The sequence below is a fragment of the Ammospiza caudacuta genome, chromosome 12 (genome assembly GCF_027887145.1).
Source record: "Ammospiza caudacuta isolate bAmmCau1 chromosome 12, bAmmCau1.pri, whole genome shotgun sequence".
Taxonomy (NCBI): Eukaryota; Metazoa; Chordata; class Aves; order Passeriformes; family Passerellidae; genus Ammospiza; species Ammospiza caudacuta.
Window position 1 is genome coordinate 12437049 of NC_080604.1, and position 71817 is coordinate 12508865.

General features: G+C 45.4%; 1 protein-coding gene across 3 annotated transcripts; it reads right to left on the minus strand.

The window, feature by feature from the left end:
• Positions 1-1088: 1088 nt before the first annotated feature.
• On the minus strand, positions 1089-28304 carry SLC41A3 (solute carrier family 41 member 3). Of its 3 annotated transcripts, XM_058812882.1 has the most exons (11): positions 28181-28304; positions 26838-27154; positions 15747-15854; positions 14893-14964; positions 13942-14086; positions 11408-11554; positions 8674-8818; positions 7137-7216; positions 5159-5293; positions 4196-4344; positions 1089-1927 (listed from the first exon to the last, which is right to left on the minus strand). In XM_058812882.1, exons 2-11 carry the CDS (start codon positions 27126-27128, stop codon positions 1742-1744), a joined length of 1458 nt encoding a protein of 485 aa, XP_058668865.1. In that variant the 5' UTR covers positions 27129-27154; positions 28181-28304; the 3' UTR covers positions 1089-1741. The 3 variants fall into 3 exon arrangements, with proteins under 3 accessions (XP_058668865.1, XP_058668867.1, XP_058668866.1); XM_058812884.1 differs by lacking the exons at positions 26838-27154; positions 28181-28304 and adding an exon at positions 22064-22921; XM_058812883.1 differs by lacking the exons at positions 26838-27154; positions 28181-28304 and adding an exon at positions 21946-22921.
• Positions 28305-71817: the final 43513 nt, after the last annotated feature.

A 71817-nucleotide genomic window follows, 5' to 3' on the forward strand; every position in this document is an offset into this window, starting at 1 on the left:
CCAAATTTGAGCTATCAAAGCTTTATAAAGTAAAGCACTAAGCTCAAATTAAATATCTACATACACATCCTCTAAGGTGCCCCTCAAAGTGGGACAGGCAGTCAGATGCTTTGCTTTCCCCACAGGCTGCAGCAGGGATAAAGCAGTGACACCCAAGGCGGGGCAGTGTGTGCTGAACCCTCCCTGCTGTGCACAGCCTCTCCAGCTCAGCAGCACCAGGCAATTTGTCCTTCATGACAAAAAAAGGAAGAGGAAACTTGGGGAAAGGGGAGGCCACAGCTTTTTTTTTTTAAATTATTTTTCAGGGAGTGCTTTTCCCCATGCCTGTCAGCCCAGAGCTGCTCAGCTTTCACTGTTAGGGACCCTCAGCCATGTGTGGAACCCTTGCAGGGGCCTCAGCTCTGCAGTGAGCAGAGCAGAGCTGGGAGCAGAGAAAAACCCAAGGCCAGCAGGCACTCAACATAGCTGAGGTTCAAGGGTTTTAGAGCTGGCCAGGTCCTTGTATATCATGGGGGACTTGACCTCCCCTTTTCCCTTCTCCAACAAGAAGGCAGATAATTAATAAAGGTGAGGCCCAGTGACATTTTTCAAAGGTTTGATCCATCTCCTCAGCTCCTGACTCTTCAGCATCTTATTATCTGGAGGACTCGAGTGCTTCTTCAGTTTCAGTGAGAATTGGCTGCTTCCAGCCCCAAAAGCCTCTCTGATGGTAGTCTCTCTCAGATTGCCACCCTGGAACAAGGACCCAAGGAGTCACTGGCCACAGCCTCGTGCCTGATCCTCACCCAGACCAACACAGGCAGTCCTGGACTCATTCCAGAGCAGTTGTTAAAGAGTGGATGGTGACTGTGGGACAGGCTTTAATTCTGACCTGAAACATATGGGTGTCAAAACATTCTTTGTTAGGAAACACTGATTTTCCTGAAACCCTACTAAAATTGTGTTGTCCAACCCTGAATGGATGAGAAAAAAACCAAGAAGTTCTACCTGACAAGTAAGAACTAAAACCAGACAGAGTCGGCAAGAAAAACCAACTGGCAAATCCACAGCATTACTCTTTTTTTTTTTTACCCACTTTATTTATGTGTGTGTTTCTATAAACGTTTGAACTACTGGACATTTCATAAACCGTAAAAACAAACCTTCCTGCCCCTAAAATGCAATCTAACCAGCTTTTTGGTCAGACACCAGGGATGCTGGCAGGGCAGGTAGGTGGTATCCCTAGATAACCTCCACTGGGCATGAGCCAGCAGCTCACTGCCTCGGATCCTGAGCCTCTGGTTGCTCTGCTACTCCAGGAGCAGGACAAAAGCGGGGTGAATAAAGAATTTCCCTTGGTGGAAAGTCAGAGGATGGAGGGGCTGCAGCATCCCCTGGCAGGATCAGACACAGTGACCAGGGCAGGCTGTGGAGCAGCCTCAGGGCTGTCTCAGTGCTCGGGATTAACACCACGGCCCAAATGCTCCTTCCTGCCTTCCTCCCCAGTGGCCCAACTGCTCCTTGTTGCCCTGTTTGCAGGGGTGAGCAGGGGGTGCTCCTTCAATCTGCTTTGCTCCCCTCTGAGGGCAGGAGTTTGTGGGTGCTGATTGCTGGGGCTGGCTGTAAGGCACGGTGGGGAGGGCAGGGGGTGTTGGGGTGGCAGGGGGGGCCCAGCCCAGCCAGGTGAGCCAGCACAGAGTGCCAGGCACCCATTGGAGGGGAGCACCGTGTCACAGCAGGGGCGAGAGCAGCACAGGCACTCTCAGTTGCCCAGGTTCACGTCTGTGCCGTGGATGAGCCACACCAGGTGGAAGCAGATGGCCAGGAACCCAGTGCCCAGCAGGTCCCCCAGGGCTGTGAGGTAGGGGATGGAGAAATTGTCTGGGTCCAGAGCCTTCCTCCACATCAGGCGCACGAGCAGGTCGGCCACGTAGAGCAGGATCCCCACCTGGGAGGGGAAACAGAGAGAAGGAAACAGACAAACCCTGGGCTCAGAGCCAAAGTGGCCATGGCCAGGGAACCAGAGCTAAGGGGGTCCCTGAGCATGCACAGCTTCCCAGAGAGCTGGGGTTCCTCTCTGGGATGGCATGGCATGGCATGGCATGGCATGGCATGGGTGTAGCTGGCTCCTACCCTATCACATAACCCACAGCCTTCTGCTGCCAGCCTCAAGTGCAAAGACCCTGCTTGAATTGCTCACCAGCACTGCCTGCCCAAACCAGAGCCTGGCCACACCAAAAGCATCTCCCAAAGGTACAGTTCCTATCCCTGTGCCATGAGTGGGAGTGCTCCACTCATTCCACCAGATGAAGGTTTCTGTGAATATGCAGGCAACCCCAAAGGACAAGTTCGTAGCCAGGGTTTTTTCTCTTCATCCTTCTTTTTTCCATTAGAAATTCAGAGCATGTCTACTTTGTTTTTCCTAAAAGTCTCAGTGGACAGCTGGAGTTTGAGGCAGTTTTACATCAAAGCCATCCCAAGCAGAACTGACATGATAAAAAAAAATCTTTTTTTTTTTTCATCTCGACAGTTTAAAAATCTTTGTTGTGATTTCTTTTAATTCTTATTTCATTCCCAATTCTGATAAACAGATGGCAGAAAAAAATATTTCTGTTAAAGATTAAAGACTGTCTAGTTAATTGAATTAAGAAGGGAGAGAGAATTTGCACCCCACATCTGTGGTCCCTCCATGGGAGACCACAGCACATCAGGAACCAAAGCCCGAGGCAGCATTTCTAAAGGTGAAAACTGCAAGCTGGGCTGGGAGAAAGGAAGGAGGAGAGATGGGGAAAGTAAATTAAATAACAGAATCACAGAAACTAAAGCTGGCTGGAAACTCAAGCGTTTTACACAGATCATTTGTCTTCCTCAATTCAGGATCAAATACATCCACATCTTTCCTGATGGAAAATTTGTTTAACTTGTGCTGAACAACCCTCACAGATGCCACACTAAGCAATAAGCCCCACAGCTTCCGCCCCCCCCCCCCATTTCTGTTTTTCCCAAGGCCTAACATAAATCTGCCTTTTTCCATTTGAAATCCATGATTTCATGTTTCCTCCCCTAATGACCACATAGCAAATGTTATTCTGTCCCTTCCTACAGAAATTTGGCAGTTTAAAGGCTGTTAACCAGACTTTTCCTAAGTCTCTCTACTTTGGACTAGTTAATCCCCCCCCCCAACCCTTTTTCTTTCTGTCTTTCTTTATAAAGGATAACAGAGGTGGAAAAAGGGCCAGGCTGAGTGTGCCCTCCTCCAGTGGCCTCCATGGGAATCTTTTGGGGTCAGTGGTGTTGCTGGGATGCTGCTCTTTGTGCTGTCATTTATTCTTGCATTTTCATGCCTGGCTTTGGTTGAGGAGTTACCTCGATGCATAAAGAGAAGGATAAATATTTTCCTTTAAACTGTGGCTGTGCTTCTGGGCTTGGGGCTGTGCAAAGGTCAAGGAAAACTGATTGTTTACACACACAAGGAATTCACCCTCAGACACAAGGCTGCTTGTAAGGCAAAGTGAGAGTCAGCCACCTCATCATGCAAATCAATGAATCACTCATTTAAAAGGGCAAGTGAAGTCAGAGCCTCTGTGAGTTCAGGCAACAGCCACATGCATTTCTGAGTGAGAAAAATAAAGTTTACAGGGCAGAAAAAGCAGAACAAATCAGATGATCTGCTCATTGCCTACCAGGAGTTTTACTTCTGAAGATGAACTGCTCAGGGCCTGGGCCTTACCTTTGTTTTTGCCCACATGGCCCTGCCCAGAGGGATTCCCTAGGTTTTCACCATAAAATGTGACAGTGGTTTCCAAAATGGGTGGGGAAACATGCTGGCTGCAGTTCACTCTTCTCACTTTGCTGGCGTGAGTTGTGGCAGCCTGGAAATATTTGGAGTTCACACCCAAGGAGTGAACATTTTAAAGCAAGATATTTCTTGCTAAGTGTGTCTTTGCACACTTACTGCAGCTCAGTGGATGTTGAGAAGTTTTTCCTCCTCTCACCCTAAAGCACAGCTGTGCTCATGTGGGAAACTAGAGCCTGGCAATTTGGGTGCAGTATTACTGGAGCTACAGAATGTACAAGATTCTTGGCAGAAGCACACCTGAAATGGCAGGAAACAGAGGCTGCTGCTGGATGTTTTACTGTGACTCCTTTTTAACCTGGAGAATGCTGGTTTTATGCTATCTGATAGATTCCTTTTGGGTGGGAGTTTGAGGTTTACCTGCAGCAAAGCAGCAGCCAGGTAGAACATCACAAAGGTGAAGGACAGGGATGTGTGGCCCCCCTGCAGCAGGTGGATGGTGTAGAGGAACACCAGGTGCCCTGGGATGACCAGCAGGAACAGCACCCGGGCTGACTTGGAATTCACCCCTGCAGAGCACAGAGACAGAAAGAGGGGTAACAGCAGCTGGGAGGACAGGACACAGTGAATATTTTAATGCATAAACCATCCCACCAACCCCATTGCTAATGCCTTCTCTAGATCACACAAACACAGGCAGCATGCGCAGGATCAGCCCAGCAGCTTTGTCTAGCACTGGAACTGCATGTCAAAGGCTTTGTGCTCCGTGCTGATCCACTGTGATTCTTGCAAACACTCCTCTGTGATTCTTGAAAACACTCCTCTGTGATTCTTGCAAACACTCCTCTCAGCTGCTCTCTGCCTCCCACAACTTCTGCTCTGCCTCACTGCAACAGATTTTCCCAGTTTATAGTTTGATCTAGCACTAACTCTCAACCTAACAGGGAAAATCAAGAGGAACTCTATAAAGACAACAGACCCAAAATTGAGTTTTGCTGATTCTTAAGTATTTCCAGAGCTGAAGGTGGAGGAATTGCTGATACTCAGCAAGATTATGGTCCATTCACTGCTCTGTCCACAGGTGATGGCTGTAGGCTGGCCATTAAAATGACTTTCTGTTAGATCAAATCTAAGATTCTTTTTCAATTACTTTCCTTAGTGCTCCCTGAAGGCCACTTTCTTTGCATGCCACTGAGCAAATATGCCTTAAGCCTTTTTTTTCATGCTGCCCACTGCAAGGATGCTTCCTCTCTGATCTGAGTTTTCTCTGAGAGAGGGGAAAATTCTGCCTTTGAAACCCAGCCAGTGCTTCACCAGGCAGGCTTGGGAAAGGAGCTGCCTGTGAAGACAGACAGACATGGACACCAAGGGCTCAGGGTGTACCTGATGAGAAGAATGTGGTGCATGGGTTGGGCCAGTTCTGCCTCATCTTGTATGGCAAAACTCCAGGCATGCTCCAGAAGTGCAGGAATGTAGAAATTCGGCTGGCTTGGATGGCAACCAGATTCCCTCCAACACCTGTGAGGACAAAAACACAGAAAACCTGTAAACCACCTTCACCACAGCAGGAAACAGCAGTGCAAAACCCAGCCTAGGGTGAGTCAATCTGCATTCACTGAGAGCAGCAGTGAGGGAAAGAGCAAACCTGATCCCTGCATCCCTAGGGGTGCTGTACTGTTCACTTTGCAGGAACAGCTCCTGAAAACCAGGAAGGTTCCAGTAATTGTGATCTTCTGCCTGCTGGCTGAAAACATTTTCCCTTTCTCCCCAGCACTGGATGTGGCCTCTGAAATGATGTAATTGCACCTGGTTGGACAGAGTCTGTGAGCAACACCTGGGGAAAGGTGGGCAGAGGCTGCTCATGGCCACTTCTTGGATTTACTCACTCAGAGAAACATTATTGTTTGAAAGACAACAAAACATCACGGAGAGTGATTACATGTCTGTCTGAAGGTACCTAACGCACTTGTTCAATGAGAAGGAATCATGAGGATGAATTAGAACCCAAAAATGTCACCTAATTAAAGTAAATTAATTAATTCCAGACTAATTGCAGCAAACATGAAAAAGCAGCTATAGAGGGATAATGATCTATGGAACAAACTTCCACCACCCTAAGTATTTTCAGGATGGAAATGCCACAGAAAAGATAAGGGTGAGCCAGATGCTACAGGCTTCTCATGCCTTCCCTTCTTTGGAGAAGAAATCTTCATTAAATGTGAGATTTCCCAGATGGGAATCAAAGTGAAAATATTCAGGCTGTCTCATTGCAGCTGAAGATGAGACCTGAGCCATGCACTGCCAGGCTTTGCACAGGCAGAGTGAAGAGCTTTGAGGGTGGCACACGGCCCTAGGAGCCTGGGTTTCCCTTGGAATGGGCCTGTCCTACAAGAATGTTATAATAGCAGAAAAATAAGCTAGTGGATCTTCACTGATTCCAGGATCCCCAGCAGTTTGTGCTGATAGGTGTGTGCATAAAATTACCGTGAATATAAAATATAAAATATAAAATATAAAATATAAAATATAAAATATAAAATATAAAATATAAAATATAAAAGCACACAAAATATGTTGAGATATGTGTATTAAAAATCCAATTATATCCAATTCATGCATGTAATCTTTATGTATATGTAAAGATATATATTTAGCTCATGCACATATAAATATAAATAATATAAGTAATGTAAATATAAATATAAGTATAAATATACACACAAAATATATTGAGATATATACATAAAAGTCCAATTATATCCAATCCATGCATATAATCTTTACATATATATAAAGATATATATTTATCTCGTGCATACAAAAATTACAAATATAAATATAAATATAAATATAAATATAAATATAAATATAAATATAAATATAAATATAAATATAAATATAAATATAAATAAATATGCACACAAAATGTTTATATATATACAAAGTTATATCCAATCCATGCATATAATCTCTCAGATTCATACACATGTATAATCTTATTATATTACTAGTTATCAACATTCTGTATAGGAGATGATTGCACCACACAAATCACTGAGTGGAGGGAAGGAAACAAGGGAAAATGGATATATTGAGACATCCCAGTAGGTTTGATTTTATGAAAAGTGTCAATGTAGCTCTCAGAGATGCTGTTAACCTTTTTACACAGCTCTGTCCTTGCTGCTGTTTTGCTCCAGAGACATTTCAAAACATAAGCAGGAACATGATGGGGACCAGTAGCTTCACTTTCACTCATGATGGGATCAGGGAATTGTGTAGGGGCAATGGTGGATGCCAGAAGCCTTGGGAGGAAGGAGAGGTATAAATAAAAGCATGCATAGAACCTCCATGTCCAACCTACCATTAATCACAGGTGTGAAAACTGCCATGCCTTCAAAGTTTGGGTCAGTCACAGTTTTGTCCAGGATGAGCCCACCAATGCTGTTAAGAAAAGGACAGCAAATGAGGTTGGATCAATCTTTTTCCAGGGCAATTCCTACACTGAAAACAGCACCCTGCCATGGGTTACTGCGTCTTCCCCACTGCCAGACTGGACTGCTCACCATGCACTCCTTTACAGCTCAGCTTTCACCAACAGAAAACATTATAGATTTTGTTAATGGCATAATGATTCATAAGGATCTCCTTGCCCACCCCGAAGCAAAACTGGTAGTGGTTAGAAAAGCATTATCATCCTCCCACAAAGTTCTGTTACCCTTCTATACTGGACTTAGCAGTTTTTTAAAATTCTCTTCCAGATCTCAGCTTGTACCACAGGAAGAAGGAACTACCTGGCTCTACATCTACCAGTATTTTCTCTTTACAGCTGGATAAGAATGAGGTTGAAGCCTGACAATCTGTGATGATCAAAGCCTGTCAATTTGTGATGATCATCATCTGTGCTTTCAGTTTGCTGGCTTTCACCCATGTGGTGCCTGGATGTGTGAGTGAGACTCAGAATGATTTGCTTTTCCCAGTCCTTTGGGGGCTCCTCATCAGCTGTCTCACAAATAAGGGAGACAGACTGAAACCCTTTGGCACAGTTTGTGCAAGACTGAGAAGGACCAGGGGCAATTTAAAAAATAAAAAATATTTGAGAATCTTCTCTGCCAACAGGTGTGGAAACCCAGAGCACCGGGAATATTTCTCTGTCTGCTCTGGGGTGCCCTGACACCCAGGGGAGCACTGACTTAGACCCTCATTCATTGAGAAAGTTTCCTAGACTTCAAGATAGACTGGAATCCACAAAAGTCTGGAATAGATTATAGAGAGCAGTGTATCACTTGGTGAGAAATTCAGGTTATGGGGGTTTTAGTATGTCATGCATGGAAGCAAGATGGAGGGCACAGGGTGTCGTCCTGGGTTTCTTCTTTATTCTCCTTCTTCATGGGTTTGGGTGGCATTTTGTAATTGGGCAGAAAAGTCCACATTGGGGGCTCTTTGAGATCAGTTATTGAGTTAAAAGGGAAAATAATCCAGGTGTCAGTTCTTAATTGGATAGTTTAGTCTTAAAAGATCTTGTAACAAGAGATTGTTGGCCATTTTGTACCTTGCTGCTGAACTCACAGTAGGGAGACTGTTTTACTGATAACAGATAATAAACACCTGAATCCCAACACGAATTACTGTCACAAGTGCATTCAATCCAGGCCCAGAAAAACTGACAAGTGGTACCCCCACAAAGAGGATATTCTGCTGCAGGAGAAGGGGCTGCAGGTGGCACACAGTACTACAAACTTTACACACTCAGAAGAGAGTCTGTTGGAGAGTCACCAATGGCTGAGAAGCTCAGGGCAAACCCCCTGCTGCTGTCCCTGGCAGTGTCACCCTTGGTGTCCCTCTGAGTGAGCCCAGATGTGTGCAGGGTGCTCACAGGGTGGGAGCTGTGCCTCCCTTACCTGCTGATGCTCATGGCAACAATGACCGGCTGCCACCCAGACTTCAGCACTTCAGCCAGGGATGGACTTTGCTTGGCAATGGCAACCCAGAGAGGGATCATGACAATGAACACAGCACAGATCAGAGGAGAGAGGTACTTCACATCTGGCAGGGAAAAGAAATGTTGAATTAAATATCCATAGCTTCACTGGTTGCCAAAATCATAATGCACAAAGATGGGAAGAAATGCAGCAGGATTCTTACTCCAACTGAGTTATGTTAGAGGAAAAAATCACATGAAGCATGATAGTCCCCACAAAACCACCTCATTCCACCACAGAAATCAATAATTAATCCCTGAAATTCACTGCTAGAGGATGCTGTTTGAAAATCAGCAGGATTCAAAGCAAGTTATATTTGAAGACGAACAACTCTCCAATTTCACCTCCAACTAAGAAAGATAAAAAGTTACAAAATTTCTGGCTTCAGGGTGAAAATCAAACAGCAGGGCAAGAGGGAAACTCCTGTGTGGAAGCTGCATCCCACTCAGGGAAGACACCTCATACCTTCACCTAAAACAAGAGGTAAGAGGCACTTTAGGAGGGGAGCTAGCAGAATTGCTGAGCAGCTGGTCTGCTCTATAGGAACAAATGTTCTCTGGCTCGTATCAGCCAGTTCAGATCTGGGGTTTCTTTTGTGCTAGCTTGCATGTGTTTCCATTAGGTGCTTTTTCCATTCAGCAGAGGCATAGCCTTGGATCTTTAGAAGCAAAGAAATTAAAAAATAAGATGTGCAGCACTAAAAGAAAATAAACATGACTCAGAAGCATGAGAAACACCTTCGAGCAATGGGGCTGATGCCAGCCCTTTTGATACAAAAATGCTTCTTCAACAAAGCTCTCCATCTGGTCTCTAAGCTGGGGCCAAAGGCAGTGGGATGTAATGCTGGCTTTGCAGGTAATCTGGGAGATGAAGCAGCTCCAAGTGTGCATTTTTAACAACACCACTGCCAGGGCCTTGGGCTACCTGGATGAGAAGCACTGACGTGATGGCATCTGCTGGGAGTGAAAGGCTCTCACACAAAGAGGCGCAACTCCTCATGAGAGGCTTCAATGGCACTGAAATGCATCTCCACTGAGTTTTGTCAGTGCACTTCACCCTCTGGAGTCATCCAGGACAGGTGGGATGTACGACAGACTCAGCTGCTGAACTGGGTCTCTTACCCACACCATGTGCTGTTTTGAGCAATTAATTCTGTATTAAATAAATCAGGCACAGAGCACTGGAATTGATCAAACCTTATCAGAGCCCACAGAAAGGCTCCTGGTGGGATGAATGCTCTTCAGGCTCCACATTCCAGTTCTGCTACATTCTCTCCCAGGCAGCCCATACCAAGCTGAAACCCTTTGGCACAGTTTCTATCTCCTTTATGCAGGACTGAGAAGAACCAGAGCCAATTAAAAAAAAATAAATAGAGGATCTTCTCTGGCAAGAGGATATTCCGCAGAAGGAGAAGGTGCTGCATCAGGTGGCACACAGTACTTCAAACTTCACAGGCTCATCAGTATTTTTGATGGATACATACACATTTTGGTAGGACCCAGAAGTTTTTAGAGTGTGACCTGCACCTTATTACACACTGGGCAGGGAAATGGATTTGTTCAAGCACCATCAGCAGTGCCATCTTTCTACCTGCATCACTTCATGCTCCCAATGACTTGGTGTCTGTGTGCTGACAATTTTCCATCTCAAGAGGCTCTTTAAACTACTCTGGAAACCCCAGAAATGCTCTCTGGTCACAGCCACAGAGGTTATCATGTTGTTCTGCCCTGTGCTCCCTGGGAGATATTATCTGAGGCTCAGCAACTGAAAGATAGATTAGCTTTACAGAGGCAGGTGCAATGGCATCATGGAAAAATCCTATTTAAAAAAAAGCACCTCTGAAGCTCAAGGAGGACAGGATGGAAGCAATTCATAGGCCTCTCCCTGCAGTGTGGGCTCCTTCACTCCCTCACTTGTGCTTGCACATGGAATGAGTTATGCAAACTGAGAACAGCTGCCTCATGCTTCTGCTCAGTCTGGAGCAACAGTTTGGGTTTCAAGTGGAATTGAGTTTGCTGCATCTTTTTATTTTCCCATTTCTGTTCAAGCTTAGGCTCACAGTAAATAGCCCAACACTTTAAAAGCAACAGATATATCACCAATGTTTTGAACTTCTGAGGGTCATCAGGTACCCAAGCCTTTGGCAAACAGCAGCACAGCCAACCCCAGACCACAGCTCCTACTCGGAGTCCTGCAGGCACAAAACACTGCAGGCTACCTCCCTCCAACTGAGTATCTTGTTCATCCATGACTCTCCATGTGAGAGGATACAAGAACATTTCACTAGTGCCAAACCCCTGGAATTGCTTGTGAAGAAGGAGCTGCTGTTACCCATCCATGCACAGGAAGGAGTTTTGCTGGCTAGTGACAGATCGAGGAACAGTCAGTGTCACATATGCCAGCCTCCTGTTCCAAAGCTGCACAATACATGTTGGTCATTTCTTTGACAAATCCCACTTGTGTTTACTAGGCTCTGCCTTCCAGTTTGTTACTAAAAGACAGTCTGGAAAAAGCCTCTTTGGTCGTTTTTCTACCCCAGTGGCATGACAGCCTCCGTTCTGAATCATGCCAGAAATGCTGGGGCAGCCTGAGTAATTTCAGAAGGATTTGTGAGCTCCCTTGCTGAGCTGCAGCTCCCTGCTGAACACTGTACCTATGTATTTGAAGAGTGTGCTGCTGATTCCTGCCAGGAGGGAAAGGGTTATCAAATCTCCCAGGCTCGCTGCTATGGGTGTGGCGACATTGTCTGGGTTGATCCCAACTTTCCTGGCTCCAATGATCACACCAATCATCACCAGACCTAGAGAAGACACAGAGCAGGCATCAGAGAGAGCATTTGGCTGTGTTTTACCCCAGAGCTGCTGCTCTGGGTCAGGATGTGGGGGTCTAAGAGAAGCAAGAAGCAGGATACCCACAACAGCACCATGCAGCTGGAGACTGGGCACCCCCAGGAATTTGTCCTTTTGTTTTCACCAACCTGAAGTGCATGACTCTGTCCTTATAAACTGCACCAAGGGCCCAGAGGCACACAGGCAAATTCCAGGGATCAAAGCAGACACCAGCAGGCAGCCCAAATGTAGAAGCTCCCCTCCTGAGCAGCCTAATCTTTGCTGCCTTGAAGCAGGAGCAGGCACGAAGCACACTCATAGATAAGCACACAGCAGGCATGCAGCAGCCTCTTGGTGCCATCCCCTCCTCTGGATTCCACAGCACAAAGATATTTTCCATATTAGACTCAAATTTCTCAAAGTTTAAACCACCAAGGAGCAATGAGCTTCCTTACTGTAACCTGCACTTCAGCCCAGCCATCAGACTGAGCCCTCATGTCCCAGAGCCTTTGGGGCTGCTTTCATTTGCTCTGGGTGGATATTGATGCTGTGAGCAGCTCCAGAGTCAAGGGGTTATGGTGGCTGCCCACATCTCTTCCCTTGTCCTCTGAGGTGCACCTGGAATATTGAGCTGCTTTTCAGCATTGCTGGGGAGAAGAAAGGTTTTGCTTTGCTTTTGCCCAAGTTTAGGAGCACAAATCCCAAACTCTGGTGAACATGTGGGAATCCCTCAGTGTGACCATGTTCACAGGGGTCTGAGGATGAGGGAAGAGATGAGGATCTGACTCCATGTTTCAGAAGGCTTGATTTATTATTTTATGATATATATTATATTAAAACTATACTAAAAGAATAGAAGAAAGGATTTCATCAGAAGGCTAGATAAGCTAAGAATAGAAAAAAAAAGAATGAATAACAAAAGCTTGTGTCTCGGACAGAGTCTGAGCCAGCTGACTGTGATTGGCCATTAATTAGAAACAACTCTATGAGACCAATCACAGATCCACTTGTTGCATTCCACAGCAGCAGATAACCATGGTTTACATTTTGTTCTTGAGATGTCTCAGCTTTCCAGGAGGAAAAATCCTAAGGAAAGGATTTTTCAGAAAATATCATGGCAACACCTCAGCTATCAGATCTCTCACAGCGATGTGGAAGAAGCACCTGGAATAAGCTAACTAGCAAAGGCAGCCTTGAGACAAGGGATTAGACATCCCTTCAAAGTCCTTCTGTGGCTGACAGGCTGCACCAAAGGAAGCCCAAGAAATGGTGATTCCCTCCAGCCCAAGAAATGGTGATTCCCTCCAGCTCACAGCCTCCCTGTGCCTGTCTACAGCCCCTCCAAAGCTGAGCATGCACAGGAGCATCAGTTCTACCCCAAGAAATGTTCATCTTCCCTGATACAACATCCCTTAGACAAAAACACATCCTCACACATGACATTTCCACAGCAGCCCTCCCAGACAGCCACACTCCCCTCCCCTCAGCACAGCTCATGCTGCTCCCCTCCCTGGCCATAAAAACAGCAGCTTCAGCCACACACAGGCTACCTGTGACATGTCCAGGGAAAAATCCGATGTCAAACCTGAGACAGCCCAGCAGCAAGGCCTCTCTGTGCCCCACCAAGCAGGGAGATTGTAGAGAAGAGCAATGAAAGCTGAGCTGCTGTTGTTTAACAACTGCCTCATCCCACGTTTTCCACCAAAGGCATCTCCAATCACCCTCTGACTCCAGCTTCAGGATATGCAGTTGTTCTAACTTGTCCCTTTCGTTTAGAGAACTTGCAGCATCCTTTGTGCCAGCTGCTTTATTCAGGGTACCATGCTGCCCTCGTATGGCAGACCCACAAACTGGAGAGCTTCAAACCACTCACAACAGCTCAGCCCATCACACTGCCCTGGAAGGGGAAGAGCCAGGGGACAGAAGTGCCTGGTTCAGCTCACAGCAGGCAGACTGCAGGCCTGCCCACAGGTGTGGGGTGACCCATCTCGAGCGTGGATTTGTCAGCTAACAGACCCTCAATCCCTGGGTGACACCATTTCACCTTCACTGGGAAAGGGACAGTGTGGATGGCCCGTGTGACACCCCAGAGACACAGAGTGGGGGTGTTTGTGCAGCCATGCACAGCTTGGGGCACTTTTCCTGTGCCAGGTGAAGCACACTTTGATTGCTGCAGACCATGGGGGAAGAGAAGCACAGGCAGCATGCAGAGAGGATGAAAACAGCAGCCACAGCTCCCTGCAGCCCTCCTCTCTCTGCCACACCAGAGGGATGCCAGCTGGGCCTCCCTGGAGGAACAGGGCAGCTCATTCCCCACCTGGGTGCTGCACAGTGGCTCTGAGGAGGCAGAAGCACTCACCAAGGGAAAGGGCAGCAATGAAGGCCGTGGTGACACTGCTGGCACACAGCACAGCAGCCTGGCTCAGCTCCACAGAGCCCTTGGAGATGGCTCCCAGGATCACAGCAGCCACAGCAGCCAGCAGCCCCACCACAGTGGCCTGGACCTGGGGAGCAAAGGACAGCTGGTGAGCACTCACCCCCATCTGCTCCTGGCAGCCCTGGCCCCACCACTGCAGCTCTGCCACAGCCTGCAGGGCAAAGCCTGGCTCTGATGAGGATTGTTTGGGTATTTAAACAGCATCCCTGCAAGGCTCCACTAGATCAAAAATAGAAATCCCGACAAAGTTTGCAGAAAATCTCTGGGGGGTCTGCAAAGGGCAGATAACACTTCAGCAAAGGACACAGAGTCCAGCAGCAAGTGCATAGCCCTGGTCAAGACAAAAATGGGCTCCCCATCAGCTCTGCACTCCTGGGAGGCTTGGAGCTGTGCAGGGAGATAAGGGAAAGCACACAGGCACAGGCTGCCAGCCCTGAGCTCTTGCCATGTGCAGACTCCAGGCTGGCTCCTGGATTTTAACAAGCAGAAGAATTGCCTTTACAGGAGGGAATTTCTCCCATCTCTCCCCTCCTGCCCAAGGCTGATTCCCAAACAGTGCCAGTGAATGACAGGCTTTATCCAGGGGCTGCTGTGAAACAAGGATTGTGCCACAGCTCCTGTGCAAAAGGAGTTTTTATTAGTTCAGTTTGTCCACAAAGGCAGTGAATGTCCAGATGTGTTTTACAGCCAAACTACAAGCTCTGGGCCACACAGAGCTTTACTGGAGGTCAAGTCCTGGCTCTGCTTGGCTGTGTTGAGGATTCCTGACCCAAATCACCAGCTCTCCATTCAGCACTGCTGGAACAGATGCTGCTGGTCTGCAACAGGGCAAGAGAAAAGAGACTTCTGCATCTCCCAGCTGAAGTGACTCACCTGGATAAGGGCTAAATTGCAGGTGGCCATTTTCCATTGCTTCTGGGCATCATCCATCTGTCCAGTGTTAGCCTAGGAGTCAAGAGAGATACCCTGAAAGCTGTTCCTGTGGTACAGGTGGCCTCTGAAGGCAGTTTCACCTGCTCCCTGGGGGAAAGGGGCTGTCAGAGAGAGGCAAATGCAGGCCAACATCTCCCAGCCTTCCCTGCACTTCTTTCTTGACACTTTTCCACCAGCCCAGTGTCCCAGGGCCATCAGAGGCTCACACTGGAGGTGCAGAGGTGTTGCAGGGCACCCAGCTAAAAGTGAAGTGGATAGACAAAAAGCTGAAAAAATTAAACCATTTTTTGTCCTTTGTTCTCCCTAAATTCCTCTGATAAGCTACAATTTCTCCTGAGGCATAATAAAAAAAAAAAAGACCAAAGTAAACAAAATTGCTTAGGGAGATAGAAGAGAGCAGCAAAAGCTGCTGCAGGTTCCAGGAAGCCTCAGTCTGCTCCCCCAGGGTAGGATTGCTGGGAAGCCCTCAAGGATCAATACCCACAGCAAAGCAATCCAGCACTGGAGCTGACAGCTGTGCAGCCCTGGCTGTGTCTCCTTCATGTGTCACAGGGCCCCAAATATCAGCAAGTGGCCACCCAGGGATTAATTCACCTTCAAAGTGCAGATGGAAATTCTCTGTTCCACTTACAAAATGAGGGCAAACACATTATTTTAATGTTCATACCCCACTAGTTTCTAGTTAGCAGAAAAGGGCATCTCTCATACACAGCGTGATTACATAAATGAAGAATCTCCTGATGCCTCCTGCTAATCACCCCCCTCCCACAATTAACCAGCCTGTTAACACTCACAGCAGTGGAGAGCCTGGATGCCAGTGTCATCTCCAGATTTCCCTTCAGGCCAACCAGGGCAGGAACCAGGATGAAAACTTCTGTGATGGTCCGGAACACGTCCCAGTGCTGCAAGGAAACAGAGGCAGCGACCTCAGCCTATGCTGCTGCACCCCAGGGCCTTGTCCCAGCACCTCCAGTGTCCTGGGCACACAGGGACAGATGCTGCCCTGATCCATTGCATGTTTTGCTTTTTGGGAGGGAAGGAAGGAATTTTCAGCTTGCAGTGTTCTTTCTCATCTCGTGCACAACAAAGCACTGCCCTAAAGGGGAAGGATCTTTCTTTCTGGGGGCAGCAGAAGATTTTGGAAACCCATAAATTAAAACCTTTAAACTTTGGAAACCCATAAACTAAAACCTTTAAATTTTGAAAACCCATAAATTAAAACCTTTACATTTTGGAAACCCATAAACTAAAACCTTTAAATTTTGAAAACCCATAAATTAAAACCTTTAAATTTTGGAAACCCATAAATTAAAATCTCTTTAGCACCAGCCAAGACCAACATTAAAAGTAATTAAGGTTCAAAAGCCAAATTAGATAGAGCATGTTCTCCATCCTTTGCACTGACACTAGAACCTCTGTGACTAGCACCTAGGAACTTCTACTGCCATCCAAACTCATGAGAACAAAACCAAAGACGTAGGAAATGATCTCACAACAAGAAGTTGTGTTTGTCTTTTCTTACCAAATTCAAGTCAAGCATCTAAGACTGGTGAGGGGAAGGAAAGAGATTTTTGCATCTCTTCTCCACAGGCAGTTCCTAAATCTTCCTGTTACCAAGCACATTCTTGGTACAGCTGGAAAAAGGTTTTGAATTAAGATATCTCATAAGCCAAACTGCTGAGCCAATATCTTCACTGTTGTTGCTCCTCTGAAGCTGAACTGTGCAAAGCTGTTGAACCAGCTGCAACACCAGAGACAATCTGAAAACATAACAAACTTTGTCTTCTCTAATTTTTGTACCACACAGTGCCTTGGAATAGAGTTCATCCCTCCTCTGTGCATTCAAGGGTGTTGGCAAAGCCCTGCTGTGGCCAGAGAGGTTTAAATCAGGATGGAATCCCAGAATGGGGCCACTCAGTGTGAAGGAAAAGTAACGAGCCCAACATCTAAGAGAGAATACAAGGAAAAAAGGGTGGCTGCAATGAGCCAGATCAAAGGTGCATCTAACCCATCCTTTGCTCTGCCAATAATCCAGTTTGGGTGTATAAAATAATCTACAAAACTGACAGGTTAATGGGATAACTCTCCTGTGTATTTTCCAGACTCTGACTATTTCCACAGGGTCCTGAGCTGCTGGGGGTTTTCTGCACATTTCCCAGTGCTGAAAGGTTTTCTCTTTCAGGTCTTCATCCAAACTCCCCCCTCCAAGCCATGTGCCATCCTGTGGCACAGATTTCCACAGTTTAGCTGCACATCACATGAAGATCCATTTGTTCATTCTTTCCAGCTTGCCACTGGCTTGTACCCATGGTGATCCTGAATTCTGGCACTGGAGGACAAAACAAACCAGCACATCCCTACCCACCTTTTTCACATTCACTGGGATTCTATAAACCCGAATATCCAGGTGGCTGGACAGACTCAACAAAAGGTGACACATTCAGCTGCCAGCCTGTTAGGAAATATATACAGGGTGTAATAATAGACATCTGTACAGAGGTGTTTTTCTCTGGCTGTGCCATGGGAAGCTGTGATGGTGTCTCTCTGCTGGGAAGAACTCACAGCTTCCTTCTCAAAGAAGTCAGGATGGATGAATTGGGGCTGAGCTAGTCCTGAGCATGTGGTGCAAGGCACCTCAGAAGTGCAGATAACAGGCAGAAAGTTATTATCAATATAAAAAAGGCATTTTTTCCTGGCAGTGGTGGAACAGGCACGTTTCAAAATGTGCAAGGTATGTTACTGTTGCATAAACAACTAACAACACAAAAATTGTCCCCTTATTTGGCACACTACAGTTTTGTTTACATTTGTTAGCATGGAACTTAAATACCTGAGAAAAGCTAGGGGTGGACATTTATTTTAAAGATTCATATCCCCCTCTCTGCTCTCTCTTTAATTAAGAATAAAGATCCAAACACATCTTTGACACATTCAAAAGAAAGAGGAGAAAACACAGACTCCACAGTCACAATGTAAAACTCCCAATCATCTAAAGCACAGAGGCATGCAGAAATTCATACTTAAGACCTTGCATATTTTGCACATAAAAAGACATAAATAGAAAGCAACAGAAAAACTCAACTGTTTGTATTTTCTGTGCATGCCACCTTTGGGAAATATGACTTTGGTATATCTAGGTAAACTCCAATCCTTGTGACAGTAGATTTTGCAGATCTCAGGCCATCAGAACAGAAGTTTCAGCATATGAAGTATGACTTTTTGGGACTCTGCCTTACATATAATTACACCTGAAAGCTCTGAACAATTAATAATCACACAACTGTACTAATAAAAAAAAAAAAAGCTGACTTAATTGCCTCTATTTGAGTCTCATTAGTGACTCACTGAGAGCCTAAGGGAAGATTCGTAATGATTTATACCACAACAGCCAGGGCTCCATTGTGTTAGTGACTGCAGGAATACAGAATAAACAGATGATGCCTGTGCCATCAGCTGGCAGGGCTGTCAGCTGGAGGAGTGGCTGAGGGGGCAGTTTGGAGCCATGCAAGCAGGCAAGTACCTGAATGAAGACACCTGGACAAAGCCTAGGAAATGTCTCTGTCCTTTGAGACAAAAGCTGGCCTAGAAAGAACAAAAACATTCCATGGAAACCCACTCAGGCAGACACAGAGCCAGAAAGAGACTCTTTCCCACTTCATATTTTCATAATGGAGTTCCAGCCCTAAAACTCAGCTCTGAAGAAGCCTGGTAAATAATTCCATGTTCTACTCAAAACAGCTGGATCTGCTCATGGGGTCCCTCAGAAGAAGGGAGGTTATTTATGATGGATGCTCTGAGCCAGCCCCCAGCCTCAGTGCAGCCCCCCCATGTAACAGACATCTTTTATGAAAAATCCTTTCCTTAGGATTTTTTTTCCTGAGAATCTGAGAGGCCTCAAGAACAAAATGTAAACAATGGTTATCTGCTGCTGTGGAATGCAACAGGTGCATCTGTGATTGGTCTCATGTGGTTGTTTCTAATTAATGGCCAATCACAGTCAGCTGTGAGACAGAGAGTCCAAGACACAAGCCTTTGTTATCATTCTTTCTTTTTCTATTCTTAGCTACCCTGCTGATGAAATCCTTTCTTCTATTCTTTTAGTATAGTTTTAATATAATATATATATATCATAAAATAATAAATCAAACCTTCTAAAACATAGAGTCATATCCTCATCTTTTCCCTCATCCTTGGACCCTGTGAACACCGTCACACCCCCAGGCTCAGTGCAGCCCTGCTGCAGCTCCCCACACTGTCCCCACAGACCCAGCCTGTCCTATTACCTCCCCAGGACATCCATCTCCCATCCATCCATCTCCCATCCATGGCAGCTGCTCAGAAGCCTCAGAGGTTTTTCCATGGCTCTGAACAAGTCAACAGAAAGATCAAAATATCCTAGAGTACAAAATGCAAGCCAATTCAAAATCCTTTTCAAAGCTAATCATCTCATGGGCTTTTGTCAACAAAGCACAGAGATATCTTCTGTCTGTGACTTTTCTTTGGACTGTGTCCCACTCCAGTGGCATGGAAAGGGAAAATGAAAGGGAAGCTTTCCTCCTGAATTCTCTGGTTGGAAATCTGATCAGCCAGCTTCAATCTGATTCTCCACCTTACTGTAAAAATGTGGGCCAAACACTGGCAGGGCCCTGCAAGGTCTCCAGCAATGCCAGCCAGCCCAGAATCCAGATGGACCAGCAGCCAAGGACCACTGGAACAGAGGCAGAAATGTCCAGAAGGAAAAGCCTGTGCCTTGCTATCAGCCCTGCAGAGAGACTGCATCACCTGCACACATAGGAAAGGAAAATGGCAAACATCTTCTTCTTTGGGCATCCTTTTCCTACAGCATGGGAGACCCAGGTCTGAGCCTTAGAGTCAACTGGGCTGGATAAATCTCTTCTGTTGATTTTTCTCTCAAACACTAATAAGAACAGTTCTTGGTTTCATCCCAGAGCAGATCAGAAACTGCAAAAATCCTGAGAAGTTTGACAGGATACAAATGAGCAATTTACACTTTGTTCTCTTTACAGCAATAAGAGCCCTGCAAAAGACAGCATCAGCTGGACTCACAACACAGAATCAAGTTATTTCAAGATATTTTGAATGTAATAAAAGAAGGGCAGCAGGATTAAACTCAGCATTATCTATGCTCTAGATACCATCCTTAAGCTTGCCCATATACCTCACTGTCCAAACACAGAGTTTCCTAAGAATGTTTTGCAGTAACTACAAATAGGGTAAAACATTCCTTAGCCAGAAGAACCACTAGAAAATGGGCAAACCACAGACTCCTGGACTTGAAAAACCTGTAGTTTCAGTATAGGAGCCCTCATGCCTGGCAATATGAGTCTCATGGTACCTGGCCTCAAGCAAACAAACTTAGTGTCAGGTTTTAGTTGGACAGGACTGTGAGTTTCCATCTCTCACACTTGCAGGAAGTTGAAAATCAACAGCTCAGAGACAAAGAAGCACAGAACAATATCCCAAACCTTTAAAGGCTGACATCTCTGCATTTTCCCAGTTACTGGGAAAGGTGGGGTTGTTGCTACCATGGCAGCTCACCTCACTAACATCTCTCCTGTGCCATCAATGCACTGGGCTCCCTCCTCTGGGAGCTGAACCCACGGACTGACCATTTCTATTTCAACATACTTCACCAAAATATACACTTCCTGTGGTTGTGGTTTACACCTTACCCCATTTCTATGACTCAAGTGAGCAAATACACAAACTAGATTGCACATTGTCATTTAAAGGGCAGTTGCAGGTATGCATACACGGCCTGTGTTTCCCATCAGTCTGGATACCGCTACATTTTTGAACACAGCTCAGTTCTTAGCAAGAGTTGATTTCTTCTGGACAAAGACCTGTTCACTCCAAGGTACAGAGTGGGTATGTGCTGTGTCCTTCTCCTTCTTTGAGACAAATGCTAACTATCAGCATAACATCTTGGGGGTAGTTTGAGAACTTCTGTAATGCTGCAAGACAGGTCTGTGCCTAAGCACAGCACAAGGTGGAGATGACAAACACAGCCCAGAAAGAGCCTGTGCCACTCCAGTTAACCCTTCTTTGATATTCCTTGTGCCTCCTTTAGTTCAACTTCTCTGCCTTCTTTGTTTCTTCCAGTGCAAGAAAAAAGCCAAGCAAGGTATTGTCTTTCCAAACATTCAAGTATCCATATTTAGCTCCTCCCGTGGTATTAATGCCAGAGAATCCAATGTACCCCAGTGAGCTCAGAGTGTAGGATATATCCTTGGGAAACTCTGCCAGCCTTTTGATTTGTAAATCCACCAGCATGAGATGCCCAAATGAGATCAAATTTTGCATTTCTATTTATGCCACCAGCACAAAGGAAACACAGATGGGACAGATCCTGGTTGGGGGCACAATGGTGCAAATGCTGCAGCACTCCCTGGCATCCAGGGGAAGTCATTCTGAATTTATACCCACCTCAGGAACTGCCCAAGAAGCACCCAGTTTGTAGGCAAGGCTAATCATTTTATGGCGGCGTGCCTCTCATCACACTATCTAAATGATTTCTAGACCAAAGATTATATTAGGTTGTTTGCAAAGAACTGAAAGCATGAACTTGCCTCTAAGTAAAACAGGTAGTTAATAACAACTCTGACCTAGATCTCCTTATCAGCAGCTTTTGAAGGAAAGAAATGATATCATGCAACAGGGGAATATGCTGCAGCCTGATCCAGTTGCTTCACAGGAGTTTTATCAAAGTGTTGAGCTCCACAGAGAAAAGGGAGCACCCTGTCTAGCACACCCAGAGCAGTGCCAGGCAGCCATCTGACAACCCACACCACAAGGAACACAGCTACTGATCTAAAGGAGGTGGATGGTGTCCTTCCAGCACAGAAAAAGCCTACAGGCATACTGCTGAGTGGCTGCTAGGAGCACACTCTTTAAAAACAAACAACTCAAACGCTCAAGGTCAGAGCCTAAGCCCACCCTCTCACTACAGGTTGCCTAATTACAGGTACCTACTTGAACAACATCCATCAAGAGGCCAGCAGCTACCATTCCCAAGCCAGCCAGGAGGAATGGCACAAAAATCTGGGAGGCAATGGAGAAGGAAGTCTCTGGAAGAAATCCACTGGCTGACCTGGTCAGCTTGCAGGTGAAACCTCTCAGCTTCTTGCCATGGAAGCACAGTTCCAGCTGTAACTGGGTGACCACCATGGTCACACACTGTTACCCCATGCTCAGCAGGAAAATGGAGGGAGATCAGGACATGACACAGATCCTCTCTGCAGCTCTCTCCAAAGCCAGAAGGAATGTTTTTCCTCAAACTACAGCAACGATGCCAAATTCCTTTAGTTTCTTCTCCTCCTAGGAGCACGTCCCGACGATTGCAGCAAGGGTATCCTCCAAAATTGGTTCAGCTGGGTTGAGCCCAGGTGGCAGCAAACACGATGGACACAATTTTTCTGATTTATATCCAGCGGGCAATTAAAAAAGAGAAGAGAAGATTGTAGAGATGCTTGTGGACGAATAGAAACGAGCCCACACCCCATTCAGCTCCCACCACTTCGGTAAAAACCAGTAAGACCTGCTCAGGCTACAGCACTGAAAGAGTAACAAGTCACACAAGAATCCCTCAGCGTGCTCAAACACACTGGTGTCCTTTCTCCTCGGGTTACATTTCTTGTCAGATCGCGGCGCGCGTTCGCTACCAGGGTTTAATGTGTAAGCTGCTGCCAACAACCAGCCCAGCTCCTCGCTCCCACCACAGGCTCTGCTGAACTTTCCTCGCTGTCCCGAGGCCGAGGAGGTGGGGAATTACCAACCACGATCCATGCTGCACTTCTCCAAGGTGAAGAAAGGTCAAGCAGAGCAGGAGCCCACGCTTCTCTCAGCTGACAGCGGCGTTACGCAGGTCCTGTCCCCAGGCAGGTGACACAGCTGAGCCGGCTGGTGACACAGGATCTGCCCTCCTAGACCCCAACCCCAGGCAGGTGACACAGCTGAGCCGGCTGGTGACACAGGATCTGCCCTTCTAGACCCCGGCCCCTCGTGTCCGCTCCATGGTCTCGGTGGGACAGAACAGTCAGGCTGTGCCAGCTGTACCTCTGACTGACTGGCTCTCAGGGGGAAAAAAAGTTCAGAGAAGCAGCCAATAAGCTTCAAAAGCAAGCACCCTTATCTGCTGTCATCACTTCAACTTTCTGCTAGTTTGCAGAGGCCGAGATAAGAGTCCTAGCCCAGCTCATTTAAGGTAGCTCCATGATCTCTCTGCGCGACAGGCAAGGGAGAGAAAGGGCGCGCTGTGAGCTGGTCACCCTTCCTGCTCTGAAGTGAAACATGCTGCTCCTGCATGCTCCTGGGAAGTACTGTCTGAAAAAAGGAGTCTCACCCCAGAGCTTCATGGTTAAGGAGCCTATACAGGGTCAAAACTCAGAGCTGCACCTGCTACATATGGCCAAAAAAATTTGTATCCTGCTCCATAAATGCTTCAGCTCAAAGTCATGCATGTAGGGAAAAGAGTCATGGTATTATGCCTAGGCTCCTTTCTAATAATTATTTTGGGCAAATTAATTGAATCAGAGGGTCAAAAAGGTTTAAAAACCACCTTTTGGGATGGATCAAGCCCTTCCCTCACATTTCTTGCAGAGAGGAAAAGGCTAATGGCTTGTGGACTCTGTCCTTGTGACAGGGTCCCCAGCACTGCGGGGGAGTTGGAGAGAACATGACATGCTCGCAGCTAAATTGGGAACTGAGGGAGCTCTCAGCCATTCAGGCAGTGTTTCTTTGGTCTGAGCTCACAGCAGCTGAGGTGACAGAGCAGATCTCCCTGGAAGCAGGGCAGAAAACAAATGGAGCTGCAGAGGCTCTGTCCTTCGCTGCTTTCTAGGCTGTTATTTTGGTACAGCCCCTAAAAGCTTCTCCACTCCCAGCTGGTGTGTACAGTGTCTCCACCACCTAACAATGGTCCAGTTACTGGAAAGCTAACAGGAGAGCACATTTCAGCTAATCTAACTGGAACAAAAAAGTCCCACAATATCTGGAAGAGCCAGGTTAATAAAAATCCTCTAATAACCACAGATGACCCAACCTCCTTACACCAGCTGGGAAGAGAGAAATTACAGTATGAAGGCCCAGTTCTAGTTAGTCATTCACAGAGGCTTCAAGGAAATAAAAAACAATTTCTGGACAAAACTTCTGGACAAAAAAAATAGGTTTTCCAGTTCTAATAATGTGCCTACCTAGTCCCATATGTCACTGTATCAGCTAAGTGGATTGATGACAGGCAGAAGCACTAATGTAAAGGAAATATCAATGAGACTGAATGACTCAAATGACATTAAAAAACACAGCAGCAACACACCCTGTACTAAAGCATCAGCCTGACAAGGTTTATGAGTTTATCACGCTCCATCTCTCTCCTTCTAAGCAAGCACCATAAAAAGCCGTCAACCGATAAATCAGTATGCAGAGAGGTAATTGGTTCAGGTGACCCATGTGTGTACACTGGGCCATTTTGTTATACATTTAAGGAGCCTCTGATAAAGAGCCACACCATATTTATCAGCAGAGAGATGCATCTCTTTTTCCTGGTAAAGAAATAAACCTTATTTGTCCAGACAACATGCATCAGGTGTGAGAAGAAAGAGAGCATTGCTCAACAGTGGGAAAAGGATTGTAGTCTCCGGAATTGACACAATTGCTTCTGACTAACAATAATCTGGTATCATGGGATGTATCCAACTTCCAAAGTGTAAATTTGTGACTGGTATTCGTGTGGATCCATGGTGCAAGAAGCAATCACAGAAAAGACATGAGACCAGAGAGAATTGATATTATTTCTAATACACGAACTGGAAGCCTTGGGGGTAGAATTCTGGAGACTAGCTAGTGAAAAAAACTAAAAAAAAACCCCAACAGCTCATGGCTGTTCCACTCAAGATGGCAAAACCTGGAGAGGTGCACTGCTGCCCTGCTCTGCACACAGATACATCCTCCTGTTGCCAGCTAGCCAACAAGTGGCACTGCCCTGGAGGAGCCAAAGCAGAAGAAGCCTCTTGGGTGAGTCCTGACCCTGACCTAGATCCCTCAACCACTGGCACAGTACAAACATCAGAACAGACAGACAGCAAATGTCTGAGAGCACAGTTTCATCCCTACCTTGTCATCCCTGCAAAGGAGACACAGAACTGCCAGGATGCTCTCACAGTGTGGCAGTGCTGGCAGCACTGTGCCAGCACCACGGGCTCACAGGAGAACCAGATGGTGCTGTCCAGGAACTGCACATCCCAGCTGCTCCAGCACCACCACCCCTGACTATGGGAGCTGTCTGCTGCACCAAGCAGTGAATTCTTGTTTCTAACCTTGCTCTTCTCCTCCCCACTTTAGGAAAGGGCAGAGAAGAGAACTTTTGTGGAGAGATGGAAGGCGGCAGATGGAGAGTGCGTGGGGCCCAGGGACTCTCAGAAACAACAGCAGCAGCCAGGCAAAGGCCAGGACTGGCTCAGGAAGGAAGGGCAGCAGCAAGTCCTTGCTGAGATGTGCTCAGGCAGTCCATGGTATTCACAAACAGCCACTGTGCTCATTGCCAAAAGCCACGTTTCCTATGACATGTTGCATGGGTTGATTTCCCATACTTTAAGGACTGCTATGATGGCTTTTAGTGAGCTCTGTATTTGCAAAAACAGAAAACAGACTTTTGCAGCTTCAGAGGAGAATGAGGTCTGCCTCACATTCTGTTCATATTAGTGGCTCAGCTCCTCCTAGGAAAAAAACATTGAAGGAAAAGTCCTCCTCCAACATCACAAACCCATCTGCAATTAATTTCACACTTTAACAACTCACAGTAGGAAGAAACATACATTTAATGTCAGAGATCCTTTGGAACAGGCAGCTCTAGAAAGTCTAAAAAATAAAAACAGAAGTGGCTGCTCAGTGTTCAAGGCTCTTGGGAATGATGTCTAAGGAGACAAAAAGTAGTTTGACATTGGGTTCTGCATTTGCCTGGTGTTCTGTGATCTGACTAGACATTCTGCTGGGTATCAAGTACAAGCTGAGGTCAGTTAAGGATACTGTGTCACTCCTAAGCCTTTATAGCTCTTCTAGCTCAGGGAGATCAGCCCTGGGTTAATGACAAAGGAACACAGCTCCACATTTGTGAAAGTTGTCAATGTAAGCACTGAAGCTTCTGTGTCCCTGTATCAGATAGGTCAGGGTAGTTTGACCTCACTAGTTAGTCAAATAACAAGGTTAACAAAAAGGCAGACTGTTAAAGGAACCCAGAGTGCAAAGGCATGGCAGTTTATAATCAGCTTTAAACTGCCTAAAATTAGGTGCTGATCATTGCCTTAAAGATCTGTATTGCTGCACCATAGGAGGAAAGGTCTCATCCTGATCCCTAAAGTCAGAAGTGGGACCTAAGGAATTCAAGTCTTCTGCTGTGAGGCCTTAGAAAAGGATGTGGTGCACAGGCAGGGCTGAGCTGTTGTGGGAAATGTCAACAGTGCTGGGCTGGCTGATGCCTTGTGCAGGACTGTCCAGGGCTACATCCCTGAGTAATGTCACCTCTGTGTGTGCTGCCACCCCAGGCTGTGCTCACCCACCTTCTTCCCAGGACCAAGGGAACATCTCTGCATATTCCTGATCACTAATCAATTAGGAGTCCACATTCCTAATCATCATCTTTAGTACCGTGTTCTCTTTTTTATCCAGAGGAGGAAAGGCACCAGAAAAGCACCACAAGCCTCTTGAGAGCTGCACAGTACACAACAGCTGACTTTGAGGGACATGCTGGCATAGCAAACTGCTGCAAATCCTCCCTTGCTGTGCCATTCCCAGAGCAAATCCCCTGCCTGTGAAGAAAAGAACCCCACTCATCCCACAGCAGGTATGTCAGATGAGTTTCTTCCCCTTACCTGAACATAATCCAAAACCATGCCTGCCAAGACCATGCCCAGCCCAGCCAGGAGGTATGGCAGGAGCACTTGCAGGCAGATTGAGATTGCTGACTCTTCCTGTGCCTTTGCCATGGCTGCTTTCTCCTCAGCCAGCAGCTTCTGCTGTGCCTGCAGAGAGACATCCTCTGGCTCCTGGCTGCCAAGCCTGCTCTCCCTGTGTTTACCCTTGCTCTTTCCTCTGTGCCGGGGTCGCTCTCCATTCCTGGACCTGCCCTCTTTCCTCCTCTGCCGAGCTTCCTCACCCTTCATGGTGGCTTTCTTGGATCACAGTTTTTCTGAAAAACAGAGTCAGAAACAAGGAGATAACAAAAAGAATTATCAGGTGGGCGAGAGACAGGAAATTCTTTGGCATTGTGTGCAGTCCTTTAACCTGAAGGCAAACTATCACTCGCTCCCCAAACCCAGGATGCTCTGCTGGCCCCAATACTAGTACTTAGTTTACCTTCAACTTTGTATAGTGTGGAACCAATCTCCCTTTGTGTAGCAGCATCCCTTCCTAGGCCTGTGTTCACACTGCAGTGCTTGCTGTGTATCCTGGCTGCTCCCCTGAGAATGCCCAGAAGAACAGTGCTGCACATGGCCTGAACTCTTGACCCACCAGCTCTCACACTGGGAGTCACAAAGAACTTATGAGCCCAGCAGAACCCAACCCTTTTCAGGACCTGACTGCTGGCCAAGAAATGGGAGCAGCTTACTTTATTATATCCTAGCATCCCATAGCCCAGCAAAGGACCAGCATCCAGGTGTGTACTATGCTTACTACATAGCTGTCCACCACTCCTCAGTAACAAGACAATTCCTTGATCTTAGTGCTAATCTGGATACTTTTCCTTCCTTTTGTGCCTTAGTTGACACACATGCACTACATGACTCATCCCTCTACAGAGAAGTTGTCACGACCCCACAGCATCTCACAAGAAAAAATAAACATGCAACATCCTAACCAGTAGCCCTTTTGCTGCCATCAAATCTCCTTTCTTGATGGAGCTGTCACTCGCACTGCTGGCCCGGGCAGTGCCCCAAGTCTTTCACCCATCACCTCCTGCCAGCCAGCCCTCATCGGGATTAACCTCCGCCAGATGTTCCCTGCTCTCCTTTTCAGGATGGAACACCCCGAGGCTCCGCGCTATCCCAGGCAGGACCAGCCCTCTTCTTGCGCCAACATCTGGAGCGCGGAGGGAACAGCTGGGAGGCCCCAATAACCGCTGGGGAACGGAGGGAGGGAGGATGGGCAGGAAGATGGGGAGGACAGTCCGGCTGTGCGGGCGGCGGATCCGCGGCCCGTCCGTCCGTGCTCTTACCGGCTGGCGGTGCTGCGGGGGCGCTGCCGGGGCCGGGGCTGTGCCCGCAGGGCCGGGGCGCTGCGAGCGCGGGCGGCTCCCGCCACATCGGGGCGCGGCGGCCGCGGGTTCGAGCCCGGCCCCCGCCCGCGGAGGGAGGCGGAGGCGGCGCCGTGAGTGGCAGCCGCCGGTCCTGCCCCGGCGCCGAGCCCGCAGCGCCGCTGCCGCGCGCCCCGCCACGCCGGCACAGCCCCGAGCCCTCCCGGTGCCCCCCGGCATCCCGGGTGTCGCTCCCGGAGCGCCCCCGCTCTCCCCCCGGAGCCCAGGGAGGGTGGTAGGGGAAGGGTGACAGCTTCCAGCGTGGGCAGCGTAAACAGGAGGCTGCAATTCAGAGCTGCGGAAAGACGTTTCCTCTGTTTGGGTTCTTCGCGGTGGTTTTTGTTGGGTTTTTTTCCCTCCTCGTTTTGGCATTTGCCTGAGCTCGTGTTGCGAGTTTCCTGTGCAAGCGCCTGCCCCCGGCACCGGCAGGGCACAGCTCCCCTTGGTTCGGGTTTTCTCCCCCTCCCGGTCTGAATCAGCGTGTTAGAAATGTGATCACAGCATCCATCACGTTTAAGCACATAAATCTCATTAAGCGCTGGAGTGACCATACTCATGCAAGTCTCCTGAATCATGCAGCTCAAATTTCCAGAACAATTGAGGATATTAAATCATACCTCAGTAGCAGAGCAAACTTATATCCTGCTGAAGTCTCTCAGATGTCATACTATGCTAAAGGGCTCTTACAGATAAAACGGTGCCCCTGGCTCAAAGCAGGGCACGCCAAAAGGAGTAAAGGTTTTGGTAAGTGGCAGTAACGAAGCCCTGCAGCTGCTCCGTGTCAAGGGTGCACGGTGCCTGCTGAACGTCACTCTGTAAGGGCAAGGCTTTAAATTTCAGCTCACTTGGTGTAATTTTACGTCTTTACTTTGCAACTGATGCTTCCCTGAGAGCGGTCAGAAGACGGCGTATTGGTGTGAGAAACAAGAGGGGAAGGAACGCCGTTCTAAGAAGTAACAACGTTGCCAAGACAGTTTTAGACCTGTTAAGTGTATTCTCCTATCGTTTTACCAATGAGCTCCGAAGTAAAATATCTACAGAGCAAGCACAAAGTCTCCTGGTGGAACCTGATTGACAAGGGCCCTTTGGTGTCGCTTCCAGCCCAGGAATGTGACTGTTCTACACGGATCTCACACCTGGGTCTGAGCTGCAGCCACAGGATGAGCTCCCAGCCCTGCCAGAGCTGTCTGGCCCGTGTGCCATGACCTGATGTCCCCGGCTGCAGTCCCTGGAGCATCCCCAGGGGTGTATTTGGGTAGCAGCAGCACAAAGCTGCACTTTCTCAGAAGTGCAGTAACACTGTGGATAGGTCCCGGCTTTGATGTAAGGGAGCAGTGGCTGGACCTTGATTGCAAACAGAGCTGCAGTGACCCTATGGATAGGACAGCTCAGCTGCTCCTTGCAGCCTGGCAAGTGCCTGTTGGCACAAAACTGAGCCACCTCATGCTGAAATGTTTTATCATCTCCCCCCTGAGTTGCAATTCACATGTGCTGCTTTCCTCTGCTCTCACAGAGGTGCAGGCAGCACCAGCAGTCACAAGGGGAGGGCTCAATACACTCATTTCTGTTTCCCCCCACAGGGCTTTTGAAGACTGTTTCCTTCAGCAGGGAAAGAAAGAATAACATTAGTATTCCCTTTGTCACCACCACATTGCTTCACAACTGGACTTTCTCTCCAGCAATTATTCCCTCAGCCAAGAAGAGTGGAATTTTACAGCTTTCTTCAGTATTCTGTCTGAAGATGTGATTTCTTTATTTCCTTCCCAGTTTTCTCCTATAAAATGGCACTTCTTGGGTGACCAGGGACTACTGGAGACATTTCTCAAATATAAATCTCGATTTATTACCTCAGTTAGCCCTGGTCACAGACTTAGTTGGACTCCTGGGCCTTGCAAGCTCCCATGTCAGCAGTGGGGCTGTGTTGAGGCTGCTGGAGCCTGCTGCATGGCCCATCATGCTGCGTTCCCATCATGGGACATCCCTCTGGATACCCACCTGCAGCAGCTCAGGATGCATAAAGAAATTTGCATTCTCTAACCGTTCTTCTCTGTGAGACAGTGCTAGCTAGCATGGCTTAAAAGAATTATTTGGAGATATGTGCATAGACAGAAACAGGCAGTGCAAAACTGATACATCATCAATACTTTTTACATTATAAATCTGAGGGTTTAAAGGCAGAAAACAGCAGGAACTTGCTGGAGCTGGTAAAGGAGGAAAAGGAGAAGGAGACATCTCTTCCCTTTGGTTTTCCTTTATGTAATATTTGAAGGAAAGTGAGCTTTAATGTCTGCTGGGCCAGGCCAAATAAATTTTAGATAGTTGTGTTAATTTTGTTCTAATCTCCACCTCCTTCTCCTTCTGATACAAAGTTCTGGAAAGTCCAGATGTTTTGTGTGCACCAGTGTTACTAAGAAAAATTAAAAATGCCATCTCCTACCTTCTTTTTCTCATTGCTTCCCCTTGTTGTAAGCACTCAGTTGCCTTTGCCATTGGGTGACTTGTTGAGCCAGGCTACATTAACAGACTTTCCCTCAGGTTTCCTGTATGGAAACAACCCTGCAGAGAAGAGCACAAGCAGTGTGAAGACCTGGTGTTTGTAGTGGGACACCTCTGTGTTGAGTTGCAGCACAGCAGTCCTTTGTCAAACCATTCTTCCGAGGAATGAAACCAGCCTAAATCCCCTCGCTTCCCCAGCGTGATGAGAACCATCTGTGCAGGTTTTACCACCTACCTGGGTCCCAGGGGTGATATTCATGTTGCTTTCTATTGCTTGAGGCCTTTCCACTCTCCATCTGCCATTAGATGGCAGCAACTGAATGCGAATGCGGCTCTGCAAGTCCTGTTTATCCCGCGGCTTGTGCAGGGATTTCAAGCTTTTCACTTCTAGGTCAATGGTTCAAATCTGGCCCGGGTCAGGAGGGGCCAGAGATCTTTGTAATCCGGCAGCTGCTCAGCGTCCCCTGAGAGAGCAGTTTGTGCATTTCTGCCTCTGATCTCGTGGAGGAGTGCCCTTCTCATCACTGGCACCAACTGGCACCAGTGCTTGACACGCCAAAAAAGAGGTGGAAGATGCTCCAAAGAGATGAATTCTCCTCCCTGAGCTTTGGATGATTGGACAAAGGGGAGCACTCATCCCTGTGCTGCCCTCAGTAATGATGCCAGAAGAATGTGCTGGCCCCATTCCTCCTCTAAGATAACTGCCCAGAATTATCTCATTCCGGGCAGCAGGGTGACAGTTGGGGTCTTTCAGCAGATAAAATTAATTTGTTATTAATTTGAGATATGATATTCGGATGGAGTAGTGATGGCGCAATGAAACCCTGTCAGGCATGTTGTAATACCTCTGTTATTTACAGCCTCCATAACTGCCGGGACAAACTCCATCCAGAACTGCCTCACAAGGTGACCTAATTTGGAAAACAAAACAGATACAAAATTTTCTCACATTAAAGGACACCTCACTGTGACTTCTTCCCTTACAATTTTAAAGCCCTGTGAAGGACTGGAGCAACTGATACTCTCCAGAGAAACCCATGAGATAAGAACTGAGCCTAGCAAGCATGTGATTGTGATACAGTTCAAGCCCGTGTGTGTATCACTCAGCTTGTTCTATGAAGATTTGAGAAGCATGTCACTACTTAAATCCCTCTGGGCAGCTGGGCTCCCCTCCAGCACACAGATTTCCCCTGCTGCTAATGAATCAGCCTCTTTTGCTCACTTACCTCCAAAGCTCGTTTACTTGGAAACCGAGGGAGCTTAGGGAACAGGGCTCTCTCCATGCATAACAATGGCCTATTTGAGATACTCCTCCTCACGAGGTAACAGAGAAGGGGCAGCAAAAGAGTGCCTCTATCCAAAAGGCATTTGCTGGAATCAGTCCTAAACAATGCCAGCCATTTCCATTTTGAGAGCTGACATTTCATGGTGCCAGTGCCATCACACAACAGAAAATGCCAGGGTGAGCCAGGGATGGGATCCAGCTGTTTTATTTTAAGGATACACAGCCAGGCCCGCTGCACACGTGGGTATTATTTGTCCAAACAGCCCCCTTCCCACAGAAACTGGTAACCCAGAATGGAAATGCTCCACAGCACTCCCAGAGCAGCATGGCAGGGAGGCCAAGGGCATGTTTCACACATCTGGGTGTGTTTACATCGCTGGGCTCTCTCAAGTATCATGAGTAAAAACACAGAAATGCATTAGGGAGTCTGTCCTTCCTCACCCAGCTCCATGCTGAATTAGCAGCACAGCTCACAGGACTGCAGGAAAGAGGCACCTGGTGGCCCCACAGGAAATGCTTGGGAAGAGGAAATGAATGTTTCATGTGCCATCTTGCCTCTGAGATGTGGGCTACTGCCCAACTTGGGAAGAATTAAAGCACTCTGTGATTTTCCCACAGTTAGTGCCCCTGAAGCAAAATGGGAGGAAACAGATTATAATGTATTCATTTTGTATTATGTTTAACTCAAACCTCACCAATCTGATTAAAAGGCTCAGATTCCAGACTGGAGCTCTGTGGTTTCAGCACATCCATGGTTGATACCCTGAAAGGCAAGAAAGGACCCTTGTCCTGAGTGTGACGTGACACAACACATCTTCAGATTAGCTCCTGGTTGAAGTGCAGCTTTTCTGTTAGAAATTCTGTTAGAATGTTCTGTTAGAATGTCTGAATGTCTGAATGTTAGAATATTCTGTTTAGCCTTTATGAGGCTAAATTTGACCCATTTCATTTCAGCCCCTGAAAGTAGTTACATCTTTATGACTATATAAGTTCATTTCCAAGCTGCCCTTTCCCTTCTTGTCATTCTCCTTGAGTCCCTCACATTAGGAAAATCAGATTATCTTCCACTCCTTTATGTGGGTCTCCCCAACACTTCCCACTTAACCAATTTTCCAAATAGTGTGCAAAACCACAGAGCTCAGTATTGGCCAGCAGTGCTGAATCCAGAAAGAACCAAACTCTCTGACCTATGGCATCACACTTTTTTTTGTCAAACCAGTGACTATTTAGCCCTGCTAGACCTTTAAAGACAGGCACACTGGCCCATGGATTTTCATGCCTGAAGTGCTGTTTGTTTGCCTGTGCAGCAGGAGGCTGTCAGTGTGTAACAGTGTCACTTCAGCCCATCAGCAATAGATCTCTGCCTGTAACCTGTCAGCCTAACTGGATTAATTTGAAGGGACCCGTTTTTTCCCAAATAAATGTTCTCTGGTGTTAATTACCCAGTTATTTTCATTCATGAGTCACCTCTGAGCTCTTCCATTATTTTGACTAATAACACTGTCACAAGCAGTGACACACAGCACAGTCTTTTTCCATTCTCCTGGAACATACCTGTGCCTTGCTGCCTCTGCAGGGTACATTTCTCACCACCACCAACAGCTCAGGGTACTGAGTAAGAGGGAGAGAAAAAAAAAATAAAATCAGTGTTTTCACAGAATCACAGTTGGAAGGAATTATTAAGATCATCTATTTCCAGCACCCTTGCCATGGGCAGAGTTTTTCTCTGGTTACCAACAGGCAGTTACTCAGTCTGCTTCATCTCCCAAGTTTACTCATGACTACATCAAATATGCTCTGTTCAGCTAATGCTGTTTTTAGTATTAAAAAGGGAGTCATCTTCCTGACCCATGAAAATTCTGTAAGATATCATGATGAATAATTATTCTTCGTCATCTCAGCATGTTTAATTTAGCATAACTGCACCTTTGCTAAGAAACAAGATGGCTGGATTTATGCTAAGCCCTACAATTAGTTCCCTGTATGAGGTGAAAGCTGTACTCAGTATTTCTCAGTTTCCCAGTTTGCACTGATCACTTCAAGATACCTTTCAGAACCATTCAAGAATACTTACACATGCACAGCCCTGGTATAGGACACAGCCTCTAATAGGTTTTTTAAGGTGCCTGAGCATGATGGAGGTGGCAGTAGGAAATCTTTCTGCTGTGATGCAGCAGCTCTAAATGTAGGTAACAAGAGCATAATTTCTTCCATTCAGTTCTGCCTGGAACTGATACTCAAAGTAAGCCAGTGATCCTTCTACTCATTTTTTTTTTTATAGCCCTTAAAATAAACCATCTTTCAAAACCACTCAGATTTGCAGAAACTTGGATACTATTGAATGTTTTTGGAGCTGTGTCACTGCCCCCAAGGAAGATGAACAAAGCAACCTTTCCCTACAGACAAATGCCTCTTGCTTAAGAGGAATTAAATATAGACACTTATTCCTTAGGGCAAAGCTGTACTGAAATGAATATTATTAAGTGACTTAAAAAATATAATTTTGAATGTTCTGGTTTGTCAGGATATTTCCTCAGGAAACAGTTTCATTCTTACCTCTTGCTGATCTGTGTTATGAATTGTAGCCTTTGATTTCTTAGCTGTTTGCTGCTGCAAACAGCAACAAACTTTCCTCTCTGAACTCTTTCCAGAAAAGCTGAAGCTTTCTTGAGAAAGGATCTGGGAAGACCAAACAAGATTGTTTAGCAAAACAAAATGTGCACTCAGAGTGTCCCAAGGATCACTGTAAGAAATGGCCTCAAGCTTGGCAGTCTTAGCAGAAAACTCAGGGCATAAAGAGGACTATGAAGTCTGAGTGTGGACACATTCATTACCAAAAATAGACTTTTAAAAGCATAGTTGGAGGATTTCAGGAACACCTTTTCAAAGGAATTGTCTAACAAGGTGGGTGCATTTTGTGTACCCTGTCTCAAGAGTTGCACAGAGTTATTATGCAAATGTATATTAATCCCCAGACATCTCAATACAAAACTCCCACAGGGCAGCATTTGGACCTTTTGGGAACCATGGGGGGCACCCAGGCCTGGGCACACACCTCTGAAAACCCTCAGACTGTGCCCTTTGCTCAGCCAGCCCTTGGTCACTGGGGCCCAGAGTCCTGCCCCTGTCATGGAACAGACACACACAAATGTCACAGATCCCCTTCTAGGAGCAGGACCTGCCTGTGGCTTGGGTGGCAGGGAAGACATTTTAGCAGCATGAAAAAAACAGAGTCGGGTTTCCTCCAAGGATCCTTGAGCAATTTACGAGCTTCCTTGGGAAGAATTTTTTATTTAAGTAGTATTCGGAAAGTTGATAAATGTAACATAAATGTCCTAATGCTGCTGTTATTAGGCACAAAAAGGCAGATTATGGAACCCAGGCTCAGTCCCCTTCAAAGTGCAAACACTGAGGGTGTCTCCCCATCAGTTACCATGCACTCACACGGTGCTTCCCTGGCTGCACACCTGCCAACTCTTGCTCATGGTATCGTTTATTTGTGCCACTTCTAATCTAACAGACTCTCCTCACTGAAAACCAATAGCAACAACATTTCCAGTTCTGTTTCAGTCATGACTTTTCTCCTTTTTCTCCCAAACACCAAGCAAACTGCCCAGTTTCCTTCCCCCATCGATGTGCTCTCCACGGGCAGGACAAAGGGATGTTGCTCATCCTTGGCCACTGCAGCCCTGTTCAGGGCATGTCACCCCCATGCAGAGAGAAATTAGGGGGAAAACTTGTGTCCCTGCCCTGCAGCTGGGCTGCAGCATGTCAGCCTGCTCATGGATTTGGTATGTTTGCAGCTGCCTTTACTCAGCTCCACAGCAGAGGCTGATCAGGCTCACTGGGGCTGTGCCAGGCTCTCCTGAAAGAAAAAAAAGACAAGGTAAAAGGTATTTATTTATAACCAGCTTAGGGATGGAGATGGAAAAGTGGCTTCTATATTTAATAGAAAGTGTTCCCAGCTGATTAACCCTGGTAGTATTAGGTTTGGGGACTCGTTTGGTTCTATTTGAGCATTAGCTACTATACTTGTCATATTTCCAGTCCCATAGCATAATTGCTAACTGCTTAGAGAGGGAATAATTTATTCTCAACCGGTCAGAAGTTCCAGACTTAGAATTGTACTGTCAAGAGGAAAGGAAGACAGTAATTTTCAAGGTTTTTCTGGGTTATTATTTTGTACTTGAAAAAGAGAATTGGTGTTTGAATTGGTGCTTTGTGCTGCAGCCATCGGTACCACATGAGCCCCTGTCCTGTGATCTTGTAGTAAGATCACTTCTGCCTTTTGAGGCCAAATTCAAGGGCATGCTCCCACCTAAACAGCAAGTTTAGAAACACTGCATAAGATCTTCTGTGGGGATGCCCACTTCAAAGGAGGTGTGAGCAGGTATTTCTCCATGCCTCCATGCAGTGAGGTGATGCAGCAGCTGCAGTGCCCATGAGCAGAACACAGCTGGATGCAGGCAGACACTCACCCACAGATGCTTCTGGAGCTGCCCTGCCAACACCTCACAGCCCTCTGCAATCAGTCTCCTGCCACCAGAGCACAGAGGCAAAAGACACTTGAGAAAGGCTGTCAAACATGGGTGCAAACTGAAGGAAAGAAGTTCCTTATGCAGATAATCTCTGAGTTCCAGCATGGGTAGATTACATTCTTCAAATTTGCATCACCATTTCTTCTTCAAAGGTAGGCAGTGCATGATCCCTCTACCCTGCTGTGAACTGCCGTGCCAGGCTGTGAAAAAAGCCCTGCTGTAACATTCAGTCCCAGACATGGGTACATTCCAGGAGCAGAGACACTATTTCTGTGCCTTTCATTCTGCCCTGTCCAGCTGAGCTTGTTTTGAAACTGACTTTCTATTTGAGTGAGAGACTTTGGAGATACTTGGCTAAAGCATTCACATAGATCTCCCTTTCCAGCTTAGGCTGCATTTCTCTTGTGGTGCATTAAGGGAACTCAGACACAAGGAGCTCTAATTAACTCACACAAAGCTACAGATGTATCTGGAGAAGACTCCAAGTACAAAAAGACTCTGTAACCTCTAGATTGTATCACTTCTATTATTCTCTAACCTCTTCTCCCTAATAATGAGGAACATTTTTCCAGACTCAGACTCTAATCTGGAGTGTTCATATACCCCCACCACACAGAGAGATCTCATCCTGATATGGCAAACCCAGATACTCTGTCAAAGTAGCTTAGAACTCTGATTGCATGCAAGTGTCTATGTAATCACCAGAGACAAATATAATTCTAGGAAATCTTTTTTTTTTTTCTTTTCATTTGCAGCCTGGGCAAAGGGGAAAAGCCTCATGCTCTTGCTTGCATGCCACCACTCATTTGGTGCAGGGAAATTCTCAGTTCCTGAATGCAAGAAGTGCATGGTCAGAGAGGGTGTCCAACTCACATGCTGCCCCAGGTCTCATACCAGCATGCTGGGAGCAGCCATCACATGCCTTGGCTTCTCAAGAACATGTACCTACAATATTACTCAATCCCCTACACACTCCTGGCCATAGGGAGAGCCATTGCTTGCCTTTATCAGCAGTGAGAGGTTTCTATTAAATGCAGAGCCCTTCTGATCAGAAACAATGAGCAGCCATGGCACATGATATATGCTAAGTAGCTCTTCAATCTGTTTACCAAAAGCTTGGATATGATTCTGAAGGATTCTGGCAGTGCTGGGCACTTCAGAGGCAGCACAGCCCAGCTGTTGAAAAAGCAGCTTTGGAGGAGGCAAAGCAAAACTTGCATCAGCATGTGCTGCTGGTTTGAGCAGCATTTTAGTCTCCTGTTCTCAGTCTTCTCATGCCTGCTACCAGGATAATTACAGTTAACAACTGAGCACAGTCTGTGGTACAGCTTTCTTAAACATTTGGGTGATAAAAGCTGCCTACAACATTTATGGATTTTCATTCCATTAGCAGTTAGCTTCTGCCACAAATAGGACTCGGAGCAGCTTTGATATCTTAAGACAAGATCTATTTATGTCTCTGTGTGCTAAGCAAAAAAACCCAGAGTCCTTGAAATGACAGACAAACAGGTTTCTCCGTGTGGAGAGCCAAGCTGCTGAGGAGAACCAATCTGCTGAGCACCATGTGTTTAATGTTCTGCTGTGCCTCAGGAGACACTCACTGGTGAATGGACCCTGCCTTGCCCTGCCTGGAAGCTCTGACCTGGCAGCAAAGTGCTTTGGAGTAATGGGAGCCATAGGAATGTGAGCCCTGAGCTTCCCATATTTGTGGGGTGTGTGGAGCCTGTGGCAGCACTGTCAGCAGGACATTACATCCCATGACCTGCCCTGCAATAATAAGTCTGAATGGATGATGGCATTAAGAACCAGGGGCAAATGTTTTGCAGTGTGCACTCCAGGATGAAGGTAATAATTTAATGAGCTTTTGAAGAATTTGCACCCTTCCAGCAAGCTCTGCCTGGGAATGAGCTTTAAAACAACTTCCACCCATCTATAACACCAAGGGACTATCACTCTAACTGAACAAATACCACATCACAAGGGCCAGGGAGAGTCTGGTGTACAGGTGCAAAAAGGACCTTGCTGAAGCTCTCCTTTACTTTTCAAATTACTCTATCATTAAATATTCATTAACTTGAACTGGAAGAGCCCTCAAAGTCACTTGCAGTTTTTCCAAGGAAAGTGACTTAAAAAAAGGTAAATGTTCCAACCTTCCACAAACAGAGCACTTCCTAAAACATCTCTTTAACACTATAGGCAGTCACAATCTTCTCACTGTCAGAATCTGCAGATGTACTGCAACCTCCCTTCTCATCCCTTGTCCACTTAAACATCCTTTGGGATATTTTGCTTTATTTGCTTGTTCATTAACACATTAGTTTAATTACCTATGTTGAAATGCTAACAAACACCCACAAAGACTTGGTAAATTTGACTTCAGCTTAGGAAGAGCTTTCAGACTACTGAGATAATGAAGCATTGGGCCAGCAGGTCTCCAATAATTGACATCTTTACAGGCATAAACATCTGTGAACAGGTAGCTGCGGCAGAGGATGGATGAGAAGGCTTTTAGAGTTGCCTTCCCACTGCACAGTTTGTTAATTAGCTATGATAAACATCCACTACCCACTTTCTGAAGGTAATGAAGTGTAAGCATATAGAGGTACATCCTTTGGTATTTTATAAATTGCAGTTAAATGTGTCTCATTCTCAGACACTCAACTGAGTTGCTCTGGTTTACTCAGCTACTGCACATCAGCTGAGCTACATAAATTTTTGCTTTTCATAGATAAGGGGGGAAATGTAAGCTGTGAGAACTGTTAGCCCAGATGAGTAATGCCTAAACCCCCTGATTGAATATGTCAAAATTGGAACAGGCTGGATCATACCCATTAAACATTAGGAAGGCTAAAGAGCCAGGGAGCAAATCATCAAATCCATCTTAAACACCTCTCTTCAGATGGGACCCAGTAAAAGTGCTCATTGTTCTCTGCTGGCTACAGAAGGAATCTGCCTTAAACACTGAATTTTAAAGTAAACAGACAACATGAGTCTTGGAAGAAATCTTCAGCAGTAAACACAGCCTAGTAACACTGTCCACCTCTGCTTGTACATGGGTGTGCTGGTTTTGGTTACACAAGGACAAGGGGGAAGGCTTTTTGCTCAGACTACAGTGAACACAAGATCCAAGTGGCTTCAGGGCTCATGCCTGTAGACTAAGGTGGATTTCTTCTCATCTGGTTAGCTACTCTTTTGGCAGAACTGCTTATCTCAGCCCTGCAGCTATGCAGGAGGTTTGCATTGCAGGAACACTGTGAGAGCCTCTCAAGGGAAACCTGCCCAACATTTTCCCACATTACAGCCTTAATCCTCAAAGTTCATGCTGAGTGCCTCAGCTCACTGCATCTTTTGCACATGGCAATGGATTCTGTGCAAGGAGACATGGGAATACAAGTGTTTAGCATTCCTTTCCTGATGCTGACAATGTGATTCTTTTGGAGCAAGGAAAAAGTAAAGCCCAAGATGAGATATACTGATATGGCTTGGTAGAGTTCCCCAGAGTAAAATATACATCACTTGCTCTTCCTTGTCACACAGCTGTTTCACTTGCCAGGATGTGCCCAATATCCTGCCCTGCCCCAGGCAGCAGAAAGTTCACTAAAGTCTATCTCTGCCTACTGACAATCCATCCTCTGCACGAGCAGTACAGACACTTCCATAACACGTTCATTTTTCAGGGTGTTACTTCTCCTTTACCTGTGCCCAAAGAAATGAATCCTCAAGCTCAAAACTCATCAGAAGATGAAAGCCTTTGGAAATGGAGAGCAAAGCTGGAAAGGGGCAGAGTAATGTGGTTCAGTGTGCAGAGCAGGATGAGTGTCACAGCCCTGGGGTGCGGTCACAGCCAGCAGTGTCACTGGGCAGGCACACACTGAGTGGTGTCACACAGCAAGCACAGACTGAGCAGTGTCACACACCAAGCAGCATCACACACTGAGCAGAGTCACTGAGCAGTATCACACACTTAGCAGTGTCACACAGCAGGCAGTGTCACACACCAAAGCAGTGTCACACACAGAGCAGTGTCACACACTGAGCAGTGTCACACACAGAGCAGTGTCACACAGCAGGCAGTGTCACACACTGAGCAGTGTCACACACAGAGCAGTGTCACACACCAAAGCAGTGTCACACACTGAGCAGTGTCACACACAGAGCAGTGTCACACACTGAGCAGTGTCACACACCGAGCAGTGTCACACAGCAGGCAGTGTCACGCACCAAGCAGTGTCACACAGCAGGCAGTGTCACACACTGAGCAGTGTCACACACAGCAGGCACACACTGAGCAGTGTCACACACAGAGCAGTGTCACACACTAAGCAGTGTCACACACTGAGCAGTGTCACACACCGAGCAGTGTCACACACAGCAGGCACACACTGAGCAGTGTCCCACAGCAGGCAGTGTCACACACTGAGCAGTGTCACACACAGAGCAGTGTCACACACTGAGCAGTGTCACACACAGCAGGCACACAGCCCACCCCAGGGCAGCAGCTGCTGCACAGCTGGCCCGAGCTGGCTCTGGCTCCCTTCACTCCCCAGTACAGCACTCAGTGTGTTTTGGCATGTGTGTGGCTGACAGCCACTCAAACTTGGTCACGGTGCAAGTGCAAAAAGAACTTGCACTGTGGTTGCAAGTGGTGGTTGCAAGAAGCAGCTCTTTTTCATTTCCACCTCCAACCTCTGTGTACTGACACTGGTCAGCTTCCTCACACCACCCATGTTTGGGGTGGCTGGAGCTGGAGTTCCAGTTCTGGCCCTTGTCCATGGAACTGAAAGCCAGAATTATGATAATGACAACAAAAATATTCAGCACTTCAACCCCATAGGGTGGGATGGATGGTTCAGTCAGTGCCTAGCTAATGAATGGCACAATATCAACCATGCCATCAATTATTCATACAACAACTTTGCAAGCTACATTTGAAAATATCCTGTGAAGTTGACAGGTATATTTAGATTTATTTTTTCTCTAGAGTTTCCCCTATTTCTAGATTCTCCAAACCATAGTAGCAGCAATATTTTTTCTTAAAGGATGTTAAGATCTAGAGGCAAGCTGGAGGGGAGCTGTGAATGGATACTAAGGGATCCTAAAGTGATCACTTCTTACTTGGAGCATGGCTTTCTGAGCAGTTTCTGTGTCTTTTTACCCTCCTGCTGAGGGATTTGGCTGGAACCATCCCCATCAGCTGCACTCCTCCTTGATGGCTGGAGGCATTTCCTTGGTGACCAGAAAGTGGCACAGAGGAGCAATTGAACGTGAACCCTTTAAAGGGCTGGCACAGTCCCAGGAAATGAGGGATCAGAAAAGCCACTCCACTGAGCAGCCTGAGAGGAAGGAGCATTTTGGAAGCAACCAGACTGGGAACAGAGGCTCAGGATTTTTAAGACGGAAGCTTCTTGTCCAGAGGATCAAAGTAGATGCATAAAGAAACACAGAATGAGTGTCTCAGAGTGCAAGAGATGCCTGGGGAAGATGTTTCTTTTCTTTCTTGGCTCAGGAAGGGGAATTTTGCTCCATTCATATCACACTACTTTTATTAAGGAGCTGATCTTGCTATGTGCTAAAATCCTTGGCTTTCACACCCATCAGTGACTGGAGGTCACCCAGTATTTTGCAGGAATTTATTCCATGGCAGGCTCAGGCTCTAAAGTGTTTGATGTCCAGTCCTTTCTTTGTTCTTAAACAAACATGTCACATATCTGCTTAAAAAAGGATTGAGCTCACTCCAGGGCACAGCACCCTCAGGGTTTTTCTCAGTGCAGAGAGCTGTGCTATGAATGTACTCTGCAGTGCACTCCTGTGGTTCACACACACACTGTGGGCTGGAAAAACCTGCAGCCCGTGGGGATCCATGGGGATGGAGAGATCCACCACAGCCTGTGGGGATCCACAGGGGATGGAGAGATCCACCACAGCCTGTGGGGATCCACAGGGGATGGAGAGATCCACCACAGCCTGTGGGGATCCACAGGGGATGGAGAGATCCACCACAGCCTGTGGGGATCCATGGGGATGGAGAGATCCACCACAGCCTGTGGGGATCCATGGGGATGGAGAGATCCACCACAGCCTGTGGGGATCCACAGGGGATGGAGAGATCCACCACAGCCTGTGGGGATCCACAGGGGATGGAGAGATCCACCACAGCCTGTGGGGATCCATGGGGATGGAGAGATCCATCCAAAGCCCTTGGGGATCCATGGGGAATGCAGAGATCCATCCACAGCCACTCTCCCTGTGCAGTGGAAGAAAATTTTGGGTGATGAACTGACCAAAATCTCCATCCCTGTCTTCCTGTGCTGTCAGTGGGAAGGAGGGATGAAAATCTAGATTTGAAGCTGGAAATCCTACACAGACATTTCTAAACACAGAAAGTCATGCTGACCATCCCCACACCAGGAAAACCACCTGCCTGGGCAGCTCATTTAACCCTGGAAGTCTCCTGGAGGGCTCCAAAACATTTTCAAATATTGTGAAATGAAAAAGTGAATGAAAATCCTGAATGCTTATTGTTTAGGTCGCAACACAACTCCAGCCCAGCTCTATGAAGGTCATGCTTTGCCTGCCCTACAGAGATATTTCAGAGATGTTTCTCTGGAGGCTCAGGCACTAAGAAGCATGAAATAAAACACTTGGAAGTGGCAACTCAATTCCATCTTCATCAGTAACAGGGAATTAACTGCTAATGGCTAATAGCTGACTGTAATTACATATTAAGTATAGTAATGAATGAAGATGAGAAACATGAGAGCCTTCATATGCAAAATTATCCAAATTACGCAGTCTTTTGTGTTTTCCAAATAGTCAGTCAGCAACCTCATGAAAAAGGCTTGTAATAAAAGAGATTTCTACATTTTATTGTTTCTACAGATATCCCAGGAAAAGCATCATGGTTTTCCCAGAAGTCCAGGGCTGTATCTGAAGCCTAACTCACCTTCTTGCAGGTGAATCATCAGTCTGGGCCAAGTCTGGGCCAATAGCTGGGACATCATGCCATATCAAACAGTAATACACCTGAAGTTTTACCTGATGGTAAAGTTGATTGACAAAGAAGAAATTCCTTGTTCTATGGATATTGCCAGAGTAAAAGCATCTCTGCCTTTGGAGAGATGCTCCTCCTGCTGTCTCCAGAGAGCTTCATGTGCCACTGAGAAAAACCAACCTGTTTATTTCCTGATCTATTCACCACCTCTTCTCAGAGGTTGCTCTGGCAGGATGGCACCTTTCTGTAGATGTGGGAGCACAGGCTGGATATATCCCTTTTCTGGAGAGGTTCAGAGGCCTGATAACAGCAAAGAGGACTTTGGGTACCACTAAATGTCACTGTGCAATTTGGGAACCTCTTCTCTGCAATGAGCTCTTGGCAGCTCTTCCACCACTGGTTGCCCAATAGCAAAATATGACATTAATCAGAATATTTCCTGTGCTTTTTTTCCATGGCACCACTGTGGCCCAAAGCTTGGTCTTATCCACACTCTCTAGGAATAGCTAGAAAATAACCCAATTGGTAAAAACAGCCTGGTGGTAAGAAAGGGTGGTAAGAAAGGAATTGGATGGGTTGTTCCTGAGCTCCCAGGGGAGTTTGGGAACTAGTTTGAGTGGTAGCACCAAGAAAAAGAAGCTCAGGATGTGGAGAGAAAGCCAAGAACAAAGCCTGTGTCTGTGTCCAGTGAGTGGCTGCAGCTTGACAGCTCTCATTAGTGCCACTGGAGGGAAAGGAAAGCCCCTGTGCCCTCACACCACTTTCCTCCTCTTGTTGACACAATTTCCACATACCACCACGAGCTCCTGGCTCCCTTCAGGGGCTGGCTCACATCATCCCTCACAGACTTGCTTGGGCCTGTATCAGACACATTCCCTCTCTCCATCCTCCTTTCACACCCACTCCTCCCTTTGCTTTCCTGCCACCTCCCTGCCACTCTTTTTTGCAGCACCATCTGTCCAGAATGGATTTGTCTGTTTTTTCCTCAAACCAAGTTCTTCCTGAGAAGCAAGTACACAATTTGAGCGAGTCCAAAATCAAAAATCAGGCTGATTATAAAAGACACATCTTTCTGACTGCCTCTCGCTCAGAGCTCCCACCTGGCAAACATTCCCAACTCATTGCCAGATGATTGTTTCATCTGCTGGGTATGCGCCTCGTGTTTCTCCTGCTGGATAAGGCTCTCACTCCACAAGCCAGCTCTTCCCCAGGTGCCTTTCACGTGGGGTCCTCCCTGCCAAGTGACAAAGTGCCACCTTTGTGCCAGATAGTGGCAGCAGTTCAGAGAGAACAAGCTTGGAAGCAGCAGGTTGGAAGGAAAAGAGCAGGAAAAGCTTTGAGATTGAAGGGAACTTGTTTGAATCCCTCCATCAAACTGCAAATGCTTCAGTGATGAAAGGGGAAAAAGATGAAAAAGATGAATGCTCTGCATGCCAGAACTACAGTGAGAGTCAGCACTGCTCCACTGCCATTGGGTGACTTCAATCACAGACCCTCCCTCAGCCCTTCCCTGGTGAAAGTCCTACAAAGATCCACAGGCACAGAGCACACCTCTACGCTAAATGCAGAGCAAAACAGACCCCAGCTGAAATAAATCCATGTATGCCTCCAGTGGTGCAGGGTAAATTTGCACCAACTTTAAACCTGCATTAAGAAGTATACTTTATATAAAGTAAATCTCAAGAAAGGGATTTTCAGAAACCAAAATCAAGCCAAGTTACAGCCAGCTTCTCAACTCCCTCAACACCCTTCCTTAGGTAGCTTTCCAATTAATGTCAATGAAAGTTTTGCCTGAGTAGTGACAAAGTAAAAATAGAATTATCAGGATTTGACCCAGAGCCTTTAATACACAGAAATAGACAGACCCACACACCAACACACACAGAGAGGGCAAACCTCAGGAGTGATAATGAGCTTTGATTTTTCATCAGCCACAAAAATATCAGCTATGCCACCAGTACATTCCACAATAGGGCAATATTTATATTTGATCCCTGCAGTGGTTTCACACTGCACATTACATAAGCCACTCATTCCCCATACAGTAATGGAAACAGAACATTTGCCATGGTTTATTTTTTGCATCAGGCATTCTTTGCCAGGTGCTCATGGGAAGCAAGATGGCAGGGGAAGGCTCTAAATTCCCCCTGTGCTGCCTCCAGGGAGGCCATGAGCAAGCAGTGCAGGAGTTTCATTCTTTTTTTGGAACTCTTGCAGGAGCTTCTGGCTCATCTTGCCCCCTTTGCATACCTAGAAGGTGTCATGTGCTACCAGAGTGTATTTGCTGACAGAACAAATTTGTCCCCAGCGCCCAAAAAATACTGGTCTGTGCAGTGAGCCCCTGCTTCTACCTGTGTGAAAGGATTCAAACAATCCTAGGGTGAGATCACCCTTCCCACAAGTGCCATTATTTTCCTGTGATCTCTGCTAGAACAGATTCTCTGCTGCACCCTGTAGAGAATGAGCACAAAGATAGGCTGACCCCTTCACTAAACCCTGGGGTGGGAGATAAATTTCTGTGCAGAGTGAAATGAAAATTCAATGTTACTAAAAGGGACTGACCACTTAATATTGCCCCCAGCATTAACCACACAAAATAGCTACTTGGTAACATTTTGTGAATCCAGCCACCACCATATTCACAATATATAAACATATGACTCTAAAAGAAAACTTGGATCCAGAGTGAAGATGCTGCTGCAAACTTGACTTCAGCCCTGGGTTTAGACCCACTACAGATGTGGGATCATCCAGCAGCATTGCTGGTCCTCTGATTTTTTTTGAATCTGCATGCTTCAGGGGTAAGATTTGTACAGATTATTTCCTGCTGTTAGACACTCTTAGAGGGTGAAAGCTGAACTATCAAGAGCTTCACAGAGTTGTAGCACTGTTCTTTGAGTCTTTTCAAAACAGGCTGGAACAAAAGAAGCTGCCTAAGCCTTGTGTCCCACACTAAAGTAGGAGCACTCAAGCCTGAAATAAAAACCATTCTTGTTACATCTGGGCAAGCCACTCCATGCACCAGGCACTGAATGTCCTGAGCCCCTGAGGAGCTGGGAGCTTTCAGCCTTTGGCAGGCTGGGCCCTAAGCTTGTGCTTACTCAGAACATCTTTCCCTGTGTCTCACCCCACGCTTGCACAGAGCTCAGAGCCTTGCAGAGGGCTTGGCAGGCAGGGGACATCGTGCTCCATCCACAATTTGCAAGCCGTGCCCAATGCTGCCTGGGCTAACATCTGACTGCAGCAACAAGGTCAGGGAAAGAGCTGGGCTGGGAGAGCTTGGAACATTCCCCCCCATGAGCTAGAAAGGCCTGGGAGCAGCTAGAAGGATCAGAAAATTGCAGTGCACTTTGAACCTGCCTTTTCTCTACAACCCATGTAAACTCTTTTTCTTGGTGCCTAATTGCTTACAAGCTGTGAAGGGACACGGGCTGGAGTTTTATCATGCCTTTTTCTTCCAGCAAGCAGGCACGATTATTTTTGCATCCTTGCTGGAAAGAACAGAGCAGACTGTACTCCAGGACTTTGTCACCTCAGGACACATGATCACCATTCGTGTGTGTCACCCTCAGACTCACGCCAGCCTGTTAGCAGAGCTGGAATAGTAAAGGCAGCCAGAGACAAGTTGCATTTCCACAACCCTCCAGCTGTCAAGAGGAGCAGAGACTGACAGAAATAAGCTGCACAGGGGAGACAGGCCAAACCAGAAATAATCCATCATGTGCCACAGTTCCCAGATTCCTCAGGCTCCTTTCCGAGGAATCTGATGTCAGGCGCTGGGCATGTCAGCACGCCTTGCACTTTGGTGATTTTCCATCTCTAGCTGCTGGTTCTGATATTGTACAAAGGGTTACACTGACACAGAACACTTGAGGAACAGCTGGAGGAGCAGTGGCCAACCCTCCTTTGCATGCTGAGAGCCTTGCACAGCCAACAGCCACGAGACACATTCTGCAAGGCTGGGAATATCTCAGAAGGCAGGGACAGCAGCTCCCCTGGGGTCTCACTGCTCTGGTGTGTGCTGGCACCAGGCTGAACACGCTGTCAACAGCAGGCTCAGCCCCCTCCTGGCTTGCAGAGAGGTCTGAAGCCCCAGAGAAGCCCCCAGAGCCCCCACAGGTGGCTGTGTGACACAGGCAGTGCGTGAGGAGCTGTGCTTGGGAGGCAGCTCTGGCTCCAGAGCCACACAACCATCTTGAGAAAGATCAAGGCTTTAATGAGGGGAGTCAAGTAAACAGCCAGAGAGAGGCAAATTTGTAATTCTTAGTTCTAGTGGAACATCTGGGCTAGTTTTGAGGGGAGAGTAACTTGTAGTAATCAGTATCTGGCTTGACCAGCAAAACAGAGAAAGCAAAAGCAAAAGAGAACAAGGATGCTACAAAAACTCCTCCCCACATTGCCCTGTTACAACTTTTAAGAGTTATTTAAGATGGCCACCCACTTTTTTTACCTTTCTCCCTCCTAGAAGATCCTTCTGTTAAAAATTTTTGCATACAAAGGAAGTCCAAAGCCCATGCACGTTCCTTCACCATCAGACAGCACAGACAACATTTCTTTTCTGCTCCAGACCTGGCCACCAGTCTTGTCCTGCTCATTCTCTCTAAGGCAGATGCCAAATTCCTGCAGATCTTCCATGGAAAGGGAGCAGGAATCCAGAGCATGGCCCTGCCCTGGGGACACCGGTCAGGAAAACAATCCCACAGAAACTGAAGTTTGGATCACCCTCGCTGCTCACATGCACATTTCACCATCACTCCTCCTCTTGCTCTTCATCTCCATTCCTATCTATTCACAACCATGTTAGGCATTTCAGCAAGTATGAGGAGAAAATAAGGCGGTTTAAAAAGAGGTAAACTGGTTTAATTAGGATTATTTTGGAAAACAGGATGCCCTCAGGAAATAAGAGTACTCATGACAATGCAGTTTCATCTCATTTCTCTTTGTTGTGCAGCTAAGTCACCACAAGCATTAGAAAATACAGAAAGAAGCAACTCATGTTCAGAAGTAAAACACTCAAAGTCATCTGGATAGATACTGAACAATGCACTGAGCAAGAAATTAAAAGGTATTCAAGAAATGCCAACTAAGAGAAAGAAGAAACACAGTGACATTTCTCAGCCTCATGTCCCAGCAGCTGAACTTTCTGGCCCCTTCTGTCATTTAATCCCAGCTTTTTCCAAGTCATCAGAGTGCTTCAAAGGAAACTCTTTACCAGAGTGCCCTGCACAGCCCTCCTGTCTCAAATTTAACACCTCCTGAGCTACTGCCTTTCATACCCCTAAAAGGCCTTATGGGTATATTTTAGGCACTAAGTGATCATTTGCAGCTTTTACTGCAACAAGCTCACTGCTTCCTTTCTTGCCTTTATCAGGGAAAGTTTGGTATTTATTTTAAAATCTTCCTGTTCTGATTTTAAATGGCTTTCTTGCCCACTCCCTCAATGATGTTTGGTATTCTCGCACAAAGTCACGCTGCCTTGCAGGCCTCTCTTCTCATTCCATTGTTGCAACTGGCTGTTGCAATCTCCCCAGCTAGACTGAATGGACAGATTCCTGCACAGGGCTCTCCTCAAGATGTTCTCAGCCCTCTCCCTGCCTAAGTGCACTCCCTGCTCACACAAAGAGAATTAGGTCATTGGTTGCAAGTGTACACAACAAATGCTGCAGCAACAGATGTTGTGGAACTCTGGGCTGTTCAGTGACGCAGTCCACCATGACCCAGTTTTAGGTCTGTACCACTGGTGTCCCAAAATGTAAAGGCTTGACTTAAAAAAGAAAAATTCACATTTATTCAATAGAAAGTTCTGTGGATGGTTCTATGGATGATGTGCTCGTGCAGCTGAAAAAAGAGAAAAAAAAAGGAATTCGTGCAAAACAAGATGCAGCTGCCAGCATTGTCCAAGGCATGATGTTAATGTTTGCCACATGAGGGTTGGGCAGAGCTTCAGCACATGCTGCACTACAGCAAAAATCCACACTTAACTCAAGACTGGGGTAGCCAGGTGTGGCAATGGGGATCATCACTGCTTTGTAGAGCTCAGTTCTAACACTATGTGCTGGTTTTGGCTGGCATAGGGTGAATTTTCCTCACAGTAGCTGGTATGGGGCTGTGTTTTGGTTTTGTGCTGAAAACTGTGTGGATAATACAGGGATGTTTCATTAATGCTGAGCAGAGTTTGCACACGAGTCAAGCCCTTTTCTGTCTCTCACCCCACCAGTCAGCTGGGGGTACACAGCAATGTGGGAGGGGACAGCTGACCCCAGGGGACCCAAGGGATGTCCCACACCACATGGCATCCTGCTCTACCCACAGAACTCAAGGAAGAAAAAGGGACAGGGGACACTGGGAGTGATGGTGCCTGTCTTCCCCATCACACACACAATGGAGCCTTGCCTTCCTGGGGAAGGCTGAGCATCTGCCTGCCCATGGGAAAGGCTGAATGAATGCCTTGTTCTGCTTTGTTTGTGTGCACAGCTTTTGGGTTACTCACTAAATCACCTTTATCTCAGTTCATGAGTTCTCTCAGTTTAACTCTTCCAATTCTCTCTCCCCCATCCCTGCTCAATAGCACTGTCATGAGATGCCAGAGCTGGACAGTTCATATGTATCTCCATATCTTCTGCTCTTTATTATCTCATGTACTATCAGCCAGCAGGGATGGTCACAGAAACATATCTTTTATCAAAAATAAAGAATAACAAGCTATCCTATCTAGAGGAGGTTTTGGAAAAAATCCCATAACTTAATCAGGAAGCAACACCCTATTGTTGAAGTCAACAGCACAACCTATTGCCACTAATTCCCAGCTCAGGCAAAGGAGCTGAGGCTCATATTTCTAATCAGCTTCACCACCAATGTTTGATTTTTCAGTGACTCACTTGGACCCAGCAGGGAATCCCAGAGGAGAACCCAAGAATGGAGATCCCATAGCATCAGCAGCCTTTTTTTTCAAGTAACTTCATCTCACTTGCTTCCATCCAAACCTTTCCCCTTTCAACAAAACTTTTCACTGGTCCAATTCTAGCTCCAAAGCCTTTCTCTTATGGGGCCCTTGTGAAACTCTTGGACTCATCAGCACTGGGAATTAGACTGTACATGGCTGTCCTAGCACAGAACAGAGAGAACATGATGTAATTTTCATTTTTCTCCCGTTTGTGCTCTTTCAAAGCCCCAAACTACTTATGGTTTCCACGCCACGTATTCTTCTGTCCGTTGCCATGGTGCAGCCACTGGTTTGTCATTAATATTGTGGGTAACTTCAGATCCTTGACCTCGGGGCTTTCAGAGCTTTTCATGGTGTATTTTCCTCTTGATTGAATTGCTCTGCATTCCCAAGCACAGCTAAAACAAAAATAAAACACTGCTGCTTTTGAATGGTCAAAATTCATTTCACAAAGACAGGCTAGCAAAGGCTGGAAACCCATTGAAGAGCAGCAGATTAAAAGGAAAACAGCCATTCTCTGTGGACGTAGCAACTGTGGCACAGATTTAAATTTACCTACAGCATCTGAGTCAAGCTACATTCCCCAGGGCCCATGCATGAACTCAGTATCTGGTGCTGTTCCAGTCCTAATAATATGCCACCCCACTGGAGAGGACCTCAAATCATTCCAGAAATTCTCATCCATGAAGTTTCATGACAGTTTTAAGAGTTCCTGGTTCCCAGATGACAAACTGAAAGACTGAGGTATAGAAACAGAAAGCTGAATGAAGCTCCTGTCTTCCCATGCATTTTCCCTGCCTTGATCTATGTTCTTGCTTAGGGCAATTTGCACACCCAGGGATACCTCACTGCACACCTGTGCAAGTGATTTTGTGCCTGTGAATTTTGCCCACTTGGATTATTGTTTAGACAGCAATTACTAAGTCAAGTGCTGTCTGTCATTCTCTATATTAAAGACTTGAATTTGCTGAGGGTAGAATTTAATCTCAAGTATTCTTTAATGTTAGTGATGATTCTCACTTCAGAGAGCAGTCCTTTGCTAAAGTGCCTGAGAAATCAGCAAGTTTACATACACTAGGCTGAGTCTGTGGTATCACTGATTAACAGAAGTATGATTTCTTTTCCAGCTTTAAGAATATAGCCATTACCATGAAAAATGTATTAATTGTCATATGAACAGGAAATTGCCAAAGCTAAATTATTCTTCAAGTGAAGAGATTTTAAAAATTGCATGTATTTATAGGTGGTGCTTTCACACCAGCTCTTTCTGTTAAATGGGATCCCAGAAACATGGATTTGCATTTAAAAGCCCTAAGCCATCACATTTCTGAAGGTCCAACCCTCCTGCCCAGCCTGGCAGTAGTTTTTTGTTGGTGAGAGGCCCTTCAGGATATAAAACCCCAAGGGAACAGCAGCACTAGCATTTTCCTTTATTTCCTGGGGGTATTATTTGTTTAAAGGGAAAAATGCATCTATTACCTGCTTGGGGAAGATGCTTCAGAGGATGCAAAAAACCCCATCTGAATCTCCAGGCAATGCAATACTGCATGTGCCAGCCAGGCAGTTTTATGCACTTAAAAATGCCTAATAACAGGACTGGGAATGACACTGAGCACTTGATCATATCAGAACCCATACAAACAGCTGTCAGGAAAAATAAAGAGCAGCAAATGGGCAGTAAGACACAAAGCCTGAAGGGATTTCTGGAAATGCTGAGGAAGCAAAGAAGAAGCAGAGAAGAGAAGGGCAAGTAACACAAAGTTATATCCATGCTCCTCAGATTTGGGGTCTGGTTGAACTCATGTTGCCACTGAAGCAATTTTAGGATCCCTGTCACTTCTAGAGTGTCTCCCCCAGCCCTAACAGGACAGCTCTGTCCCAGACAGACAGCAGAGCCACATCACAAGTGCTTGGGGACAAAGGCCTCCCCTGCCACCAGCAGGTCCCTCTTGTCAGGGGCTGGCAGTGAAGCCAATCCCACGTTTCTTCCCAGCAGAATAAGGAGTGCCTTTAGGATTTTCTCAGTCAAGAGGACTCTCCACACTCTCAGAATCCTGCACTGCTGTGTACCCATCCTGCCATGCCAGCCCAGCAGAGCCACCCTCACTCCTGCAGCGGCGTGAGTGAGCTGGCTGGGAGATCCCTCGAGCAGCCCATTTCAAAGCCTTTCATTGGGAAGGCCAGGCACATTCCACTTCAGACAAAAACCCTGCCTGACAAACAGCCTTGTTCCTCAGATCCCTGGCTGGAATAAGGAAAGAAAGAAAAAAAAAAAAAAAAAGGAAAAAATAGAAAAAAGAAAGGGAAAGAAAAAAAGGCCATGAAATCCCAGATCTCCTCAGGGAAAAGTGTCTCTGTGTGCGTCAGTGTGTCTGTACCTGACATTTGTTCTTATAAAAGCAATTTTTAAAAAGCTCTATTAAAAAAATATTATGTTGAGGATTTATAGAAGCACAGTAGAAGTGTTGAGAAATGCCAGATATCCCTTGCAGGGTCAAATCCTGTGAGATGCTTAACATTGTCACCTCCTTCTGAATAAGGCAATGTAAACTCCCAGATCATAATTTAGTTTTCCTCATATTATCAGCCCTATGCTCACAATCAGGATGCTCACTTTGGAATCAGGTACCAGCCTACTGCTTCCCATTATCAGAAGTAGGTTTTTTTGTCTGTGGGGATTTTTAAATACATTTATGAACAAAATAATGCTCGAAGTGGAACCTCTGTCTATATATTGCAAAAAGCCACATCTGTTCCCACAGAGAGAACCACACAGGATTAGCCTAATAAATTCTGCTATAAATTAGATTCACAGCATCTTACTACACCTAGGAAGAGAAAAATGCAGGATACCTGTTGAAGTAGAGCTGTCTGGCCTTTCCCAGGCCCAAATCCATCCATCCATCCATCCATCCATCCATCCATCCATCCATCCATCCATCCATCCATCCATCCCAGAGCAGAACCAGTCCTACCATGAAGCACAAAGAAACATAAGAGAATAATTTCCATATTGTATGCTTTGCCACCTTCTCTGCTCCAGAAGGGTCAGAATTCAGCATGGACATGGAACTGCACCTCCTTTTCACAGAAGAAAGGCATTAATGAGCCTCAAAAAATAATTTTTCAGTTGAACACATTTCATTAGACAAAATTTCTCCCACATGGAGAACAGGATGCTGGAATGGAAATAGCTTAACCCATTTTATAAATTGGCATGAACCAAGGTAAACAGCAGGTGTTAAACAGGCTCCAGTCATGCTGTTTGCATGCTTCACTTACTCTATCATTATATAATTTCATCACTGTTGATTAACTAATTTTGTTAACATCGAGAGTAGTCAACTATCAGAGCCTTGAGCTCTCAAATTATTTCTTTGCCAAAGTTATGATCTACTTATACATCATCCAATTACCTAACAGTGACAATAAAAATCACACCTTGTAGTTAAATTGCAAGAGTGAAAGTCAGGAAATGGAAATTTTGCCACAGCTCTGTTACTCACTTGCTTTTTGTGGCCAGCTCAGGCCACAGTTTCTTCATATCCACTAATCTGGGAATTCCTGTTTCAGACAATCAAGATCTCTATCAAGAGAAAATATGGATACTCAGCAAATACAGATGTTCTCAGTGCCTCCAAGTGAGCTCCCAAATGCAGTGGAGAGTCCTACAATTCAACTCTGTAATGATTCCTTATCCATTTAATAAGATATAATAAGCCTCATGCACCAGCTGACTCCTACCTTATGTTCCCCCCAAAAGGCGCCTGGAGCAGCTGCAGTGCAGATCTCTCTCTCCAATGCAGCACCCCATGCATTAAATGCACTGCAGCAGCCACCCAGCTTCATTTCTCACATGGAGACAAAACAACGGCTCATGTCTTTGCTTGGGTTGTGCCACTGAGGCCAGTGGAGCTGCAAGAACAAACATCCCCAAACGTCCGTGGGGTGAGGATCCCTACAGTGTGCTGCCTCCTGGAATGGGGAGAAATGTCAGGAGCTCTAGCTGGTCAGAGTGACCCCAAGAAAAGTTGGAAATTCTCTTTTCCCAGCCCAGTGCTTGAAGAAGGAGTCAGGGCTCTTCATTTCTTGGTCTCAAGATTGTTTATTGTATCTTATTTGTAAAATTCTTTCTCCTGCCCTGCTGAGGTCTGTCCAACAGGACAGTTCCAGGCACTCTGCCTGCCCCTGGGTCAGCATTATGTCTTTATACTAAAAACTACGTGTACAATGTTCACAGTTACTTTCCAATACCTATCACCTATGTTAGACAGTGAGCTTCTACTCTAAACCAATCTGTAAGTGCCACCATCACAGCAGAAGATGGAGGCCAAGAAGAAGAAGGGGAAAGGCTGGACATGCCCAGATCCCTCCATCTTGCCTCCTGAACCCCCATACCAAAAACCCCAAAATCTACTTTTTCACCTTGTGATAAATTCACTATTATTCTACCTAAACTGTTATGGTTTGCTGATCTTCATCTAAGGTCGGTAACTTGCTCCACGGGTCATAATCAAAACCACAGGTGTTTTGGGCTCTGTGCCAGGGTCTCTGAGCCCTCTGGCAGGGGTCTTGGCCATTCTGGACAGCCAGAGGGATGTTCTGGGTTCCCACAGGGAAGGAGCTCTCAGAACAGGGACAGTGTGAGTGTCTGCCTCACACAGGCTGTGGCAGATCTGAGGAAACACATTTCAGTTCATTTATGGAAGAAGTGCTGCACAGCTCTCCATTCTTGTGCTGTTCTCATGTAGCACAGCGAGTTTTTAGCACTTGTTTTCAGCCCTGCAGCCTGGTTAAAAGGAAACACTGTTCCTCTGAAGACGGAATGTGCTCTGGGCAGCTGAGCTAAAAGCAGAGCTCCGTGCTGAAGCTGGAACAAGGTGAATCCTTTACACCATGGCACCTACTCATGGTGTAATGTGCAAGCATGAAAAATGAAACCAGCTGAGTTCCGCACAGAGTTTTGTGTGTGCCTGTGTCTGATGTGCTCTGTGAATCTTTTGTCACAGCTCAAAGTGCTGTCCCCAGAGAGGGGCAATTTTTTCCTTTCCCTCAACTGTGTTTTATGGTTTTATTCTAATTTTACAACCAGTCTGTGACAGCTGGTCACACAGTGTGTCTGGGTTGAATAAAGCCCAGGGACCCTTTGCCAAACTTCTACGCAATGTGCTGAGCTTAATGAAATGTGTCAGCTCCTCTGTGAATCGTGCATTCATGGAACTGAATGAATCAGAGTTTTCAAGGAAAACTTAAGGGATACATAACTGCACACAGCAAATTCAGGGTGAGGGGCAGTGGAGAAAGGAGAGAAATCCCACAGAAACACTTAGCAGCTCTACTAATAGCAAAATAGATCCTGATAGCTGGAATTTAATCAACCTGTTTGAGTAAAGATTGAAAGTACCCCTGAGGCCTCAGGGGAGACCAAGTGTGGCTCAGTGGCTGAGCTAAAATGCTGTGTCCCACTGGTGGAGGTTATGGTGCAGCTCTGCCACACACATCCAGCACAATCCCAAGAAAGTCACATAATTCTGGGACCTTTCTCTCCCATTTATACACCAGGAACAAAAGTGCTCCATTCTGGCTCGGGTTTCTTCTCTTCTATTGAGGTTTTCAGCCCAGCAGGACACTGACCACTCCTGACACACAACCCTGTCTAGTCAGTACTTGAAGCCATTTTCATATTTGGGAGAGGACAAACATCTGAGAGATGCAAAGTACATAAAGCAAAGTGCATAATGCAAACTGGATTGTACTCTGGTGAACACAAAAATTGCTAGTTTTGACAGAAAAAGAGGACTTCAAAAGGTTTAAGATTTTCGTGCATGATGTCAATATGTGAAAGTCATGGTGCCATTGCATTTCTCATCCTTTTAGTTTCTTGCCAGAAATCAGTCCATCAGTAAAAAAATTTGTCTTGATTCTCTGTTGGAAGAAAAGGAAGCAGGAGTGCTCAGCATCCCTGAAAATCATGCATGGTCTGGGAATTTTTCTGTCACGAGAGATTCACAGGGGAAATAGGTAAATTGTCACTGTTACCTGCTGTAAAAGAGTTGCTCAATTTTCCTTTCCCTCAATGTTTTCAGTTGATTGTCAGCTAAACTGCCCCAAACCCAGACCAACCACTCTGCTGCAGAGTGGGGAGATCTGCAGAAGGCACCTGATGTCCATGGCTGGGCCCTGCTGCAGCTTGCTGTCAAAGTCAGTCTGACATTTCTGGATCAGACAAGAAGTTATCTGACCTTGACACTAAGGAAAACAGCAAACACTTGCACAAACATTGTAAAACAGGAGGACAGGTGTCAAAACGTGGAAGTCCTTTGGGGTACAGTTAAAAGTCAGTGACAGGACTCCTGGGTGTGTTAACACTGCTTTCAAAGATTTCACCTCTCACCAGCATCTTTTACCTTAGAAGTGCTTCACTAAAAAATTTAGCCTTAAAATATCCTTTTAGATTTCTATTTTACATTAAGGGAAACAGAAGATTAAATGTCTCCTGCAAACTTTACACTTGTGTTGGAATCAGATATAAACCCCAGCTATCTTTGCTCCACTCCTTGGCTTTAGCCCAAGGCCATATTTTTTCACCTCTTAAAACAAGTCCTGCAGACATGTGCTTAAGAGAAACTTCCTCTGCAAACAAGAGCCCTCGGGCTGTACTCATAGCTCTGAACTCTGCCAACCAGGCACATGCACTGACAATGAACAAAATAATAAAAATCCACAGCCTTTTGAGAAGACATTCTCAAAAGTGGCCCAGACCCCACCACGCTGTCTCCAGCCACCTTCTTTTTGCACCTGAACCAACTGCACCATCTTCCTTGTCCCTGAACTCTCCTTCTCCTTCCACATCTGTTGCCTGCAAATCTTCCTGTCACCACCTCCTTTTTTAAATGCCAAGATCTGGATTGCATCCCCATTCCTTCAGCCCTTGGTCACTCCTGGCCATGGGGAAGAGCAAGCTCCACTTGTCCCACGGAGCCTCCCCAGTCGCCCATGGCATGACCTTACCAGGTGCAGTGTGTGATGTTCCAGCCCCTTGCCCTACATGGAAAGGGGAGAGGAGAGCCGGTCCCAGCCCAGCAGAGCCTCGGGGATTGCACCAGGAATATGAGACCCCACATGTAACAGGATGGAGGATGGTGCAGTGCTGCTGGGAGCACCCACAGCCCTCTGATTTCACCAGGAAGGCTTTGAGACAAGACAAGTCTTGCCTGTAATGTATTGCCTATATCCCATTGGTTCTGGGATCCAGCTCAAAATAATCTTTTTGGATTTTCTGCTTGTCTCTCTTGCTGCTCCCTTTATTCCCTCATGCTCTCCATCATGACACAAATGGAATCAGATATAAACCTCACAAATGGAATCAGATATACACCTCAGCTGGTGCAAGACCTTTCTGTTGTACAGAAAGCCACAGGGTCCTCCTCTTCTGCCCCTGGGGATGAGTTTGTAAATACTTAAATATATTCCAAGTATTTTTAACCAAACCTTTGTGTAATTACTAGCATCTATTCTCACTATCCTGCACATCACTGTGGATATGGTTGGGGAGTGAGATTGATTCTAGGTCCTGGCAGTGTGCTCTGTGTTGAGCCTAATGAAAGCAGGGTTTACCCAAGAGGAAGGACTAATTTAAGTGTCCTGTATCACAGCTATAGCAATACTTTTAATTCATATGTTTGTAGACAAGCCAGCCTGTTCAATTCTAATGACCTGTGCAAGAAATACATTTTTCAAACAAATTCTCAGTAGGATACTTTTCTTTAGCATCTCTGGCAAGAAGGATCTGAGGTGATTTAGTTATGAATCTTATAACTTGTTCTGGAAGTGCTCTTAATGATGGTTAGGCTCTGAGTTTGTAGAAGTGTTTTTAATTACTAAAAGGAGAAAAAAAAAAGAAGTTAAAGCTTAGCCAGCTGCCAGAGCTTCCAGAGGACTGACTACATTCACAAATCTTGTAATCTTTTTATGTTCATTATGAGGACACTACAAAAAATAAAAAAGGGCAATCAGATTTTGGCCAACAAATTAAATGCTTATTCAAAGATTAATTCACATCATCTGTACTCCATTAGGTGTTCTCCTCTGCCAGGGAATATAATGCAATATTTTCAGGGGGAATAGTTGCTGCTATTGCCAAGAGCTTGCAGTTTGCTGGCTCCTGCAGCACTGACATGGGAGTCACTGGGCTATGGGCACAGCAAGAACAGATAGTGGAGCAATATTCAAGATGAAACATATGGACCAAATCTGCTTCATTCTGGTGTTAAAAGGTACTGATTATGGCCCTGAGAAGCAGCCAAGTGACAAGGGGGAAGCAAACCCATAAACCAATAAAAGTTTATCTTTCCTTGTATCATGAATGAACAATTTGTTGCAGCTGGGTTTGGGCTCCCCCTCCCCAGTTATAAAATACATCAAGATTTCATCTGAAAATCACAATTATGGCTAAGGGGAGTGGGACTTAATTTCAGTGTGTCTATCGTGAAACCTCCTAAGAGGGCAAAACTTCCAAGAATAAATGCATAGTTACAGGCAGATTCCCTGAATAATAATTTAAAATCCAGCTTTCCTAATCAATTTGTGATTCCTTTCAGAACACACAGTGCCACAATGCAGTTTTCCTATCCTGCCTGTTTATACATTCCCTAAACATGAAGATTTTACCTTTTGTTTCCAAACAGCAAAGGCCAGCTCTGCAGAGCTGACTGTTAGCTAGATGTCAGATGGGTTCACGTACAACAGTGAAATTCATGAGAACCAATATGCAGTGCAGAATTGCCTATGTTAGCCCATAGGAAATCATAAATATTTAACTTTTGTCCCTTAGGGAGCTGTTGCTACTGGATTTAAACAGCCACAAAGACAATTACACAAGGCAAAGGTGGTTGCACATTTTACTGGATTTGGTTTCTGATCCCTTTTCTGGGCAAATCTTCTAGAGCCACAATAGCAATAATTATCCCCAAATAGTTCTTAATTATTAAAAAACCAGTTTTCTTTTTTTATTATTGTTTTGCATCCAGGGTCTCTAATATAGTGAACACAAAAATCTCAGAGAGGTAAGACCTCTGAGTAAAAACTGGCAGCTAAATGGCAGAGATGGCACTGCAAAAGCAAACACAGAGATTACAAGCAGGAGAAGAGGCAGATAATTCCAGCCACTGAACTTATCTTGAGAATTCAGCTGATAATATGGAGGCTGACTCATAGTGCACCTCTGATTTAGGTAGGCAGTTCTTGTTTGTGGAACACTTTGTTCTTTCCAGATGTTCTATTGCATCTGCGAGGTTGAAAGAGATGAATTTACAGCTATTACAAAATTTGCCTGCAGGCATTTTTTTTAAAATTCTGCAGTATTTACAATAAACAAATCACCATGGAATCTAGATGCCACACTGCCACATAATGTACCCCCTCATTTGATTTGGCTGAGGTTCAAATCAAAAACAAGTTATGTCCTTCTATTGACTTCCCTGGGTACTGGAAAGGACCCTGCTTGCATTTGGCTCCCTGTGTAAGACAGATGCTAAGATGTGGCCATTTCAAATGGCTTAAGAGCAGAACAAAGTAACAGAAAGTTGTTTTTTCCTGTAAAAGCCACACAAAATCTGGGGTACCTAGCCCAGCTTTTAGATACAAAAGTATATCTAATTCCCAAAACAGTTCTGTGTAAACTGTAACTTTCTGTCTGATCCATGAAGATTTAATTTCTGCTCTCCGCTATAATCCACACTGTCTCTCAGAAATAAGGTAAATCCAACTGCTCTGTTTAATGAGCTGTATTATTCTTATTATGATGCTCAATAAATATTAGGATTTATTTTCCTGAGCTCTTTCCTTCAGGAAATGTCAGCCAAACATAACCCTGCAAAAGCAAACACCATGTTTGCCTTGGCTTCCTGGACATGCCATGTTCCCACAACGAGGGCAGAACAAAATATTGGGGTCCAGGCACATTGCCTGGCTTGCAAATTGGGCACTGACCAACCCTACTTTGCAGATGCTGCAAGCCAAACCTGCATTCTGAGGTTTGCCAAGTCTGGGGCTTTTCCTCCACTCTCCCAAGCCCATGGTAGCCACATGTAGATGGATTTGGGAAAAGTTTGAGTGCATTTGAGGTATTATGTTAATATCCTCTGTTATGTCCTGCTGCAATACCTGTATTGAATAACATCTTGGAAAGGTTTTACAGACACCAGTGTTTTTGGATTAATTACCAAGCAAAACCCAACCATTTTCCTGTTTTACTATACATTAATATAACCAATCAGCAGAGTCTAGTTGTCAAGCAGCAGCAAAAATAGGGTACCGTGCCAGGTTTCTAAAAAACTACTTGGACACCCTGCTCTCTGGTTTTGGCCCATGTGCTGTTAGAAAGAGGACACCCTTATTTCTTCAAATTTCACTGGTGGAATAGGTTCACACAAATTACTCCAACTTAAATTGTGATTTTATTTTCTGCATTAAAAATTCCAGAACATAATTTATCCTCTTGTCACTGTATTTTGACATGAACACAACTCCTCCACAATCAGTGGAGCCAGACCAAACTGGGGTGCTAAACCAGACTTTTAGGAAACTCTTTTTTTTCTAAGTCTATCTCTAACCAGTTTCTACTTTCACTAAGAGGACAAGACCGAACTGCAAAATTTTTCCATTCCATGATGTTTATTATCAAAAATCTTAGAATCCAAGCGTGGATTTCTTGAGATTGAACTAAACCCTCACACAAACCTGAGCTAAGCACAAACAGGGCATGAAGGTTAGCCAAGTCTCCCTATCCCAAGATCTTCAGCTGTGAATGCAGCCTGAAAATGAAGTTGAGTTTAAGAATTGTGTCCCCAACCAGCTTTCTCAAGGGACAAAACAACTTTGAAATTTGATCCTCAGGTAAATAAATTTGGCTCAGGTTTCAGTCATATCTGTCTGAACTACCCATTCCTACAAATGCAGGAGCTGTCAAAATAGGGGTACAGTTGCTATTTTCAGGATATACAAGCATAACTTGCTAATCCTTCTGTTTCTCCCCATCTTGATTGGAAGAGAAAAGGAGAAAGGGATGTGATAGCAAAATGGATAGAATTTCACACCCTTTTCCAAGGGTCTCTGTTAGTCTTTGCTCTGTGGCCCATCATTAGAGTCCCTCCTCCAAGGTGGTGTCTGCAGAATCTTTCAGTAATTTACTTTGGTTTAGATATAGAGTTCCTGAAAGCCACATAAACTTGTGCCCTTCAAAAAATCAAAATCAGGTCAAGGTGTCAAGCTCATACTTAGTGATTTCTAAATCTGTCCTGACATCTCTGCACATCTCAGTGTTAGACCAGAGAGCTTTCAGCAGAATTACGCCTTCCTAACAGGAGAAATCTGAAGTGTTGTGATATCAGACTGCATTTACCATATGCCACATTTAAATGCAGCATTTTTCATTGGCACAGCATTGATCTGAAGCATGCTAAGCCTTTGGAAGGAAATTAGAGAGAGAGAAAGAGAGAAAAAGAGAGGGGAAAACAACCTCATCCCTCTAACACGTTACCTTACAACAACCAACTTCCAGGATCCTGGCAGATCCTCTTCTAGGGGAGAGAAGGGGATGCTGAGACCTGCACATGAAATGCAGTCCATCACATGGCAATGCTGTTTATCATTCATATTCTACTCCTGTATGGTTAGTAAAGCCCACAGACACTGAAGTTGCACTTTATCAGCATGTTTCTGTTCCTGCACGTGACCATCATCAAAGAGCTCTGCCAGCAGCTAAAGCAATGAACAAGAATAAACTACCAATAATCCCAGGCTCTGTAGTTTTCACTTAAGCAGCTTTGACAGGACTTGTTGAACAGAGAAGAGAGCCCTGAAACTTTCAAGATGAAAGCAGAAATACAAGCAAAACTGTCAAACTTCATTTGAGTTAACACCTCCAATAAATATTGTGACCAGAAATGCTTTTCCAGAAATGCAGGCGTGAGACTAAATACATAACTGAAAGACATTGCTCCTGGACTGTAACCCCAGCTCTGCCACTGACTTTTTCAGTGATTTCATTTGGGATGAACCTCTCTGAGATTTTTCTTTTCACTATATTAAGGGCCCTGGATGCAAAACAATGATAAAAAAAGAAAACTGTTTTTTTAATAATTAAGGACTATTTGGGGGTAATTATTGCTATTGTGGCTCTAGAAGGTTTGCTCAGAAAAGGGATCAGAAACCAAATCCAGTAAAATGTGCAAACCTTTGCCTTGTGTAATTGTCTTTGTGGCTATTTAAATCCAGTAGCAACAGTTGTATATGGGACAAAAGTTAAGTATTTATGATTTATCCCCTGGTTTCCCTACTGGCAAATGAACACAAGGAAACTGAACTTCCTGGGTGAGGCTTAGGCAAGCATCTGTGTTCTGACATCTGTTCCCAAGGCAAGTACCACACTTGTGGAAAATAATCAATATGTTACCCACATGTGAATCCCTGTCTCCATTTTGCTAGTGCCAGAAACTCTGCTATTTATTTTAATTGAGAAACTTCATACTCCTTTTTCCACGGGTGCCCAGACTATATTACACCTCGTGAGAAGCTGCTTCTAATAAACGCCTAAAAATCCATCTCATTCTTGATTTAAATCCTTACATCACAGCAATTGTGCCACCCTAAAACATGATGATGATGATGATGAGGCAAGCTCATAAGCTGACACCTCCCTGTGCTGTGCCAAAACCAGCTGTGACTGCACTGCAATGAAATCATGAGCAGGAGGTGTCTGAAGCAGCACTCTCCCCACATGTGTGAGCCAGGGGGGTTCTGCACAAAACCATCAGCAGAAAGCAGCCTCAGCCAGGGGAAGCTGAGAGCAAGTTTGAGGCAAACCAGAGGAAGAAGTTTTCCACACAATGCCAGCTGTGGAGCTTGTGACCACATGAGCTCAAAATGGGATTAAACACTTTCACAGGGTCACAGGCTATTAAAATCAGCAGCTCAGAAATGGGCTAACCTGCCAGTCAGTGTTCTGTCAGGGACAGACCACTGAATACATGCCCTGACCCCTTCCAGCCCTTGTCACCAGTCACTTCCAGAGAGAGCATCAGTTTAGACAAACCTGTGCTCTCACCCAGTAGCATACCCTTACACTTTTAGGTAAGGTAGCAAGAATTGTTTTTGGCAAAAGACTATTCCTTCTGGGACAATACCATGGTATATTTCTTCTAGCTCAGTGGCAGCTTTCAGCAAGCTCAGCATCCCTGCACGCTATTTATTGTCCTTGCTGATACATTTTATTTAGCATGAACATTATAGGGAGCAGGACATTTGTTCAGTCCTGTTTACTGAATGCTCAGGATGACTCTGTGTAAATATTAGACCCTAAGGTGAGCTGTCAGAGAGTCCCTGTGGAGCAAACACATGCAGGCTCAACCTCCAGTCCCCTCCATCCATCACCCCAGGTTAGCTGATATGATAAACAACATAAATAGACACAACTTGTTCTGAGCAATAGCTGTTAAACCAATAAACATCCAAAACTTTGGAGAAAAAACACTGCTTTTCCTCATTTATCAAGCAAGACTCTGTACCTATTTTTTTTCACCCTCTTCTTAAACAAGTTGAGTTTGTAAAGATTGAAGGAAAACAAGACGTCCTTTCAAATCCCTCCTTTGGATCAAACCTCATTGGGTTTTGATGTCAATGGTGCATAGAAGGCTGACCACTGCCAGCACAAGTATTTGGCAGCCTGGCTGTTACATAATACAATCCTGTCTTTCACAGGAGAGAGATCTCTGTGCTACTCAATGTGCTAAAATTTAACCCACTGCTTTGCTCCATCCAGCCAAAACAACCTTGTACATTTTTCCATAGCACTAAACGATGGCTATTAAAAAAAAAAAAAAAAAAAAAAAGGAAAGCTTCTTCTTGAAAAGTGAAATGCTCAGGAACATTAAAACCACATATAGGTGTTTATTTAAGGAAGTACACATTTCCCTTTCCCCACCTCTGACCGAAATCTGCTCTGAGAAGAGAGATGTTTATCCCAAAAAGCAATAAGGGTATTTAAAATACTTGTACACCTACTGCAAGAAATATACTAACAAAAATAAAAGAAGTGTCTTACTCTCAAACTGTGTCACTGCCTCATGTAAATGTTTGGATTCAGAACTCTGGAAACATAAAATGTTTTCCAAGCCTGTTTACAGTAAGTTTGAGTTTTCAGCTCCCATGAGTAGGAAGAAAATGTCTAACTTCAACTTTTTTCCAGAATAGTTTTTTAGCTGTTCCTGTGTACCCTGTGATGCTAACAAAAAACAGTATCAGCTTTGAGTGGTGTAAATCAGGGGCACTTTCAGTCCCATTCGTAGTTTCTGCCAACAAACTGACACGGCAATTTACAGTGCCAAATGCTGACAGGTGATATTCCCACTGAACCCAAGTTTTAAAAAACAAATTATCTTTTCTGAGCCCCAGTGTAAAACAGCCCATATAATATCACCCAGCCATCCCTGGACCAGCACCAATATCTTGTGTTCAGCTCATGAATACCCTCCAGCAACAGTGATATTAGCAAATCTGGGAAAGATAAATCCCAGTTATGGGACTTACAGGAACTAGAAGAAAGGCCTTCAGGATTTGCTCCATAGAGAATGAAATGGAAGGAGCCCAGGAGGCCCAGATTTTCACAGTCAGTTTACAGTCACCAATAAAGTTTACCCAATGGGACTCTCTCAAGGAGATGGAGAAATATTTTGGGGATACAAATCCATGCTCAAGCACAGAGTTAAGGGGAATTGTGGAGCAGAGCAGAGGGAAGAGACGTGTACTCCACCCCACACTGAAGACATGAAACGTGATGTGAGCAGCCATCTTTCTACTCCAAGGGCAGTACCAGGCAAACAAAATTTTTCTCTTGGAAGCCCTGGTGCCAGCTGCTGCTGGAAGAAGAGTTTAGAGTCACAGGCATTCCTTTACAGAGTGTGGACACAGGTAGCTACAGACATCTGACACACAGCACACATTGTATAATGTCTATAATTGATGGCATCCCCTGTCCTGGACTACTACAACAATGACTGATCCTGAAGAAGGGAAGATGTCCACTGAGGCATTTAAGAAGACTTCTATCCATAAGACCCTCTGACAGGAAAGCCATTATAGGATTTATTATACAGATTCATACAGTCTGAATTGTCCACTGGAGAAGGCTCTCCAGCCACTTAGAGCAGAAGCCTCAGAGAAACCAGGCAGAGCTGGGTCCCAGGAGCTGAGCTCTCCTCTGGGACACACCAGCCCAAATGCCCCAGCTCAGAACCTGGACAAGCCAAGCCCCATCTCCCAGGGGAGGGTGGCCAAGCTGGCCTGTGTCACTGGAGCATTCCCATTCAGACATTGTACTACATGATGTCCAGCAAAACCCTCCTCAGCACAACCTGGAGATCATCTCTTGGTGCTCCTCCAAACCCCAGCTGAGCCCAGTGCATTTTTAATTCAGCTGTGTGTTTCATGAGTGGCCATTTTATTGTACACGGGGAGGAGCACAAGAGGGGAGGAAGAAGGTGGGAAGTGTTATTTATTTAGCTTTAGGGAAATTTAGCTTACTTAGGATTTTATCTTTTGTTTCCCCGAATCAGGAATCAATTAGCCCACATTACTCTCTTTGTTTAGATGTTGTGTGTTATGCTTTGCTGGTCGGGAATCGGCCTAGAGCAATAAACAAACACTTGTCACGCTGCCTTGGAGCGTGATGGAAAACCTGGAGACACAGACCAGCCAAACAGAGAGACAGATCAGCCCCAGGCTGGTGAACACATCAGACACGTCCAAACCCCTCAATCCTCCCCTCTCACACCCCCAGTCCCCTGCAGAGAGGTCCCAGGTGGCAGATCCTGCTCAGAGCACCAGGCCTGTGCTGCAGAGGCTGCCAGGGCAGGATCTGGGGACAGGCCTGAGTCCCTTTCAGCTCCAGGAAAGCAGCAGCCCCCCGAGCCCCAAGCCTGGCCCTTCCTGCAGCCCCCTGGAGGGATGATACAGCAAAACCTGGCTCTCTCCAAGCTCTGCTCCAGCCAGAGAGCTCCAAGGTTGCTCTTGGCTCGCTGGCTGCCTTGTGCAACCAGGGTGAGGTGGTGTGGGGAGCACGAAGGACTGAGGCCAGATCTGAGTGCTGGGGGATGGAGGGGAGCTCAGCTGGGCTTTACTGGGTGTGAGAGACGCAATTAACAGCTTGGAGGCACCGTGGCTGTGCAGGGACAAGAGCTGGGTTGTGCAGGAACAGGGACTACACTGAGAGAGCTGTGGGACTCCTCTGTGGGTGAGGGTGTAAGGAAACCTCGAACCAGCAGCCCCTGTACAGTTCCCCTCCTCTCCCTGCTTCACTCAAAAGCAGCACGTTTCTTCCCCATCTTCAACATTTTCTTTTGGTTTAGAGCTCAACTCATTGCACAGACCCCCCACTGGGGAATTATTAACATTTTGAATAACCACAATTTCAATGCCATGTCTATGTGATTCCCTGATATTCACGGGCAAGAACAAAATTGCTTTGATTTTTTAGCAAGTAGGCATTTAAGTAGATTGATAGAACAAGGCAGTACTTACTCAGAAAAAGGACACTGCTCTCTTATGACATGACTGTTCTAGAAACCACACTGCCTGCCAGAATTTGCCACATTCCTGCTGAAATCAGGATATTTATTGTCCTTTGATTATTAGAAGTTTGCTTCATGCTCTCTCTTTGCAAATGACAGGTACTGAATAGTAATTTTGTGAGAGTCCCTCTGTGCAAATAATACAGCAGAAACATAATTGCCTGTCATTCATGCTTGTATATTATTAAACTTCCATCATCAAACAGAATAAGTCTTTATGACTGCACATCTAAATGGGGAACTATTTCAACTGCTCACATTATTATTTTATCATGCAAACACTACAGGCTACGTGCATCACTCAAGATTAAAGCATGCTGAAGTGTATTCAAAACTTTGGTGCCTAAATCACTCAAAATCACTTGATGAAATATTTTAAATCTCACTGAAGTCTAACCTCTCTGAAACCTCCCCTTTTTCCCTCCTAATATCACATTACACACTACTTCAGCCTACAGACATGTTAGGCTTGAATTTTAAGTCATGTGAAGTACAGCTCTGATCAACTTACATCTATGACCACATAAGAGGGTTATTTCCATGTAGAATATCATTTGTTGGCCGAACTTACCAACTTCCAGAAACTTCAGGCCACCAACACAGTCCTCACTTACCCATAAAACAGAAAATATGGCTTTGGACTGTGTTTAAAAACCACATGACACCTTTGGTACTCACATCCCAATTTGGCTTCCTTGCCCTTGCCTGCAACCACACAAGAGGTTAAACTCAAGACATTAATTTAAACTCAAGACATTGATTTAAACCCTCTGTCTTCCCTGTGATCTGGGAAGAGCTGAGCAATGCAACCCACAGGCACGTTAGCTGAGCATGAGGGTACCATGTAAGCAATCATGTTCTTATTACTACATGGTACTTATTTGTTTTCCAGATAAACGAGCAGATAGAAATGACCAGAAAAGAGCATTTTTAAACTACTGTTCCATTCAATCATCCAAACACTGCAGAAGCACTTTAATTAACCACTGGTTCATTCTTTGCATCCTTGAATTTGGACTCCTTTTCTAGACACGTCCCCTTGTAATTACTAATATGTCATTCTTCTTTGCAGATAGGATGTTCAGCTGTTCAATTTATCAAATAGAGATAAATTCATACCCCAGAAAGTCTACCCAGAGACAGCCTTTGGCTTTAGCAGCTCCCTCAGAATTTACAAACTTCCCTCAGAAGTTACAAACCAGGCTTTAGCCGGTCCACAGGCACCATAATTTATGAGCCACTAGTTACATGTACCTCAGCAAGGAAAGCCCTGCAAAATCATCCTCCTCCTGTTCTTTTCTCTAATGAAACTGTTCGATTTAGTCCTATTTTTTTGGGGAGAAAAAAAATCCAATCACATCTAAATAAAGGTTAGCAACCAGAGCTTTAGGCTGGAAGCAGATTTGACCCCCACACAAGCAGACATTTCTGCAGAAATCTTCAGTGAAAAGACTGGTAAAACATCCAGTTTGACCAATGTGTGAGGGATCAAAGCAAGATCGTTGCAGTTTAAGTGATTTGTCACTGGAATTCAAGCTGGAAGTTCAGTTTCTTTGAGCTTAAGAGCCTCTAGAGACTGAGCAAGATCTCTGTACTGCACACTCAGCACATGGAAACCCTCCCCAGTGCCCTGCACTGGGCACTGAATGGGTGCCAGAGCTCAGCCCCTCTTGCCCACACAGAGAATCCCCTGCTCCACCCTGAGAGAGAAAAAGATGTCTCAGAAATTCATGAGTGCTAAAAATAAACTCAAAATTAAATAAACAGTTTATCAGGTTGGGACATTTTGCGCTACAACAGACATTTTTTTAAAATTTATTTTCTTTAAAGCTTCATTTGGCTGAACAGCTTATTTCCCAACACAGCCCAGGCACCCTGGGTTACTTCAGAGATGATATAAACAAGCCAAGTTTTTCAGATTTGCAAATTAGCTACTGCACACGTACATGTAGCATTTGCAGAACAATTTCCCAACACGTACATTTGTACCAAGAGCCTTAATATCCCCGTGGTGCAGAGTGATTTATATCTGAGGCGTGTGTGCCTGATTCATGTTGCCAGCCCAACCAGGCTGTGGCGTACACCATAGATCAATTCTCAGCCTTGTTTTCTTTTCATTTTCTCTGTTAAAAAAATTAAGGAAAATTAATCAGGGAATAAAGAAATGCAATTTGCCAGCCTCGCAGATTTTTCACAGTGATTTGAATAAATCAAGTCACTATTATGAAAGGGCCAAGATCAAGAATAACTGTTGCATTAGAGAACATTGCTCTGATTCTGAAGCAACCAACAGAATAGCCTTGGGTCTTGACTCTTTTCCTTTGAATACAAACTATACAGGAGCAGCTTAAAGTAATTAGCTCAAGCAGGGAATTGTCTTCCTGACAGTTTATTAAGCACCATCTTTTTAATGTAACAGCTGGATATTTGCAGCTTTATAAAAACACCACAGTGAGCCACACTGTCTCTGGCCCTTGCATGGGACAGGCACAGCTGGAAAAGGAAGATACAAGGAGGTGGCGGCATTGTGCATCTTGTTCAAAAGCTAAAGATGATCACAATTCTTCTGCTGAGGAATGTTAAACCAAGGGCTCTGCCTACATGGGGTGTTCAAAATCAACTCGTGTGCACGTACAAACAAGAATTGCATGTTGTACTCAAGGGGATGCCAGATTTAAACACTCCTGAGTTTTGGAGAAGTTTGGATGAAAAATCACATGGCTCAGGTCCACTTCTCACTGCAACCAAGTGCCCAGTCCTGATCTCACTGAAAACAATGGCAAAACTCCTAGAGAACAGTCCAGGTCAGAGCTAGCCAACTGTCTATCATTTTTTCTCACTACGTAAGCCTTATTTTTACTATTATACCTGACTTGACTCTCCAAGTTGTGGGTTTTTTCCCACCCTGATCTCAATTGAGTGATGTCAGACAGGGAGGAATGGAGACAAATACAGAAATGTGGTAAATGACAAAGCTGGAACCAGCACATCCAAGAAATAAATATAATAAGCAGATACAGTGCCAAGGCTGGATACAGCAGCTGAGAAAAAATGGGAAATGTAAAACTCTCTTGGCAAAGGCACATGGATTCATCCAGCTGAAAGAGGCACATTCAGGCCCACACCATTGTAAGCAATAATCTATGTCTCCCTTGAGAAAATACAGATGTTTGTAATTTTTTTGGTTTTTTTTTTTTGACTGCTCAATTGAAAATAACCTTGTTTTCTTGAAAAATTCCTCTAGGACTTGGTATTGCAAATGTTACTTCTGTACAAACTATAAACTGCTGATTCAAACCAAACACACAATTACATACAGGACAGTTTTCAAATGCATTCTAATAATAAAAATGTACTTGAAGATTGACTGGTGTTAATAAATTATAAATTCATTCAGGTTAGATAAGATGCAATTAATAATAACAATAATAAAGGGGCTGCAATCAGAGCTTTTTCTTGTCTGCAAGTATCCTCCTCCTCTTCATCACCTATTTCAGAACTTTCTTTGCAGAAATGATGCTCATGAATACTGAAAAAATATTTTCATTCTCTTCTTTTAATTGAGCTGGTACTTCAGTAATTTAATTGTCTTTTAATCAGATATTGCTGTTGTACAGGAGTGCAAGTGGTTGAAGAGTACAGTCATCACATTCTTAGAGAGGCTTACTGAATTTGGCACCAAGTCCTGGCAGCTCTCATGATTTCGGCCAGAGAAACACTTCAACTGAAAAGGCCCAATTCTCCTCTGCTCTATTTACATAAAGCATATGGCAACTGTTGACTTCAGCCCTTCTGATTTTCACATCTTCCTGGGGATACGGACAGCTGTGTGCTGGGAAAATACCTCAACGTTCAGATGAAAAAACTTCAGTGCTCAAACACATTTTTATTACACAAGTTTTCAGTTTTCACATTTAATCTTTCTCTACATTAACCAGAAGCCTGATTTGATTGTTCTTCACTTTTTTCCTTTCTGGCTTACAAGTGCTGCAGCTTCAGTCAGCCTCCTGGCTGGAAGTCAGCCTTTCGCTTTTGTCTAGCTCTAGGGAGGATGATGAATTGGGAGAATTTTAAATACTTTGTCCCAGAGGGGCCCAAGAGTCACCACTCAATCTGTCAAGCTCAGAAGTGAGCCCCGAGGCAGTTGCTGGGGACAAGTGTCAAATCTGCTGTCAATCTGCAGGAAACCCTCCTGGCTTTGTTGAGCACTGACAGTTCATACAATTCAGTATTTCAAAAATGTCCATCATTAACCTAGAACCCTTAGAGCAGGGTTAACCTCTGAGTCCCTGGGGATGAAAGATACCTTCTACAGATCAGAGCACAACCACCAAGAATAACCACAGGTCCCTTCCTGTATGGGGTCATCCCCCAACACTGAAAACACACAAATTCTACAAATAGATTCTAGTCCTTTCTTTTAAGAGTCCCCTAGCAGGATAAGGTGTCAGGGAATTACCCAGGTAGCTTATAAGAGCTTTGTGTAATCTTCTTTAGATATTCCACGCTCTCTTTTACTTGCAGAAAGCAGCTTCTTAACAACAGCATGCCAGGAGGATGCAGGTGAGCAGAGATGGTTTTTTTACACCTTTCATTATCTGCTTCAAGCAGGTTTCTGTGTTTAATCTTTTTCACCTGAACACTTCTCTGACAAGTCCTCAGTGACCTCCTTGATAACAAT

Bases quoted from the DNA above. Each gene is read 5' to 3' on its own strand.
- SLC41A3 (XM_058812882.1), bottom strand. From the start codon at position 27,128: ATGAAGGGTGAGGAAGCTCGGCAGAGGAGGAAAGAGGGCAGGTCCAGG. The intron at 15,855-26,837 runs GTAAGGGGAAGA...GTTTCCTTGCAG, and splicing joins TGGTTTTGGATTATGTTCAG to CACTGGGACGTGTTCCGGAC. The intron at 8,819-11,407 runs GTACAGTGTTCA...TTTCCCTGCCAG, and splicing joins CACACTCTTCAAATACATAG to ATGTGAAGTACCTCTCTCCT.